The sequence below is a fragment of the Rosa rugosa genome, chromosome 5 (genome assembly GCF_958449725.1).
Source record: "Rosa rugosa chromosome 5, drRosRugo1.1, whole genome shotgun sequence".
Taxonomy (NCBI): Eukaryota; Viridiplantae; Streptophyta; class Magnoliopsida; order Rosales; family Rosaceae; genus Rosa; species Rosa rugosa.
Window position 1 is genome coordinate 22,056,729 of NC_084824.1, and position 70,708 is coordinate 22,127,436.

A 70,708-nucleotide genomic window follows, 5' to 3' on the forward strand; every position below is an offset into this window, starting at 1 on the left:
TTGAACTCTCTTTATCGGCAGACGTGAACTTCAAGTCGATTGAAATACTAACTTGATCAAATTTCATCTTTATCACTTATCGGCCTTCTCTTCCAATCGGCTATTATCTTCCCAAGTTGAGTTCGAGTTGGAAACCGACTAGAGTGATTTGATCACAATTGGCTGATGGGCTTTTAGACAATAAATCTCTTTTTGAATTGACGACTACGAGCCAGCCGATAACCAAAGGCCTAGCTTTTATCTGACTCAACTTGGACCAACCGAAGTGTCCAATTATTCATTGGCCAACATTTCTGGCTATCGGCCCAAATTACTTGTTGAGTGGCTCCTTGTAATTAGAAGTCATTCAATAACCATTCACATTAACTATGTCCGAGTGAACATGCAAATGTGGGTACAAACAGGAGCAGGGTTTTGTTCCTGCTTTACTGGAGCTTGGTGCTCAGGTGGTACAGAGGCAATTGGTGCAGCGTGATGACCCTAATACTTTGGTATTGGGGCGAATATATATATATGATGATCTAAGTTTATTAGTTGAGAGTCATCTAAATTTGAAGGTTGTGCATGTGAGTAGGAGTACAAACAAGGTGGCTCACCTCATGGCAACACACGTTAATTCTGAAGCATAGGAACATTTTTATTTTTCTCCTTCTCCCTCGTTTTGCTTGCTGCACTAGCAGCTGACGCTACTTCTATGTAATTCCTTCAAAAGTTCAATAAAAATTCTGACCTCCTTTCCCAAAAAAAAAAAAAAACAAGAAGAAGATGCTCTTAGTTATTTTGGAGAGCATGTTTCGTTTTTGTTTATATATTAGCAGTTACACCAACTCCTAAGTGACTCTGCATTTTAACTTTTACCTATATGATTTTTAAATGTAGAGAGCGAGATGATGCTTTTAAGTATGACTCATTGAATAATGTCTTGTTCGGATTCTATCAAATTTGGATTTGACAAAGATAACAAAAAAAAAGAAGAAAAAAAATATGATTATCTTTTCCTTTTTCTTTTTTTTGAGAGAATATGTCGACTTATAAATCAGTGAAATGACACATAACAACCTACCCTGTAAGGTTGTCAAAAAGAGTCGTCAATTCAACCTTCTTCACAAAACATTGACGCACATCCGAAATTACCTTGCACTATCTATGGATTTCAAACAAGCATAGAAAGTGAAGGTACTTTTGGCGACATATCTCAAAACTCTGCCGACTCCTGGCCCAAAAGGAAAGAAATCACTAGAGTTTCAGTCACCAATACCAACTAAAAGAATCTAAAATAAAAAAGTGCAAACCCTAGATTAGGCCCTAAACAGACTAAGGCACAACCCTAAATCCAAAACCCTAAGACTTGAAGCCCAGGAGCAAAAGAAGTCCCAAACCAAACTAAAATTGCTAGGGTCAACCCAATGAAGTCCCATTAGCTTTAGACTCGTCGCCACCAGCTTTGCCTCCACCAGCATGAACGCCACTAGTCCTCAAACTCATAACCAGGCCCAGATCACCTTGCCGACTTTGATGCAATTATTTCTTTAATTAAAAAAATAATAATAAATCCTAATTTTTTAATTCGTTTTAGTTATTCGAAAAAAAGGAGGGCGCCAGCCTAATTCCAAACTGATATCCCGAAGCCAGGCCGCACTACAGACCACCACGACATCGCACCACCATACCAGCCCCAACGCCACCCCCTATGAAACCGACCCGATCTTAATCCAGTATCCAAGGATCCTCTCCTCCACCACCACTGCTCCATAACCGTGAATGGCACTTCATTGCGACCGAGAACCACCATGCCATCGAGCCTCGAAATAACCCCTCCGCCAGTAAACCTGATAAGGCTAAGGAAGATTAGGCTGAAGTCTGGAAGAAGGTCCACTAAAATGGAGAAATTGCAAGCGCCTTCGACCCCGTGTGGGGCGATGCTCCCAAACCCTAGCGCTCTGCTCCTAAACTATGATTATCTTTTGATTTCTTTATGTTGTTTGGATTGTGATTTCTTGCATTGGAAGCATTGCTTTTGAAATTAGGGTGAGTTCTAAATTAAGTTTTATTTTCCTTTTTTAGCTTTTGGATATGTGACCTTTGAGCAATGTTATCTTTTTCTTCTTCTTGTTTTTATGATTATTATTTTTTTTTTTTATAATGAAAGACATTTGATGAATGAAAGATTACAATTAAGTAGTACGTACAATACAACCCTACGGCTGTACCAGCCTGTCTCTGACCAAAAAAAAAAAAAAAAAGACACTTCTAATAGCAAGAGATAGCATCATAACAACTCTAGAGCGCCGGAGTCATGCGTTTGAGTACAGATTTTTTTGCCTTTTACTAAACAATATCATTTACGTGGCCCTTAAAATGGCATGTGCTTCTCTTAAAATAATACAAACAAAATTGCCAGAGGTAAACATATTAAACTACTAATATAACCACGATGAGGTTGTTTTTTGGAGACGTAATGAATCATGGGACCTCATTCAACATTGTAGATCAGAATTGTCATTAGAATCACAACTAGCTAGTTGATATTGCAGGAGTCAATTAACATGTTTTGATAACCACATCATAACATTTCGGATAAGTGATTCTAATTTACTTCATTATAAAATGATCCTCCACATTAGGGAGTACATAGACAGAAGTCACATAACCCAAAATTGAAAAGAAAGTCGTAAAGAATCTTATATATTAGTAGAAGCTACTGCCAATGAACAATAACAATGATTCTAAGCAAAACAATTTTCTCTTGTAATAAACTCCTGATACAGATAAGGGCAAATCCAACTCATAAAGCTTTTCAACAACACGTACGGTCCTCCCAGTGACTTGCAGAAATGTAAAGAGCAATAGATATATATATGATGTTCATATCTAAACGACGTATTTACTACTTAGTGCAGACAGAACCCTGAAGCTTCTTCAAAATCTACAACTGAGTAACGGGATCAAATCCATTAGAATGTCCATTTTTCTTTGCGGCGTCAGTACCATCAATTTTGGCTCCTTCAGTGTGGTAGTCAGCATCAATGTACTTCTTCCACAACCAATGCTGCCTCCAGACCTTCTCTGTCATTTCTTCAATCGGGATGTTCTTTGTCTCCGGGACCAGGAATAGCACGAAGGCTGACATGACCAGGACCCAGCTCGCGAAGAAAAGGAAGATGCCCCACTTGAAGTGGCAAAGCATAGAGAGGAAGGCCTGTGCTATCACAAAAGTGAAGAGCAAGTTGGTGCAGACGGTCACACTTTGCCCAGCTGATCTGGTCTCCAGTGGGAATGTCTCACTTGGTATCAGCCAACCTAGAGGTCCCCAAGACCAGGCAAAGGCAGATACGAAGGTGCAGATCATAATCACCACCATGATTGCAAAGCCTTTCTGAAGGTCATCATTGTGATCCTTGACCTTGATTCCCAGTATTACAGCTATAACCACTTGAGCCAGGAACATTTGAACCCCAGCTTCGAGTAAGAGCATGCGACGACCCACTTTGTCAACTGAGTAGATGGATACAACAGTGGAGAGAACATTGACAGCTCCTGTTATAACAGCTGAGTATAGAGCAGCGTCGCTGCCAAATCCCAATGTGTCAAACAAAACTGGCGCGTAAAACATAATGGCATTGATTCCAGTAAGTTGTTGAAAGATCTGCATCAAAAATCAATAAAGCAAAGACATCAGGATACTAGTACTAATTGGATTTTTGAATTCAGCTTTAGGAAAGATAGAATGCCTATGAGATTACTAACCTGCAAGGCTATTGCAATGACTAGCTGGGGGCGATTCCTACGCTTTAGGAGATTTCTGAAAGGATGCTTCACTTCTTTAGCCACGCGACTAGCCTCAACAAGTTCCAAGAACTCAGGTTCAACGTTGTCAATGCCCCTAATCCTTCTAAGTACAGATTTTCCTTCTTCTAAGAGACCACGCTCTACAAGACTGTTAGGTGTTTCCACCACAAAGAGGGCCCCCAAGGTAAGGAGACCGGCGGGAAGACCAGCCAAACCCAATGATAGCCTCCATCCCCATCCTCCTGAGATTCTGTTATTGCAAGTGATTCATTATAGACAGTCAGCAACAGAGCCAGCATTCAGAGGCAGAGCAAAAGATTGAATGACATCCTTTTTATGGTACAAAGCACAAGCTTTTTTTTTTTTTTTTTGTAAGAAAATATCAAATGTTTCAGCTTTACTAATAGAAAGTACATCTGAATTCAAAATCCGTATTTTGTTGTGTGAAAGTTAACATACAAATTCTGCTCCCAGGCAAAGCCCTGAGTAGACAGGGTAAATCAGTAACTAGACAGTTTTGGTTAAAGAAGTTCCACACCATCTATTGAAATGATTTAAAAGTTGTTCACAATATGTACTATGAACTTTTTAATTGAATTAATCTGCAGTCAAATACTAAACGAGTTGATTTATTAAAATAGACTATCGAATCAATAGACTATTTTAGAGTTAATCTATGGATGAGCACTTGAATGGCCTATGTAAAAATGAACAGCTTTCGATCTATGAAAGTGTTGACCTTCAGAGATTGACTCAATAGATGACAAGTTAGAGATGTTTAAGCCATCTGAACAGAATAAAATAAGGGGAAAGCTGATCTAACCATCTGAGAGCTGAAAAGACACGTCTCTACTAATTAATATCCAGCCTTCATTATCCTATTGTGACCTATCTGAGTGCAAATGCATAGTTTAATAGAACCACCCCCCCCCCCAAAACACACACACACACAATTAGGGACTCTAACATTAGTTAACAGTATATTGATTCGACAGTCTATTTTATGGGCCCAATTGTGGACTTTATGATACTAATTAATTAAAGGCTTGATACTAAAAATCTTACACATGTATTCTTATTCAATCTCAACCTTAAGCATCTAATTATCAACTAACACCTGTGCTATTTTCTTTGGAAAATTGAACAGGTGTACTCTGCTTCCACATTATTTTGAGTAAAAATTGTCTTCCAACTTAAAATACATGGTTCTCTATTTCACTATTTTGGAACCAATAATTCTTTCATTGCAAGTAATATAGTATGATGCCAAAGGAATTATTTTACTTGCTAGTTGTTCCTATAGGTTTCAGTGCTTAAACAAACATTGAACAAGTAAAATGGGAGAAGTAACTCACTTATTGGTGCCATAGTTAACGAGGTTTGCAAACAGAATGCCAATGGTGATATTGAGCTGGAAGAGTATGTTTAGTCCCCCACGTATTCTTGTAGGTGCAATTTCCGAAAGGAACAGAGGTACAGCCTGTAAGTAAATGAAAATTGAAAGATTACAGACCAAGCAAAGCAGATGAATACTATGTTGGATTAATTAAGTTCAAGTTTGCATATTAGACAAGTTATTTGTTGCACATAAAGACAATGTCACCCAACAGAATCAACTTGGGATCACATGCATAGTGCCTCGAGGGTGCTTTTTTATATTCATCTAGTAACTACCATTCTAAGTTCTTACATAGGAGGTTGAATTTAATGTCCTAGTAATTACAAAGAGATAAGATAAACAAGCTAGTCCAACATGTACACCACACAATGATGGAATAAAGTAGAAAAATTGGAACAAGAAAGGTCTCTGGATTCACGTTTTCTCACAAAAACTTCACGACTTTTTTGGAAGGAAAATGATTCGAAAAGCAATAAGATGCAAAGTAATTAGGTGAGGCGGCCTCTTCAGAATACTCCAGGCCACAAATCACTATCTATGATGTCATGTTTATCCTAATAGTAAAAGGTCTCACCGCATGGATGTACAAACGTTAAACACAAGAATATACCTAAAAGCACAAAAGTTGGAAAAACTGAAAAACAACTGGAAGATTGTGACTTGAGCCTTTCTAACCAAAAAGTATGACGCATAAGCTTAGGAAAAAAAGAAAGCCATGGCCTGTGATTTGATCTTGGGCTTGCTTCTCTTCCAATCTAAGCGCATAGACCCACCAGTATCCCACAGGATGTTGGTCCTCCATGGTGTTCTGTGACCATGGCTATGGCCCCAAACATTTTGCAAAGTCAAAAAAATAGTATTTTTGCTATGATATTTTGATAGAATTAAACAACTCGTGTTTTGACTTTTATAACAAACTAAGGTGTCTAGTCAGTGCCTAGAAAATGTTAATATCATCCACATAACAATCCAAAGTAGCATTATGATAGTAATAGGATGGACCCAAATATGATACGGTGTCTATATTGCAAGAGACAAGTCTAATAGCGAATCTTAAGCTCACACCACACTTGTCTCCCTCAGAAACTAAATTACCCAGATCACAGGATTTGTATTTGGTAACATGTGAATGCATAATTAATTACGTACTGGAACAAGTTCAAAAAAGTTACCTGATTGGCAAAACCAACTCCACAACCAAGTGAGATCCTCCCAATGATGAGCATGGCAAGATCTTGAGCTGCAGCATTAAGAATTGTTCCAACTATGAAGAAACACCCGGCAATAAGCATAGAGGGTCTCCTCCCAAAGTTTCTGGTGGTGTAGGAAGCGACGAACGTCGAGGTTAAACCAGCCAGGTAGAGTGAAGATGTGAACAACTGCAGGCCTTGGTTATCATATTTGCAGTAATTGCTATCGATGTTTGGGTTCTGTTTATTCCTATAAACAACTGGGAAGAACTTCTTCAAGAAAGGATCCATCGATGTAACTCCACCTGCATCAAATTCACCATCAACAATATTAGGGTCCCCTACTGCAGCAAGGCTATAAAGGTAATTTGCAAAAACATAACATTGGAAATCAAAGCACATGGCCATGAAAATTCCCTTGGCGGGCGCAACAACAAAAATTCCCTCCTCTTTTTTTTTCGATAAAAAAAAAAAAAAAAAATCTCCCTCTTTTTTGTGAATCAAATTTCATTTCGTGTATATTTAGGCAAAATTCAGAAACGAATAAATCTTCCAAAAAACATTATAATCTGAAATTAGTTTCGATTAATTGATAATTAAAAATACTAATGGATAATTATATATGATTACAATAATAGAAACTTTTTAGTGTTGCTTTCACAGGCATTGACTAAACTCACTTTTAGCGCTTTGTTTACTAAAAAGAAAGAAAAACATGTATTAATTAATTACTCCAAAGCAAATCAAAAACGTCGGCAAGATCTTCTATAACCCTAACCAAACAGTGAAAGCTCATTCGCCGGAGAAGCTAAACCGGCGAGCTAGATCTAACCAGGCTAAGCTCAACGAAACACATAATGTAATGTTGAAGAGACGAAGCGGTCTCCCGTCTCTGTGAGAGAAAGAGAGAGAGAGATTAGGATTTTATACCTGAAACGCCGACGTCGTAGCCGAACATGAGGCCTCCGGTGGCCGCCATTATGCATGAGATGATGACGATAGGGGTGATCTTCGCCTCGAATTCACTGCCGGCTGTGCCGGTCGAGAAACCTCCGGCCATGTCGCCGGATGTTGAAGGCAAACTCTGATTTTCTTTTGACGGAAAATTGAAAAGACGAGAGAGGAAGAGAGGAGGAGGAGGGCGTTGGAATTTGTGAATGGGTTATGAGCTGAGGACTGGGGGGCTCTATATATAGAGACGACGACGGGAGCACGAGGTACGAATCGGATCCTGTGGTGGGGTACCACCGTTGGGATTCCGCCACGTGGTGTGGGATGTAGCGTGGGGGTGGCTGGCGAGTCTTGTAGTCAATATAGTACACATTTTTGTAAGGATAATTAAACCGTGCGTTTAGGAATTTTCGGCGAAGATTCAATTTCAATTTCAAGGTTTAGGGGTTTTTGACTAGTATTCTAGTCAATCTAGTTTTAGGATGATAAGACCCAAAACTAGCCAATTGTATTTTACTCTTTACCAAACATGTAGACGTTCTAGTTCAATTTTGATGTGTTTTCAAATAGAATAAGAAAATCGACATTGTTTTCCAAAGTTATGGCAGGTGCTTGGTTAATAATAATATAAGTATCTTCTTAGTTTCATTTCTTGTATTTGGATCTGGTAACATGCATGTTATATGATAGGTAAATTCCGTGAGAAATGTATATGGATAACGGAGCCATGTGTTTAGCTTTCTATCACTATTATAAGCCAGCCTATTCAAGAAGGTAAGATATGTCCTTTTAAAGTTCTATTGAGCTATGAAACTGAATAGGGGATTCATCCATTATGCTTTTATTTCAAGTGTATGATAACAAGATGTTTGTTAATTCCTAGTATATATTGTAGCCTTGAAACTAAGGTAATAAAATTATTAGTTATACGATTGGCTCATGGAGTGATGAGTTGGTCTTGATTAATTTGCTCACATTTTATTAAGCAAACTCTTAGATCCTAGGGTCAAAGGTTGCCCAAACTCAATGAGGATTGTCAGCAACCCACAAACAACTCTTATTCAGGTTGGTGTGAAAAATAAGTATAAAGATTTAGATATTTGACTACTTGTCTTAAATGGATCTAATTAAACAATTTTTTAGTGTAATTATGTTTTTTAATGTCACACATATATATATTTTTTTTTGAAAGGAATGTCACATATATATATATCAACGTTAGAAAGATGCTACCAATTCGTAATACTCTTTTTTTGCAATGCTAAACTCTCCGACGTGCATCCATAAATTAAAACAGCTCTTTTGAGTAAATCTCGCATCCTATATATATACTTTTCAAAAGGAATGCTAGCAACCTTCTCCAATTACTTTTCCTTTCCAACGACCACTCATCAACTGCCACATGTATTTTGACAACACCCAAACCTATGACATTAATGTTTTGAAAATCCAACATACTTTTAACCAAATTTGCCCCTAATTAAAGCAAAATATATTTTTAATTTTTAATTGTTATTAATTTCAATTCTCTCTCTCTCTCCCCCCCCCCCCTCTCTCTCTCTCTCTCTCTCTCTCTCTCTTCTCTCTTCCTGAACGTCTCTTCTACTTTTCCTTCTTATCTCTCTGCTGAACGATTTCTTCTCCTTTTTGTTGTTTTTTTTTTCCTTCATGGAAGTTCAAATTTTAAATTAATCAGTATCAATCTCTACACTAATCATGCTAATTGAATGTAAAATCCATATCGATGTTCTAGCTTGTTTTTGGAGAAAACCCACTTCATGGATTAGACTTTTCTCAAAAAAAAAAAAAAATGAAAAACGACAATTTTTGAGGTTTTTTAGAGATTAGATCATCACTAAGTCAGACTACTTCCCAAAAAATTCAATTTAAACGACTTTTAGTTTTGCCTTACATATTTCAGAACCCAGTAACCAAACTTTGAGAATGATTAAAAAAAAAAACACAAACAGAGAGAGAGAGTTGCAACATGAAAACCCAGAAATCCTCATTTTTTTTCTCTGCTTCATTGTTGTTAAGCCTTTTCGTTTGAATTGGATTGTGGATTTAATATGGATGATAAAGAGAGTTTGATATATTATTTATCAACTATCTTTTCTTCGATCATGTGGTATGATGATTTGGAATTCTGGGTTTGAAATGATCAAAAGAAAACAAGGGGAAGAGGATGAAATCGTTCAGCACTGTGAGAGAGATGAGAAAGAAAAACTGGAAAATAGAAAATAGAAAGAAATTACAAAGTTTTTGCATTAATTAAGGGCAAATTTGGTAAAAGGTATGTTGGATTTTCAAAACATTAATGTCATAGGTTTGGGTGTTGTCAAAATACATGTGGCAGTTGATGAGTGGGGAAGGTTGGAAGGGAAAGGTAAATGGGAAAGGTAGCTAGCATTCCTCACTTTTCAAAACATGCAAATAAAAGGGAAGTGTGAAAGATGCTAATTTGGCAAGCAAGTTCTAACTTGACTTCTTTTCACATTTTTTCAAATGGTTATTTCGGTCAACGCATCCCCAAAAATATCAACAAATTTTTAAACCCTAAATCCAATTGTTAACTGGGGATACTATTGAAGGATATAATACATAAAATAAGTAAATAATCAACTTAGCTAGATTCATGGTCGATCACAGTTCGTACACATTACGATATTTCCTGGAAAAATATATCCTGACCTGATCTACATAAACAAATAGTCACCACAGACGTCAAGAATCTAAACGAATATGAGTTAAGACCTTACGTATATGCTAGCAAATACGAATGATACACAAGTTGAAATGCCCATGGACTGACCTTTACGTAGAGAACAATCTGTGGTCCAATATATATATATATATATATATATATATATATATATATATATATATATATATATATATATATATATATATATTAAGGGTTTTCCGTTACAGCTTTTAACCTTACTTTGTCACAGATTGAGATGGATATATAATACTCTTATGTTAAATATCACCACATATATTATTGGTATCAGAGGATCGATTACTGGGTTTGAGGCTGTTCGATCAGTCGCATATAATTGTTCGTCGGATTTTTTGTCTACAGCTACTGGTTATTTATTTATTTTATCTTTTTGAGAATATATGACAGTGACTGGTTGAATCCATGGTAGTGTGTAATAACCATGTCGACGAATGAGTTTCGAGTTTTAATTCTAATTAAGTTAGAATATCATTTTGAATAAGGTTCAAAGTTCAAATTTTTTAACATATATAAGAAAAGATAAATGAATATGAAATTATTTTGCAATGTGTCTATATGGTATGTATTGTAGTTCTAACCTGAGATCTTTTTTTATTTTTTTCTTTCTCCGCGAGCCGACTAGACATTTCTACTTTGGGTGCAGCTATTTTCACCTTATCAGATCCTCAGTTCACCTTATATTTTCTTTTTAACCCATAAAGTTTCAGTTTTTCCCTTAAACCTTAGAAAAACTTAAGAAAAAAATTGACCTAAAATAAAAAGGAGAATAATTAAATAAAGAATTTAAAAAAATGCCACAAATCTACCCACACCTCCATTTTTCTCATATGTTTTCCTCCCTATCTTCTTAAAGCACCCAAACCTCTACCGTATGGCTTTCTAGTATAGTAGGCAGAAGTACAATTATGATGATCTATATATAGATTATATAACGGGGAAAATTGTAGTAATGATCATCTCCATTGAGGAGTTATAAACAAAAAAAAAAAAAAAAAAGGAAAGAAGAAGAAGAAGAAGAAGAAGAGAAGAAGAAGAAGAAGAAGAAGAAAATTGCGGTTCCATCAAATTATTAAGAAAACTTGCAAAAAATTGAATCAGTGGAACTGTGGAAGAGGTTAAAAAGAGATTGCTGCAAAGGAAGATGACAAAGGTAGCGGGCTGAGGTTATGATTTAATTTCTATATATATGTTTTACCACACACACACACACGTGGGTGTGTATATATGCATACATGTTTGTCTAATTTTTTTTTTTTTTGAGAATATGTTTGTCTAATTTATAGCGAAAGCGAAACCCTGCCTCTCCTAGGGTTTTGAGTTCACAGCGGCGGCGCCATCCTCCCGGATCCCGACCTGCGCAGCGACGCTTGTCGTCGAGTACCTTCCCCTCACCGTTTCTTCAAGGGTTGCGGGGTGTAACAGATCGAGGTCGGGTTTCGATCGAGACTTTGGTGTAGCAGATCGGCGCTGGGATCAAGTGTCAGTGTTCCATCTCTGGTTGGGTTGGTGTGAAGATCCGGCAGCTGGGTTTGGATCGGCGTTGATCATCAGTTGGTGGTGATCGGAATTCGCTGCAAGGGAGGCTTCGGCCTTTGGGGCAGCGTCAAGCTCGATCGAGATCACTGGTGGTGAGGACGCGGTTGATCTAGTCGAGGCAAGGCGGCGGGTTCGGCGAGTTGGTGCACTTCCGATGTGGTGGGCCAAGGGTTGGCCGCCGGAGGACATGCCAGCGAAGGAGCAGCGGTGTAGAGCGGCTCCTCCTCTGTTTGCTTGGGGTTGGGCCTGGGTCTTTGGGCCTGGGATCAATCTTGGGCGGATGGGGCAGGGGCCTGGGCTCAATCTTGGGCTGATGGGCCTATTTGATTTTATTTCTGCAACAAGATTTATTTCTGCAAGACAAGACTGGACTTGGACTTGGGCTTGGGCCTATGGGCTTGGGCTCGGGTCCAGACAATTGGGGCCCTAATATATTAGGGTTTGAGCCTGTGTGAGGTTGGATTAACTTCTATGAGTCTTCTATGACGTTTCTAGTCTCTTGTTTGTACCACAATTGCGTGATTGGCAAGTGAGGGCTAGTTGAATGATTTCTTTCCGTAGGAGGCGAGGTTTTTTCATTCTTGTATAGGCTCGCTTAAATGTGAGCGACCCAGTGATCTTTAAAAGTTTGCTTTAGCTTAGGTAGGTTACTCCGGTTTTTACCGGATTTCTTATGTAAGTTTTGGTAGACTTCAGCCTATTTGCTGTTGATCTAATGAATTCAACTTCTATTTCAAAAAAAAAAAAAAAAAAAATGTTTGTCTAATTTATATAAGAGGTTTTTGATTCCAAATCTAATTTGTCAGGTGATAATTGGATGTAGTCCATCCATTTTTTTGCTTTTAATTGTGATTCTTTGACTATTATTATTTGTCTATTTTACCTTTTCAGGCAAATAAATGAAACAGATTAAAATCCCCTAATTTTTGCATATGTTACTCCAAAGTTGAACTTTTGAATTTGAACTAAATCTACCTAAAGTATCAAAACAACATGTAAAACATTTTCGGACAAAAGAAAGCATATCATAACAATATAACATACCTACATGAAAGGAAACAACTTGATCACATCATATCACTATTAATAGACCTATCAGCAACCCACAATATTTGCTGCAATCCAAAATCACTCTAGATTGAACTTTACCATTAATCTTGTTTGTTCCTAATTTAAAGGTAAACTTAACTCATTGACAATTGCATTTTGTGTACCTACAATTAAGATGTACGTGATGTGCTCCCTTTAAAAAACCTCATAAATATCTTACCTTTTTCTTACGCATATTAATGTGTAAAAGAATCTATAGAAGGTAGAATATTACCAATTAAAAGAAATACAAGCATGCATGCATCTTGTCTTGAAAAAATACCCAAAATCTTACCTTTATAGTAGCTATATAAGTCTGAGATTAAAATTGCTACTTGAGTTTACAATGAAGGTAATCTATATTATAAATGGTTCTATATATAGTCGAGGTATGCAACAAAAGCCTTGATTGAATCTATACTAAAGGTAAATTAAGTAATATTCAATCTAACATGAAACACTTGCAATCAAACCAATACATGAGTAATACAAGAGATGAGAGATGATTAGTAATTCTTTTTTCTTCCACGTATATTCCACAACATACATACCAATACATGAGTAATACAAGAGATGAGAGATGATTAGTACTTCTTTTTTATTCCACGTATATTCTACAACATACATCTACCATATAAGAACAATTTTCTTGACCCTAAAAGGGTAAAAAAAAAAAAAAAAAAGTAGATCAAGAAGATGAGAGGCAGGGCCGGTCCTGAAGTTGTGGAGGCCTGGAGCAAAAATCTAAATGAGGCCTTACTAATTCCAACATAAAAAAATATATTATAAAAACTTGGTCAAATTAATATAACAAGGCAAATAAAAATAATATATAAGAATGAAAAATAATATGATTCTGTAATAATCAAGATTGAACATAATGATAGGAAAATTAGCCGAAAAAGAAATGAAAAGACATGAGAATGTAAAAAGGAAAAGCAAAAAAATAAAAAAAAACATAAATAAAAGAGAGATTACTACAGATCGAACACAGGTCATGGGTGAAAAATGGACAGTGACTTGGCCAACTGGACTACTTCGCGAATCATAAAGTTGTTTGATATTTTTTGTTAATATATGTTATATACACATATTCTGAGATCTGAGGCCTCCTGAGATTGGAGGCCTAGTGCGGCCGCACCACTTGCACTACCTGAGGGCCGCCCCTGATGAGAGGAACAATATGAGAGGAGAAAATACAAAATGAACAGGAGAAGAATACACAAAGTAATATTATGTATAAGGAGTCGTTCTAGGAACTTCCAATAATAATGAGTTGACAAAATTTTAAATGCACCATTATAATAAATTGTGATATAAAAAAAATCATCATTCAAGGAATTTAATATTAAGGGTAGAATAGGATGACAAAATATATCATCAATACCTCTCTTGAGTCAACATGCAAAAAAAGGAAAGTAGTCATATGTGGCAGGTGAGTCAATTGGACCGCAATTAGCAAAAAAATACATGTGGATTACATCTAATATATGACATCAATTTTGGATTTGAAATGAATTAACTCTTTATATAATATGTATATAATTTTTTTTTTTTGAGATAAAGAGCACATAAATTAATGTGGCCCTGGTTCATGGGCAAAGAATAGTACAAGGAAGACTGCTCTATTTTGACATTAGTAGCTCAAAGTAGTCTACACTAACAAAAACATCTTGCCTCATAGGCAATCTATTCTACCTGACTCCAAACGCCGACCTCGCCATTGTGGTACAAAGGCTCCTGGAGAAACTTCAACTAGCATAGAGAAGATAAACCCAATCGAGCTAAAATGACCGAGGGTTGTCACCAAACTAACAAACTAGATAAAACTAACATAATAAAATGCCTAGACTAGGCTAGAGCCCACTACCTCCCAAAAAAGAACTTATTGAAAAAAAAAAAAAAAAAAACCAAGAAATAAACTCATGCAGCAGTCCAACTGGCCCAAAAGAAGGCAATAACCAAGGCCCAACCAGCCTGGCCTTGCCCAACCTCCACTTCCCTGTGCACCTGCTGCACGCACACAACGGTGATCCACCACCACGGCTCACCATGATTGAGTAATTGCTGCCCCCCTCAAGGAAGACCACCACCATAGAGAGAACACCAATAACAGCTAGATCCGGATCCAAACGATGGATTCCATCCTTCAAGCCACCACCAGAAACCCCTTCTAAGACGCCATCGCCCCTACCCCGTCACCGCCTAGATCACCAGCCCGCACTGGCATCGTTTTTTATTCTGTGCCTACGGTCGCTCAGTGTAGAGAAACGACAAACCAGACCTTACTGATTATCACTAGCAAACCCGAATACAGCCAGCCCCAAAGCCGAAAGAAGCATAACCATCAATACATGTCCGGCTGCATCACAACGTTGGCGAGGCAGAGCCAGCATTGAAGCTAGAGCGCCGCCGGACGAGAGAAAATTTGACAAAACCTATGCAGAAGTCGCGCTCTTCTCTCTCCTCAACAGGTCCATTTTTCTTCTTATATATATATATATATATATATATATATATATATATATATATATATATATATATATATGTATATGTATAAAATTAACTACACATAGAGTGAAAATTCTATAATACATACATGTATGTCATACACACATTTATAATTGTCAGAGTGGTAACGTTAAGTCCTATTTTATGTATCTTAGTTCTATTAATGGTAATTACACCACCTACGACCTTGTTACAAGTTTATAAAAAAATTTGTTGTCAATGTTGTAATTTTTTATTAATTATATGTAAATAGTGTAAATGAATATAGTAACTCTGTTCTCAATATTGTAATTTTGATTCAAATAAATTGTAATTTTTGTTCAAATATATGTAAAATGAGTGTATGATAAACATCACAGTACCATACCTTGTCCCCACATAGAGTATAGTATTTAATTTGCGGGCTTATGGGCTGGGCTGGACGAGCTTCTTCGGGTCTTTAACGGGCCGGGCCGGGCTTCAAACCCTTAAACCAAGCCCGGCCCTCAACACCAATGGGCCAGGCTTTGGTAGGCCTAAATGCAAGCCGGGCTAAATTTTTACTTGACGAGACGGGCGGGTGTCCTTCAGCTCATTGATCCACGGGCTAAATGATGACCCCCACCGTACAACAACAAGTTTGCAGCAATTGAATTTTCAATTTATGATGACTTTTTTCTCCACATATATTCGTAACACTTTTACACCTGAGACATGAGCTGAAGGAAAAAAAAAAAAAAAAAAGAAAAAAAAAAGAAGAGGGTGCGGCTATTGCCACCCTACCATTTTCTTTGTTCACCCTACTTGCTCATTATACCCTACATTTTAATTTTAATTATTAAATATACTTATTTAACCCATTTCTCTTTCCAAGAATATCCTTATATGACATATCCAATTAAAAAATAAATATTTGTAGCGAAAATCTCTCATTTAATTTATACTCATAAAAAAAATTAAAATTTATTAAAGTTTCCTAATAGTAATCTGATTTACTCCCATTTTTAAAATTTTTTCTTTCAATTTCAATGTTCTCTATTTCAATTTATGTAAAAAGATTAGTAAATTTACAACTATGATCAATGAAGAAGAGATTGATTTTTTTTCATCGTGTTTTAAATTTTTACTTTCAGTATTCACAAAGAATATTGCAAAGATTTTGATGAAGTTAAAGGTAATGGTTTTGTGAATTGAATAATGAATTAACGATGAGGAGGCAACAAAAAAATAGTAATAAATTCAAGGGTTAATTACATATAAGTGCATATTTGAATGTTTTTTTAGCCATAAGGCCACCAACTAGTTTTTTCCCTCATAAGACTACTAGATTAAAAAGGGTGTTATATTTTAGATATAAAAACTAACATATTTACAGAAATGCCACTAGAGTAAAAAGTCAACAATCATTCTCTCTCTCCTCTCCGGCGAGGCATCCGGTCAACTCCGACGGGTCTTCGGCCAACTTCCAGTGAACTCCGGTGACCACAAAAGCTACTGTCGCTAGCAAGAAAAGCTACTCTGGTGAGATTTACAGCAACCTCCGGCGAGATCACAAAAGCTACTGTAACCACCAACAAAAGCTACTCTGATGAAATTTCCGACGACCTTCTGTGAGGTTACAAAAACTACTATCACCAACACTAAAAGCTGCTCCCACCAACAACAAAAATTACTGTCACCAGCAACAAAAGCTACTCTGATGAGTTTTTCGGCGAGGTCACAAAAACTACTGTCATCAGCAACAAAAGTTACTGTCACCAGCAACAAAAGTTACTGTCACCAGCAACAAAAGTTACTGTCACCAGCAACAAAAACTACACTCAGCAACACTTAAAGCTACTCACACCAACAACAAAAACTACTGTCACAAATATCAGAAAGCTACTGTCACCAGAAAAGCTACTATCACCAGCAGCAAAAACTACTCTCACCAGAAACAAAGACTACTGTCACTAGCAAGAAAAACTACTCTCACAAGAAATAAAAGCTACTGTCACCAGCAACAAAAAGTACTCCCACCAATATCAAAAAAGCTACTCTTACCGGCACCAAAAACTACTTTAATCATCACTAAAAGCTACTCACACCAACACGGAAAACTACTATCATGCAAAACAAAATCTATTTGCAAGATTGAAAAACTATTACCAGAGACTAACGAATCTACTATCACCAACTGAGAAAGCTATTACCAACCTACACAAAAACTTTTATGAAACATTAAAACAACTATACATTTAAAATATCGAAGGCTTCCAAATTATAGCTACAATACCTCTTACAAGCAGCAATTATAACCAATCAAATCAAACTCTGGTAAACATATGCTTCCAGAGCCAGTTAAGAAACCAAAATTACAATCCTACTACGGCCATCTGATGCATGCCCCAACTTTAAAGGAGGCACACACATATATTCTCAAATTGAAACCCTTATGTTGTCGTTACGCTATGATAAGACAACACAGCGCATACCATCTTTGCAACTAAAAATTAGAAACAGTTTCAACACTCACCAGTTAAAGAATCAAAAATCCAATCTGTTCTATACCAAAACTCAAAAGAAGACTCCTACTTTTGCATATAGATCACTCCATTACTCCATTTCACCAAACATTTCTATCAAAACCATCAATGTTCTTATACATTATAATCAAAACCCTAAAATCCCAAACATTTCACTCCACCAGGCGATTCTGCCGCCGCCGACGACTTTGAAAGCATCGACTGCTTCAGATCTTAGCCGCCAGATCAGAGCCGCTTGTCGGAGAACGACTCGGCTTCGAATTTGAGCCCCTGGCCACCGGGCTCGATGATCGGAAGCTCAAGGTATGCAATCTCTGATTGGAGCTCAGATATGCAATCTCAGATCCCGACGGATTCAAATCGGAGCTCAGATACGCAATCTCAGATCCCGACGGTGGGAACGAGGCCGAAGCTGCAAGAAGAGGTTGGAGTTACCTTCGAAGGCAGAAATGATGTCGTCGCTGTCGTTATTGGACCTGACGCCGGAGCCATAAGGCCAAGTGGTTTTGCGACACTGGAGCTCGCATACCAGATCTTCTAGACGACAATGACGACTATCCAGTCACGGAGGAAGATGGAGGAGACCCCGACCGTTGTCGATGAAGCCATTACCTCCGGTGACGCACACCGCCTCCGGCCCGGCGCATCAGAAAATTGAACGATGAATTCGAACCGTAGAGAGGCTCAATCAGTCTCTTCCAGTAGCCCGATGACCAATTCAAACTGTGGAGAGGCTCGATCATTCTATCCCGGCGGCAGTTAGCTCCGGTGGTCCAAGTGAGCTCTAGAGAAAGGTCTATGGTTACGGGGAGGGAGGAAGGAGAGACAGAGAGAGAGGTATGTGGTGACGGATAGGAAGGGGAGAGAGAGAGAGACAGAGACTGTTTTGTTTGCAGATGGGCAAAATCGTCAAGTACAAAATAAATTGAAGATGAAAGTGGCCTTAGTTGTACAAGAAAAACTAGGTGGCTTTATAGCTAATTAAAATTTTAAAATGACACTTCTGTGTAATTTTCTATAAATTCAAATTTGGGTGGAGAATATAAAGATTAATGTTATCCAATGAGAAATTAAGTAGTTTTTGTGTTTAATTAATTGCTTATATATTTATTTTTTTCTTACATATTTGGATTTTAGAAAATTAATGTACTTATTAGTCATTTTGCACTTGGGTAATATAGTCTTTCAATAATTCAAATATTTGTAGGGTGAATTAAGAAAATGATAGGGTGGCAATAGCCGTACCCAAAAAAGAAGTACTAAAACAAACCAAAATTCTGAGCAATGCTGCTTGGAAACATAAGTAAAAGTACTGAGTGGAGTTTTTCCGTATAGTTGCCGAAGAACATGCATTTTCTTAACATGGTAATATATGTAAGTTGTTGTGATCAATTCGGATGAAATTTTTCACAAAAGTAGCTTCCAGTTTAATATTATCCCCCCAATAACATTTCTAAATGAGCTCATAAATCAAAATTTAGAGAAAATAAATAAATTTATTAAATTTTTTTTTAAAAAAATTAATATTAAGATATGATCTTCTTATTTCGCTCTTAAAATATTTAAACTTTCACGAACTACTTAAAGCACTCTAAGATGTACCAAAGTACATATGTTTTTGCGTTTGTAATTCCTAGCTATTACTCAAGTCATCTCAAACTGCACTACTGCAGTCAGAAAACAAATTGGTCCTTCAAATTGAAGGTAATCATAACTTCTTATCCACTATATATAGATCAAGTTCATAGTAGCTAATAATTTGAAGAAAGATTAAACAATAATATTGCACTATATATATTCCCACTAGCATTGCATTTAGTGCATGCAGGGCCCAAAAGACATTCCCAGAACATGATTATGAACTCGCATCATAATTTAGAACGAAAACATTTCCAGAATTGATTTTAGTTGGTGCCCGGCACGTTTAAATCTAACTTGATTAATCCATCAGTAATATTTTTCAACAACCTTTAGAATCATAAAGAATCATAACTCACAAGAATAAAGCAAGTCGTGCTGATAAGGCAGTGACGCAACATCCAGGATTAATTTAACACGAGCAACGTTAATTGTAGACTAAATTTGGCTTCCTTTATCTTCAACGCCAATGAGAAAGACTTTTCTTATCCATTTGCTTTCCTTCCAGTTTTTGACTTTTTATTTAATGAAAGGAGCAGAAAGAAGAAGATAAAGAAGACCAGAAGGAGAACAAATTGGAAAACCCTAGCATCCAAAATCCCAGTGCTTGGCGTGTTATGAGAATATTATTCTACTGGGTTCAGACCAAAAAAAAAGACATATAAAACATGTGTTTGATGACAAACTCTCTAACCTGGCCAAACGACAATAGTCACCATTTATGTGCAGATCGATGAAGGTTTTGGATAATAGAATATATATACCTTTACTTTTTTCTACAAACAACACGTTAAGTATCTAGCCAACTAAGAGTTTCGTTTGTTCCTATGCTAGCTAGAGTTCTTTTATTAGAAGTACCTATAATCTTGTGTTATACATTCGTTGCTTCGTGTTTCATGTAAATGCACCTGGCCATCAAAAATAAAAATGGAATCTTAACTAAAAATGGTCTTCAAAAATTCATTATTACTTATTTTATTTAAGAGAAAGTCTTCTTTGAAGTTGTCATGCACTTAGTTTGCAGGGACAACTAAATAAAATGATATGACATTATGTTTTGCAGTTAATACGTTACATCGTAATGTGACTACAAACACAATGTGACATACTGTATTAACCCGCCATAGCTCTTTAAAAATTAAGCATGGCCAAATTCGGCTAATTAATCAGCATACCAAAATAATGAACTTGGCTTTGCATTTTAAGAAATATACAAATAAATGACGTTGAGTTGCGATAACCTTGATGGAGATATGAGAATCAGAGCCCAGAGATAGTGGGAATGGGATTAGTCATTAGTGGGTGTCAAAAACAAAATGCGTGGGATTAGTGTGTAATCAGGGGACGTCAAAGTTGACTATGTCTCAATTAATTAGAGGTCCAAAACCATGCAAATTCCAACCATCTGGGTTTTGGATTTGGAAGTCTTGAGACTTTCTATGTTCCCTTTTTGGTTTTGGATAAAGATAAAAGAAGATCCAGATTAGATGTCGATCTCATCGACACGAGAAAATTCTGTGAAATGCTGCAGCACAGGTTCGCAGCCGAAAGGTTGCGAACTTGCACACTTTTACAAAGCTCGAAAGCTCCCGAAAGCTCACCTAAAACAAAAAGAAGGAAAAAAAAAAAAAAAAACAAACTGAGAGGACTTTTGAGCTAGGTTGAACCAACTGAGACTTTTGAACTAAGTTGAACCAATATTAGGCAACTTTTGTGGGGAACTATCAGAAAGGGTACTTAGTTTAAGTCTGGCTAGCTATGAATACATATAGCTTTGTGATTCAAAAAGCAACGTTGAAATTATTATTGCCACTGCGTTGCTTTGTTAATCACAATTGGTGTACAAGAAGTGCTTTGTTAATCACAATTGGTGTATTGGAGAAGTAAGTTGGATTACAGTTTGTATCATTATTTTTTGTCTACCTACTACTTGAGTAAAGGGGAAGAAAATTAGGGAAGCGTGAAACATGCACCTTAGAAGATCATACGTGAAAAAATGGAGAATGTTTTTTGTTTTCGGCTAGTTTATTGGGCTTTCTATGGGGCTACTTTGTTGTGTTTGTTCCTCCTTGATCATCTTCAACTTCTTCCTATTACTATTTAAGATTAATAACAGAAAGTGTAATGGAAAGACTTAATGGACACGCAGATTTTTCAAACTAATTAAACAGAGTCACAGATGTTGCAGTGGAAGAACATGGAAACTAACAGAAGAGGTCTAGGGGCAGTGCGTGCTTCGATTTGAAAAGAAAATGGTGATAAAGTAATCTAGGGTACACATCCAAAACCAATTGGCAATGGATGGAGTGGCCCAAATCCTTATAAACCCATAGGCAATGTCCCATTTTTCCCATGCGGGATGTATATATTCTCAACACGCCCCCGCACGTGTGGCAAATTTTCAAGCCATACACGTGGACAACTTTGGGTGACGTGGAGCCCGTGTGGCCGTTAGGCATGCACACGTGGGTAACCCGCTCTGATACCATGATAAAGTAATCTGGGGTTCACATCCAAAACCAATTGGCAATGGATGAAGTGATCCAAACCCTTATAAACTCATAGGCAAGGTCCCATGTGTATTAGGCAAAATTGGATGACCGAGTCGATCATTTCTTGTAGATTTTAAGCATGGTTTCCTTTGAAAAAAAAAATTATATTAAATTTGGAAAGACTTAAACTCAAATATTGATCCAAATTGGAGAAAATTCAGCTTCTATGGTGAGAAATTCGGCTAGCTAAAATGTCAAGAATTGTGAAACTAAAATATCTCCAAGCTATATGAGCCAAGATCAAGCAAACAAGCCCTTTACTCTAACTAGTTGAAGCCTTGAGTTATCTCGTGGCTAAGTACGAATTATTCAAGATTTACAAGCACAGCAAGCTTAATTAACTTTTTTTTTTTTTTTTTAAAGTTTGATAAATCAAGAATAATTACAATCGTTTAAAATAGCCTCCCGAACAAGCTTGGGAGCAGGCACAAATCTTAAATGGCTTCAAATTAGTGCTAAAGTAGAACAAACTTAGAGTGTACACTACATGAAGAATTTGTCCTATTATAAGAGAACACAATATTATTCAAAAAAAAAAGAAGAAGAAGAAGAGAGAAAGCACAATATTATCTACAATTCAACAACTAAATAAAAAAGTAATTTTTTTTAATCAATAAATCAATTCTCATTTAACTCAAGCCAGAATGACACGAATACATACCTTCCATTGTCAACTCTATGGGCAAGTCTAGAACGTGGCATGCTAGCACCACATATTAGACAATCAGTGCTCACTTATTCAAAAGTAAGCCTATACACTATGAAAGAAAATATAGTAAATAGGCTACTATCAAAATATAAATAGGTCAAGTACAAAAGACTTAAATTGCCAGGATCCTAAATACGAAACCAGAAGTGCCGGCCCTATATTAGCCCCCATTGCAGCAGCAAAAACATAGCCCATCAGGTTGGTCCACGACTTAATATATAATATAATATGACCCAACTCAAACAGGTCCAATTCCATAAAGCATTCACATCTATTTGGATATCCAAAGCCCATTTGAGTTGGGCCATATTATATTATATATTAAGTCACCATAAAAAACAAATTACTCACAAGTGTATCTTCAAAACTTATATTATATATTAAGTCACAATATGTTTTTATACTTCATAAGCCACGAAAATATAAGAAATATCAATATTTATAAAACTGCCACTACATTTTTATTTTTCATTATTCAAGAAGCTGTGACAAACCCTAGAGCTAAGATAGAACATATCAAGAGGTGTAGTACACCAACAAGCTGTCCGTGTATAATAGAACACTGTTGTAAAACACTTATAAAGAAACTAGCAAAAACTAAAAGAAAAACTTCAGCATCCTCAAGATAATTACCAACAATAGAACCATTGTCACGACCTTGAGATTGTAGATCAAACCATCAGAATCTACAATAAAAGTCGGCAGACCAATCTACAAATCGTCCCAGTCTACAACACACTGCTCGCCAAGACATGCAATTGTGGTACTCACAATATGATTACACTGAGACTCTTTATAGAGTATTGTAGAAAAGATCAATCTACCAAAAAGTAGAACCAGCATGTTTGAAGGAGTAACCACCTTAAAATTGAGCAAATTAACACGCAAGACACCTCTTGGATCCCAAATTCAAATTCTTGGAGAGAACAAGCTCAAATGAGCTCCACTTGGGGCCTAAAACCAGCCCAACTTCCCCCTCTCTGCTCTGGACACCAAGGCACGCCTGACGAGAGCTACACTTCCAACATTGTGGCTGACCTCCACCAACTCTGGCCACAACTGCACCTCCAACATTAACCAAGTCGCTGCCATTAGAGACACCGCCTCCAGCAGAAACTTTATCTGCAACAGCACACGCCGGACCCACCACTAGAACCTCTGACGTATGCTGTTATGATTCCATTGAACCCCTGTATCACCATGATCCGCCCAAGCCTCTCGATCCACCTGCGCACCAACTTCACCCCCCGTGCCACTGGTTCTCGACGTAGGAACCATTCCCAATGGTCAGCACCGTGCGCGACTCTTGGCTCGGTGTCAAAGCACCGCTGCTCACCTTCGACGGCGCTCCCAAATGTGGCTAGGAAGGAAACCCTAGTAGAGTGTTTTTTTTTCCCTCAAATTTATAGATGGTCCTTATGGTTTGGAGTGATGCTCAATATTAATATTGTGGTTTCAAAATAGAGTTTTTCTATTGGACCTCCAAATTTTCTCATTGACTATTCTTCTTTTTGAATTATCAAATTACCTATATATCCTAATATAAAATTACTATTATGTACAACAAATTATAAGGAAAAATTATTTCTCTACACTTCCTAATTCATAAATGACATAAATTCTATTTTCATATCTCCATCTAATTAATGCTAAAGATGACTTTTCAAATTCAAGATACTAAATAAGTGACAAACATAAGTACTTGAAAATATATTAAAAAATTAATACTAATAGAAAGAGTAGTTTTTTGGTTGGTTTTAGTTAGGCCTCCCAATTTTCTATATAGACCTCTCATAGTTTTTGTAAAAATTTTAATTCCTGATTTACCCTCTGTTAAGAAAAAGAAACAAATTTGACTATTAGAAGCATATCGGAGGTCGACTCCACCCTTTATGAACCTTTGCTGGCTTCACCCAGAAGCTGATGGCATGTATCGAAATGCCCAAACCACTCCGTTTTCTGCAACAAACCAGCCAACGAAGCTTGCAAAATTAAAAACGACGAGACCTAGCCGATATATATATATATATAGCTTAACAACGAATTATGCTAGGACCCAATTGCTATGCCAAGCAAGCCCTCCATCCGTCTACTCATTTTAAGCGAGGGAACTAAGCTTGCCCAACTAAAAAACTAAACCATTTTGGTTTTTTTTTTTTCTTTCTCCTTCTTTTGTAATTATACTTTTGCATAAGAAAGGAACTACCACAAAATGAAATTGGTTTGGATGGAAGTATAGTTTTTTCTTTTGTTTGGCAAGCATTCAATCTCAACCCAACTATCTTTCCGTGTTTTCCTTCCATATGAAAATCAACCCAGTTGAGCTATTGTGCTTAGATTTGAGATCAAGCTTCAATGTTTATCAAAGCCATTGCTTATTATGTAGAGATTGAACAAGAATGAATCTTGTTGATGAATCTATTTGACTTGTAGGTAAATGAAAAGGTGACTGATGATGTCTCTGCAATTTGGAAAAATTGACATGATTGGGAGGTTTTGTTGTTCACTAAGAGAGAAGACGAGAAGGGGTAAAATAAGATTTAAAGTTTTACAAAAATTAGGGGAGGACTAACTAGAACCACCCTAGTTTTTATTGAGTTACTAACATTTATCCGCATGAATTTACTTGAATAAATGGGCATTTTGATTCATGCCCTAGGCACATAAGAGGGGGAAAAAAGGGACCTGAAGCTTACATGTATCAAAAGGAAATTCACCTCAATAATTTTGCATTAGAAACACCTTGAATTGGGTTGGCAGTAAATTAGAAATCAAAAGTCATGGAGGTTAAACATAAACGGAGGATCGGCAACAAAAAAAAAAATTTGTAAAGAAAAATTAATGAATGGAGTTATGATGAGTAAATTCACTTCAGGTGTATGTATTTTGTATATTAACTACATGGATAAGGTTATGTTAGTAATTTAAGAGAGGTCTAATGAGCAAATTTGTTGTTTAAAAAGAAAAAGGGAGTTGTATAAGCATGGGAGGTCTTGAGAGAAAATTTGGAGGTTCCAATATAAACTCTTTTCAAACTATTTAATATTACACTTGTGATTTGCTAAGTCGATCAATGTTGATCCAAAAGCTAATTTTGACAAAAACTTTCTAATGTGCTACTCATGTGTAAGGATAACTTTATCATCTCAATTAAAAAATAAATGGAAAAAATTAAATTTAAAGTGCTATGGAAAATGAAATTCAAAAAAAGAAGTGATGATATATGTAATTTCTTTTTTCTTTTATGAACTTAAATTAGAACTGTCATGTGCGATTCTTGTTTTTTTTTTTTTTTTTGAATTTCATTTTTTAGATATTTAATTTAAATTTTTTTTTTTTAAAATTGAGATAACAAACTTGTCATTGCACAAGAACTACACATGAGGGATTTTTTTGTAAAATATAGCATTTTGACCAACATTGATTTATTTCGCAAATTACAAGGATGAAATTAAACATTTTGAAACCACAAGATTAATTTTGAGCATTACTCTAAATCACATGGACTATTTAATTTTCTCATCATGAGAACCATTGTTATAATCTTGGCACATGTGAATTAAATCACCATGGACTACTTTATAAGAAAGTAAAAACTCAGCAAATTAAATGACACTATCCTCATCCTAGCACAAGTTGTGCTGCCTGCCTAAGACACAATCGGGATACGTTGTACGCATAGTTCAGTTTTATTGAGACTCATTATAGTCATCGATCCACCAAGAAATTTGCTGATAGAAACCACTCCAAACAAGTCATTCTCCCAGGATTCCAAATGCAAATCCTTGAAACATAGAACCCCATTTAACATGGTCCATAGGCGGGCCCAATACCAAATAGCATGAGTACCTGAATGCTTGGGTAACCTAACTGCTATAGGTGACTATAATAGGCTAGGCCACCGCAGTCCTAAATAATACCATCAGTCTATGTTTGACCAAGAAAGCGCCACCCTTTGTCATGGTGGTTGCAGTGAGTCACCACTATCCAACCCCAATGATTCAACTCACACTCACCGCCACTTGAGAGCCATTGATCGCCACCTCAGGCACCATAAGTTGATGTCTACCAGTACCGAGGGTGATCCATACTAGATATAACTATTGGTCTAAACTAGGGGCAGATCCAACCACGGGCTGGGTAGGGCTCAAGCCCCACATGGCTTTTTGAGCCAAAAAAAAAAAAAAATCAGGTATATAATTTTTTTTTTTTTTGACTAGTTCTCTCGTTTCAAGCCCCATTGCCGAACTCAATCCGATCCTTAAAGCACTCCTGACTCGGCAACCTGCAAGAGTGTAAGGCTGGAACCAGCAAGTCAGCAACCCATCTTCGGACTCAGTGCTCTGCCTCCAGGCTCCAGCCTTTCAAGCCCCACTGGTCACCGCCAAACTCAGGGTTGGAGAGTCTATCCAGCAACCCGTCTCTGCTTCTGCTGCTCTTCGGTCTCCAAGCTCTGCCTCCAGGTATCTCACTATCTCACTATCTCTCTCCCTCTCCGTCTTCTTCTCCTCCTCGGCGACGGCTCCTCGCCTCCTCTAGTCCTCCTCTCCTCTTCTTCTCTTCTGAAGTTCTGGGCTTCTGGCCTTCTGGGTTTCTGAATTCTAAATTTCTAATCTGTAATTTACAGTTTGATTAATCGATTTCCATTTGATGATTTGATCTTGTGACTTGTTGGTTTTTAACTAAGGTAATGTCGTAATGGTATAGTTGAATTGTTGAAATGGGTTCGATTTCGGATTTCCAGTTGATCTTGATGGTATAATTGCTAACAGTCAAAATGATACAAATATATAATTGATTTTTATGAGCTTATGAGCTTACTGATTAAGTGATTAATTGGTTGAAATGGTCATTTGATAGTTCAATTTCCTTTTGATCTTGATGTTGAATTGTTGATTACTTGATTTTAATTAGGGTAATGATACTGATTGGGAAGTTAGAAATTGGTTTGGTAAATTGATTTTCATTTAATATTGATTTCTTCTTCAAATGCAAATTCATGATTGACAGGTTGTATCAGTAAGAGTGTTGCACTCGGTCAGTGAGGTTAGTGAGGAGAAGGCCTCAGAACTCATAAGCAAAGGTAATACGCTAATACCGTCATTAAATATTTAAATCTTGTTATTTTGATAAATGTATTGGCATAATGGCATTGCTCTCATATATCTAATATAAGTTAATTTATTAATTTATAGGTGTTACACTAAAATTTCAAATCATGAGCCGAAACCAAAGCAATAAAAAAAATTGCTACATGGTTTCAAAGAACTAATATTTCATCTTCATGCTCAAATGTGATTTCTAATCCTTCCATATCCTCTCCAAATTTTGATGATCAACCGCAACCTTCAGAGTCTCCAGTGGTCAATTCTCAACCTTTAGAGCCACCAAATAATATCAATGCTCTTGAACGTGATCTTGGATTACGTTGTCCCATATGGAAATCTTCAGTGAATGAGCGTGATAGTGTTCGAAAAGCCTATATTTTGTTGGGTCCATTTCAGCCTGAGTTATCGTTTTCATTCACAAATCATGAGGGTCAAAAATGTAAATTTTAGTCTTCTTGGTTCAAGGATAATCCATGGCTTGAATATTCAATTGCTCTTGATAAAGCATATTGCTTCCCTTGTTTCCTTTTTGACACTGAAGATTCTCACCATCACGCATTCACTATTGATGGGTTTAAAACTTGGAAGAGGGTTTGCATGGGTGATAATATGTTGACGAAGCATGCAGGAGGTCCTAACTCTCCACATCCTGCTGCAATGCATGGATGAGATTTATTGAGAAACCCAACCAAACAAATTGAAACAATTCTTGAGTCAAGGTCATTGAAAGATGTGGAAGACAATCGGTTGAGGCTTAAGGCTTCAATAGAGAGTGTTAGATTGCTTGCTAATCAAGGAGCTCCTTTTAGAGGCCATGATGATATGAAAGTTTCTTGAACGCCGGATATTTTAGGGAAGTTATAAAATCTTTTTAAAGATTGAGTGTGGAGGTTGAGAGAGTTGTCTTGGGAAATGCTCCTGAAAATGTCAAGTATATATTAGTCCATCAATTCAAAAGCAAATTCTAAATATTCTTGGTAATAAAGTGAGGAGCAAGATACATGAAGAATTTCGGGATTCCAAATATTGTATTCTTATTGATGAAGCTTTAGACACATCTGGTAAGGAACAAATGGCCATTATTCTGAGATTTGTTGATTGTCAAGGTATGATACGAGAACGATTTTTTAAAAATTGTAAGTGTTCCTAACACTACCTCACAAACTCTTAAAAATGAGATCACCAAAGTACTTACTATGTACAATCTTCAAGTGAGAAATATGCGTGGTCAAGGGTATGATGGTGCTTCTTATATGAGAGGTATTTATAATGGGTTACAAGCATTGTTTCTTGAAGAGTGTCCTTATGCATAATTTGTGCATTGTTTTGCTCACCGCTTGTAGTTGACATTGAATGCTACAGCTCAGGGGGTGCATGATATTTGGCAATTCTTTTCAATATTGAGTTTAATTGTGAATTTTGTTGATTCTTCTGCTAAGCGTCACTCTGCATTAAAAGCTGCAAGAATTGAAGAAATTACAAATTTGGTAGCTTCTGGCTAGCTTCAAATAGGTACTGGTGCTAATCAAATTTGTACTTTGCAACGAGCTGGTGCTACTCATTGGAGCTCACATTTTCGTTCTATTAAGAGTTTAATTGAACTGTTTAGTTCAACAAAAAACACTCTTAATGACATGATTGACCAAGCACCCTTGGAATTGCAAGGACAAGTTAAGGCTGTTCTTAAAGTTATGAGGTCTTTTGATTTTGTGTTCTATTTGCTTCTAATGCACAAAGTAATGAAAATTACTGAAGTTCTTTGTCAAACATTGCAGCGGAAATCACTTGACTTTGTACATGCTATGAACTTTGTTGGACTTACAAAGTCAATTCTTCAGGAGATGAGAGAAAAAGGCTGGGATGATTTGGTAAGAGATGTGGAATCTTTTTGTGAAAAGCATGATATTGATATGCTTGATATGAATGCTTGTTATAAGGATAGTACATGTCGTTGTTGCCAACAAAGAAATTTCATTACAGTTGAGCATCATTACCATATGGATGTATTTAATGCTTTAGTTGATTTTCAATTGAGTGAGTTGAATAGAAGATTATCAGACCAAGCATTAGAACTCCTTATACTTAGTTCAACCTTGGATCCTCGTGATAACTTCAGGAATTTTAAAACTGAAGTTGTTTGCAATCTTGCAAAGAAGTTTTATCCCGAAGATTATGATGATGGTGAAATGTTTGCTTTAGAATTAGAGTGTGCATATTATGAAAAAGATATACGTAGTGATCCAAAATTCCAGAATTTGGAATCCATTTCTGATCTGTGCCTGACCTTGGTTAACCAAGGAAATCAGAATTTTTCCCTATGCTTCATACATTGATTTGTCTAATTTTGACTATTCCTGTTTCTACGGCAACCACTAAAAGAGCATTTTTAGCTATGAACATTGTTAAGAATAAACTTAGAAGCAAGATGGAGGATGAGTTTCTTGATGATTGTATGGTCCTTCACATTGAGAAAGAGTATGCTGAATCTATTGACAATGAGTCGTTGATTAAAGAGTTTGAAGCTTCATGTACTCGTAGAGTTAGTTTTAGTTAGTTTATGCTCTTGTATTATATTGCATTGCACGTTTAATTTATTGTTGAGTTTGTCCTTTAATTTTGTATATGCATGTGAGGAGTAAGGCTCATTATGTCCCTCCCTGACTAGGTGTATCTTTTTTTTCAATTAATAAAATTCTTTCCCACCGTCGAGATTCTCTACTATTATTTTCTTCACTTTGTTAAGAAGTCCAAACTTGACCGAATTTGGAATTTTGGATCCGCCCCTGGTCTAAACCACCACAATATCGATATGGGATTATGGGGTTCACCCTCAGTACTGGTCTCCCACAAGCTAACAAACTTTAAGTCTTCCTTTGCGCGGCCACAAGCCACCGATAACATCTGCTCCTCGACCCTCTTCATCAGACGCGAAACCAATCATAATGTGGATCCACCAGAAGGGCTAGCCCACGAACAAAGTCATTGATAGTAGTAAACCTAAGCGGAGCAATGGACTCGTTCATGAACACTGAGTCACTGATCACTAAACTTTGACTGAAGAACCCTTGGCCGACGCTAGACTCAACCCCAGACAATGTTGCTGAACACCCAAGCCTTGAGGGGTAGGGTTAGGAGGTGAGTTTTATATTTTCTAGCAATTTTTCTAGGTTGGTGAAATGATTTGTGCATGTGCAAGTTGGGGTTTGTATACGGGAATACCACAAAGGCAACAGATCGAAAGTGATGACGTAGAAAATGACACTGTTAAAACCATTGTCAGGATGTCTTTCCCCATTGTTAGGGCACTCCTCCTTTGACGGTTTCTCGTGGACTAACTCTGTTCCGAGAGTCAAAGGCTTTATTGTTTGATGTTGTAAACAATAGATGCTTATGTCTTAAATTATAGTCTCTTCATATAAAAAAAAAAAAAAAAAAAAAAAAAAATCTTTTTGAGACTTCTTGCAGTTAGTCATGAACAAGAAGTTAGTTGGTCGATTGAGTTTGTTAAGTTTCAGCTTCAGCTTCTTAATCTTCTTAAACTTCATGGCCATATGCATTAACAGACATCATATGTGAGAGACAAGCTAGTGTACTGGTGGGTATGAGATACTCTCATTTACAACTATTTGAACAAAAATTTACAAGTATTTGAACCAAAATTACAACATTGAGAACAAAAGTTACCATATTCATTTACATTATTTACATATAGTTAAACAAAAATTACAACATTGACAACGAATTTGTTCAAAAGCTTGTAAAAATGTCGTAAGAGGTGTAATTACCATTATTAGAACTAAGATTACAACATTGACAACAAATTTGTTCAAAAACTTGTAAAATGTCGTAAGAGGTGTAATTACCATTATTAGAACTAAGATTACACAAAGTATTACTCAAATTACAACTTTGACAACAAAATTTGTTCTCACTTTTGTAAATGTGGGTATGAGATACCCACCAGTACACTAGAATTTCTCTCATATGTGAATTGATAAATAATCCTAAAACAATTTTTTACGTAACTAGCTAATATTATGTGAACACATAAGTCATTGGGTTCATTATAGTGTTCTGTGGATTTGGATGATGAGAATTTCTACTAACTGGATAGTTTATTGATTTATAGGTGTGACTGTGGGTTGATGAGTTTGGATTTTGAACGCTGTATGACTATATGAGAATGCATAAACATGTCGCCTAGTGTATTCGTGAATAAATAGAATAAAAGTTGAAATTGTAACGTGCAAGTAAATCTTCAACTTCTAGTCTAATAAATCCATGTATGAATATAGAAAGAAAATGCATGAGAATTAAAAGAAACTCTATTGATAGAGTTTTATTAAAACAATCAACAGAACTGAAAGAGGAATTCCTAAACTCTTTCAGATGTGACTCCTAAGTCCTTCAAGCATGCCCTTTGGGTGCCTCCATATCCCATTCATCCATGAATCTCTTCCAGAACCAGTGCTTCTTCCACACTCGGTCATTCATCTCTTCAATAGGGACATTCTTGGTCTCAGGAATTAAGAAGACTGTAAAGAGTGTCATGACAAGGACCCAGGCTGAGAAGAAAAAGAATATGCCGGACTTCATTTTGCAAAGCATTGAGAGGAAAGCCTGTGCTATAATAAATGTGAACAGCATGTTGGTAAAAACAGCAATACTTTGCCCTGCAGAGCGAGCCTCAAGGGCAAATGTCTCACTTGGGATCAACCACCCTAGAGGTCCCCAAGACCATGCAAAGGATGCCACAAAACTGCAGATCAAAATTACCACAAGAATTCCCAAGCCATGTCCGAGGGTGTTGGTTGTATCCTTAACTTTCAGTCCCATCACCACTGCAACGCCCATTTGTGAAAGGAACATTTGGACACCAGCTTCTAGCAAAAGCATGCGGCGACCAGCTTTGTCCACAATGACAATTGATACAACAGTTGACAGGACATTGACAAGTCCTGTTATGACAGCTGAATAGAGAGATGCATCACTCTTAAATCCCAAGGTCTGGAACAAGACTGGTGCATAAAACATGATTGCATTAATGCCAGTGAATTGTTGGAAAACCTGTTACATATGCATGCATATTAGAATTCTCCAATTGACAATCAGAATCATTGTTTTTTGTGTGCGTGTGTGTGACAGGTTACCCAAGGGATTAAAATTTGAAATGATAAGTCATGACCTGCATCATTATTCCAATGATCAAAGAAGGCTGGTTCCTACGCTTAAGAAGATTTCTGAAGGGATTCTTCACTTCTGCAGCCACACGACTTGCCTCAACAATCTCCAGGTATTCTGGATCGACATTGTCAATACCTCGGATCCTTTTAAGAACTGCTTTTCCTGCCTCCAACTGACCTCGTTGGATCAAACTATTCGGAGTGTCTACCACAATAAGAGACCCCACAGTTAGCATAAATGCTGGAACGCCAGCCAAACCTAGTGATATTCTCCATCCCGTTCCGTCAGTTAGTCTGCATATATGGTATCACAAAGCATTTTAGATACTGGTTTACATGTGAATTTGAGAACTGATAAATTCAAATGCAAACACCAAAATAGATAATAAATTAAAAAAATTGTCGAGGAATGTTAAACAAACCAAAAATTCCTGCTCGTAAGCTTTTTTTTTCTTTTCTTTTTTTTTTTAAAAAAAAACAACTTAAGAAGATCTAGGCTTACTTGGAAGTTCCGTAATTGATAAGGTTTGCAACCAGAATGCCAATAGTAATATTGAGCTGGAAGAGTATGTTAAGTGCCCCCCGAATTCTTGTGGGTGCGACCTCGGATAGGAAAAGTGGAATCGCCTATTATACATAGGAAATTGAGCGAATTAATTAACTGGGCTTAAAACTAAGAAGAAAAAAAATGAAATTAACACTGTAGTAAAGACATGGTTAATTAGGACACCTGGTTAGCAAATCCAACTCCACAACCAAGTAAGATCCTCCCAATAATGAGCATCGCAAGGTTATGAGCTGCAGCATTAAAAACTGTTCCCACACAAAAGAAAATCCCAGCAATCAACATGGTCATCTTTCGACCTAGCATTTTGGTTGAGTACGATGCAACAAAAGTTGCCATTAAAGCAGCGAGGTACAACGAAGATGTGAACAGTTGTAGCCCTTGATTATCGTATTTGCAGTAATTGCTATCAAGTCCTGGATTTTGTTGCTTCTGATATACAACTGGGAAGAATTTCTTTAGAAAATCGGGCATTGATGTGACACCGCCTGTAAGTGCAGCCAATCGAATTAGTTCATTGCGTACAAAAATCATGTAGAGAAAATATCATAGCTACCATGAGCGCTTACGCATACCTGAAATACCAATATCGTAACCAAACATGAGTCCTCCACTAGCTGCCATTATGCAAGAAATGATCACAAGAGGCGTGATCTTGGCTTCAAAATCTCCACCTCCCGTTGACACCCCAAATCCTCCGGCCATGATTTCTACTTCCTATCAACTTGGGTATGCTTTATTCCCTGAACTGTAATAATATACAATTTGGTACAAGGAAACGGAGAGAGCTCCTGACTCGTTGAATGACAGAAGTGGGATTTATATAACACACAATCTCAGGGTTGTCCAGAGAGTTATTGACGTAGAAGATGGATGACTTGGTCAGTGACATGGTGAGGATTCTCCCAAATGGCATAGTCTATGGTTGATATTCATTCTTGATCCTTGGTTTCTTGCAGGGCAGTTGATCAGGTCATTAAGCATAATGCTAGGACCATATTAATTTTCTTACCATATTATGTGGTAGTTAACGGGTAAATTACAGCATGGTATTGAGTAATGGATGTAATAAAAACAATCTCAGAGAAGCATGGCGATAGGATAGCTAGGAATTATTATGTTAACGTGTGGAGAGGATTGTATGGTTTAATGTCAAGGACGTCAACCCTAGCCTTCCAGTAATGTCATTGATATTTAATCCACTTGTTGAAAATTAGAAACCCTAGGAAAAAAAAAAAAAGTAGTTTGGCCTAAAATGTTTACTCCACCATTTTCCATGAGATATATATTCTTTTTTCGATCGTTTTTTTTTCCTGGTGATATCCTTGAGCCTTGAAGTAATGTTTATATAACCATCATCAATTTGATAGAAGATCTCTCATGTACACAAATAAAGACATAGCAAAAAAGTTATTATAATGGAAAAGAATTATAATTTTGGTACATGACACTCTAAATTCTCGTTACTATTTCAATAAACTTATCAGACGACAGAGCTCAAACCACAAATAGTTGTTTTCTGTTGTCTGAATAATTTTAACAACAGAATGAAAAAATTATGTTGTCTGAATATAGTGATATACCATGGTAAATCAGTTTTCTAAAAAATGTTCTGTTTCAAACAACAGATATTTTTGTTATGCATTAAACTGAGATTGATTTAGTTTTGGTTGTTTAGGTTTTTTTTTTTTTTTTTTTTTTTTGAGAGGAACTGACTGTTTGAAAAAGGTTCTGTTTCAGACAACAGATTTTTGTTGTGTATTAAACTGAGATTGATTTAGTGACCGGCCACCGGAATCCAAGCCCGGTTTTATTGCCCCCCAATAAACTTTTTATTACCCTCAATAATACCAATAAATTTGTTATTGCCTCCCAATAAACTTTATTGCCTCCTAATAAACTTTTTATTACCCCCCCCCCCCCCAATAAACTTTATTGCCACCTAATAAACTTTTTATATTTTTATTGGGGGTTAATAAAAGTCTCCGGCTACCTCTTTGCGAACTTCCGGACCGGTGACGGGCGTCCTATTTTATTGCCCCCCAATAAACTTTTTATTGCCCCCAATAATACTCAACAAACATTTTATTGCCCCCAATAAACTTTATAAAAATTTATTGGGGTAATAAAAGTCTCCGACGGCTGGTGACCGGATTCCGACGACCGGTGACAGGAGTCCGGCAAGGTCTCCAATGAATTTTTAATTATTTAAAGGGTAAACTTATCTTTTTATATTTAAATTGGATAAGTGGGCATACATATCTTTTAGTGGAGTAAGTGGTCATTTATTTGGCCTAAATTAGGTAAATGGTCAAGAACCCTTTTTTTTTTTTTTTTTTGTTCCTTTCAACTTCGTTTTTTTTTTTTTGGCACAACGTAAAGACCTAGTCGTCTAACACTCATGAAATTTTGTCCCGAAAAATTTATCAAACTGATCGAAACCCAAAACCCGACACTCAGCTCGCTCTCGCTCTCGATCTTCTCTCTTCTTCACTGCACACAACAGAACTTCTTTTCTTGAGTCTCAAACCAAAATCATCGAACTGAAATTCCAGGTCCTAATCCAACATCAATCTCTTCTAATCCAGCATCGAACTGAAAACCCAGACTAATCTCACCATCTCGCCTCGAAAACTAGAAAACCTCATTGCAGCCAAAGCCCATACAACCAAAGCATCTCAGTCTCAATCCATATCGTGTTGCTCAGTCTCAATCTGCATCGTGTTTGTGTCAACACTGACCTCTTTAAACCCAGACCTCCTCAAAACCTCCAACCCAGTCTCGGCGACGACCTCGTTGTGTATACTAAAGTTTGCTTTGTTGATTCATGAGTTGAGAAAGAAGTCTCAGAATATTATTCTTTGCTCTCAAGTTCGACGTCTATTATCAGAGCTTAAGAAATTTACTCTTCTTTGGGTTCGAAGTCGGCAAGGAGAAGATTCAAAAAGCTGTGGAAGCTAACTATATTCTTCTTCAGTTCTGGGTAAGTTCTTTATTAGTCAGAGAGGTTAATTTGGATCTAGGTACTGGTGGTTGATCAATTTTGTTATAGGGTCGAGATTGGAAAAGACAAAGAATAGAAAGGAAGCCAAAAATAAGATAAAAGAAAACTTTGGACTTGTGTGGAGATCAAAGCAAGGCCAAGGAGTTGAGTCAATTTTGCTGTACTTGCCGATTACCTCTGAGTTCGTCAAATCAAGGTAACCACGTGGGTCTTCTTTGGAAGGGTTTATTCTTCATGAATTGTGGTTGTTATATATGGTGTTTGCTACTCTGATTTGCATGTTTAAATTGAAACCCAAACACACGTTGAATATTGTTTTGAGAATTGATTGTTACTTAAGGTTTGATGTTGGTTGTGTTAAGTGTATACCTGGGAAGCAAGAATGACTGTTTTGATTTGGTTCTATGGAATGGGAATACAGGTGTGTACAGGAGGTTTGGAATATGTGGGTTTGATGATTAATGTAAAAGGCTTAGCATAATTATTTTCCTTTAATTGTTAAGTTGAAGTCTTCGTTTGCCTCCGAGGAACTAATATCGCCTAATCCCTTATTCAAAAAAAAAAAAAAAAGTTGAAGTCATTGGAAAGATTTATGTTGAGATAGAATTCAAACTTGGTCTATTGAAGTTGACGTGCTAGTCATCTAGAAATTTTTTTTGTTTTTTTTTTTTTTTAATTCAATAACTGATAGCAGAATAATAAGACTAGAACAAATATCCTCTGAATAAAAAGCCAAACTGTCTAAAACAGCAATAAAAATTACGTTCCCCTTACAATGGTCTAACATTACTTCACCAAATATCCACTGCAAGACAACTACAGTTCAAAATTAGAAATCTCCATAAGCTTGACGACTAGCTCACTTCTTTTTCTCGGTGGCGCCACCACCAGACCTTATCTTGCTAAGAACATTGGACATCTCCTCTCTCTTCTTCTTGGCCCTCTTGTGGGTACCCGACTTCCTCTTGGCGACCTTAAGAGCACGCTTGTCCTTACCGACCTTCAAGAGCTCAGTGATCCTCTTCTCATGTGGAGCAAACCCAGCAACTTCCCTGATCAGGTTCCTCACAAAGTGGACCCTCTTGCTCGTTTTCCCTTTTCTGTCAGAAGGGCGAGGAGCCAATTCACGCTTGGTGGTGACGTGTCCCTTGTTCAATCTGACGAAGAGCCCAGTCTTGGGCTGTGCCGGAGCCATTTCCTTTTGATTCTGCTGCTAGATCTTCAGAGAGGGCGCTCCTCAAGCAGGGGCCATTTCCTTTTCTGCTGCATGGTTGCTGATGAACTATAGGTGTGTTCCATATATGTGGTTGCTGCGTGGTCACATATATTTGCATGGTTACTGCATGTCCTTCTTCTTTCCATCAGTTTGTCACTATTGCTTACTGCTCACTTTGAGTACTTTACTTCATTTTGTTCTCAAAGAGGTTTTGGTTCTTGTCACCCTCTCTCTTTTTGTAATTTCTTTTCTTTTATTAATAACATAAAATAGAGGGATGGGCGGTGGGTTCCCGGTTGCGATTGCCCCATTTCTTTCGAGATTGTGGGTGGGTGCCAGTCACCCCAAATCGGCTATCGCAGAGGAATTAATATGGTCTAATCCTCTATTTAATTTTTTTTTTTTTTAAAGAAAAAGAAAGAAGGACAAATCTTGTTTACACAGAAAAGGATATTGATGAAGTTCGGGCTGAATGGGCGAAACATGTTATCAAGTTTCCAGATGTATAGCCCGCACAAAGGGTCTATGGTATATGCGTAGTTAGGGTCTAGCTGGTTTTGTGTATATTGACATTATTATGCGTGCATAGCTAGATTATGGAGGGTGTTTTTGCCTAACTTATTTCATCGACTTTTGCCTTTATCCATCATTATTTTAACCTCCTAACAGATTTATGAACTTTAGGATGGATTGATGGTAATGTTGAACAATTGATGTAGTTTGTTGGCTGATTGAAATGAAATGGCTTTTATATTGTTATAGTTGGATGTTCTTATTGTGCTTACCAGGTTTCTCAATATATGTTGCCTGATGAAGAAAGGAACAATGCAATATAAACCACATTTAGTTGGCACAGCTACTAATAGTTGTGGTTGTAAGACAACTGAGACAACATAAATACCAAAGAAACTGATATTCCACCGAACATCAGACAACAGAAAATTGTGGTTATAAGACAACTGAGACAACATAAATACCAAAGAAATTGATATTGGACCAAACATCAGACAACAAAATTCAAGCAAATATATGTTGTCTGAAACAACTGAAAACCACATAAGAAATAAGCCATCTATATTCCTTATGACAATCAGACAACAAAAAACCACAAAATTAATTGCTCAAAGTTTATTACAATAACAAAACCTACAAATCAATGTCGTTGAAGTAAACTCAGAACCACAGTAAATTTTCAAACTATTGTTTACATTATTGTACATCGACATATTTTTGTGGTCTGAAACGTAGTCAAACAACAGCACAGCCCAAGAAAAATTCTAGTCTCTTCATTCAGACAATTTATTTATGTCATTTTAATTAAAAAGAAACAATAGAACAGAATAAACATATATATGTCGTCCACAATAGATTCACACTACAGAAAATAGCCAAGATAGTTCAAATCTCCATATATTCACACCACAGATTTCTGTCGTCTTAATTAAATACATACGATAGAGTTTTATGAAAAGATGTGCAGAATCTTTTATAGCAATATATAACTGTCGTTTTGTTACATCTTCAACCACAGAAAGTCATAATTCCACATATCTCGATATAATCAGACAACAGATTATTAGCCGGCCTATGTTGTTTGAGTAAGATACAGACCATGGGTAATATCTTTCGTCTGAAGGCCTAAGAGATATCAGGCTAGGAGACAACAGAAATTTTCTGAATCATACGACAGTCCTCGGCTGTCGTCTGATGACTTTGGTGACATAGTGTGTGCTGGGCATGTCTTGTGCACGATAAAAGTTATTTCTTTGTATAGATTATTAGTAGCTATTGCATCTATTTTTAATAATTTTTCTTCGTATCATTTTTTTGAGGGACTTTCATGTCTCAATTTTTAGCTTTTGAATAGATCTCGTTAGATATGTTCTCAAACTTCAGATTAGTGATGTCTTTTTCCAGCCTGCATTTCATCTTCCTAGTATTGATCGGTTGGGTTTTGTGGATCATTTCAATGGTCACTACGAAATTAAACTATTTTCAGATAGTTTTCATGTCCCGTGGTAGCATGATTATGAAAGCACGAATCAAACCCACATAATTTTCAGAGACCCTAAATTCTTGGCTCGTTTCAAAGAGGTAGAAAATCGATCTCTCATAGTCTCATATACGCAAAATAAAGACAAAAGCATAAGAATCATTAATTATAATGGAAATTAGAACTATATGTATAACTTTCTTCTTACATACACAACTAAAACTGGAGCTGACAAGCTGGCTAACTATGGTGCTATGAGTCAAGGATCGGTCTGGTGAATTTCTCTCCCGTCCTTTATTAATTCTCAGTTTGGTTATGATTTCTCTTCATGTGCTAGCTATCGTTTCTCCTAGTATTGTCATTACTTGGGCTCATGTTTTGAGCTCCGCTTTGTACTATTTCATCACTTTGTTTCTTTCACTTCCTTGTCTGCTTTGGAAACGGTCTTGGCCTAGTCCCCCGCTTATTCCCAAGTTTATTATGTACTCCCAATTCCTTGGGAATTAATTAGCATCTGTACTTTACACTTTTGTATGTTCTCTTGTCAAGGTTTTGGTCTAATCTCCCTTGCTATGTATATTTCTTCTGATTTATTAATAAATTTGGGTAAGGGCGTTGATCTAGCTCTTACACTGCTTCCATAAAAAAAAAAAAAAACAACTAAATCTGGAAGAATTCTATGGTACTTACCTGTATGTCATACCACATTTACAAATATGAGAATAAATATGTTGTCATTGTGGTAAGAAGAGTCATTGTTTGTGTAATTTTAGTTCTAGGTAATTACTCTAGCTAGGACTTTTTTACAAGTTTATGAACAAATTGTTGTCAATGTGATAACTTGGTTCAATTATATGTGAACATTGTAAAACAAATGTGTAACTTTATTGTCAATATCGTAAATTTGGTTGACTTAAATTGTAATTTTGCTTCAATTAGATCTAAAATATGTTTACAATAAACATCAAAGTACCATAGATAATCCACTAAAACCAGAGCACCTTACCACAAGTATAGTATAAGGGCTTGTTAAGTGGAGAGGTACGCCATGAGGGTCACTAGGCCTCAAGCTTTTCATTCTAGTTGCTTTGGTTTAGGGTAATGTATTAGCAGTAGGTTTTTTTAGTCTTCTTTTTGGTTGCATTTTCTCTTGTTTTGGACTTAGTCTTTGCATTTTCTTTCTTAGATGTAGTAATGAATAAATTGAGCAGTGGATGTAATCGAAGAATCCCGGATCTTTCTAGCTTGACCTATTATTGTCGTTATGATTTTATCAATGGAATTATTTCCGTTCCCCTAAAAAAAAAAGTATACTATAAGGGCATCCCTCAGACCTCTGCTTAATTGGCTAGTTGTTATAGAACAATTGAAAATTAGTTATTCGATCAAGTTCAAGAAAAAGGTAATAATGAACACACGTGTAATTAGCACTAAAATTCCAACTATAATTTAGTTCTTGAACCCCAATACAAAATTTAGGATAGAACACATATACTACAACAATGAACCAAAACGATGCTAATTAAGGAAAAAACAATGTTGTCGAGCCTCAGCCGCAAAGTCTAGGTTTTGAGGCCGATAAAATTGGCGAACTTGACCGGAACAATTAGAAAACCACCGTACAGAGTCTCGTGGCTGAAAATATTTCAAGCATACCCCTGAGGCTTGGGATCATCTTCAAAATCGTCCTCAATATATCTCCTCCAAAACCAATGTTGTCTCCAGACAACGTCCGTCATCTCTTCAATAGGCACACCCTTGGTCTCGGGAAGTAAGAAGAGCACAAACAAGAACATGATGAAGACAAAAGCTGCGAAAAATAAGAATATGCCAAACTTCAGGTGGCAAAGCATTGAGAGGAAGGCTTGTGCTATGACGAATGTAAAGAACATGTTGACACCGACGGTCACACTCTGCCCCGCGGAGCGGGCCTCTAGCGGAAATATCTCACTAGCTATCAGCCAGGCAAGAGGTCCCCAAGACCATCCGAACGACCCCACAAAGGAGCACACCAACACCACCACCAGAATTGCCAATCCGCGGTCAAGGCTGCTTGTAGTTTCTTTCAATTTAAGTCCAAGTATTATTGTAACACCAATATGAGAAACCAACATTTGGATAGCACCTTCTAGCAAGAGCACGCGGCGGCCAACTCTATCTGCCAAGTAGATTGATATAATGGCTCCAACCACCATACAGCTTCCTGTTATAACAGCCGAGTAAAGTGAAGCGTCACTTTTAAATCCCAAGGTCTGGAACAAAACTGGAGCGTAGAAATTGATTGCGTTAATGCCAGTGAATTGCTGGAAGAACTGCAAGCATATATCAACAACTCAATAATTCAATAAAGTACGTAAATGAAATTATATCTGCTTTGTATTAGCCAAGGGACAGAAGTAAATGATCAATGCATGACTACCTGCAAAAACACTGTAATAATTAGTTGCGGCCTGTTCCTACGCTTGAGCAGATTTCTGAAGGGATGCTTAACTTCTTTAGCCATGCGACTTGCCTCGAGAAGCTCTAAGAACTCCGGATCAACGTTTTCAACGCCGCGAATTCTTTTGAGAACTGATTTCCCTTGCTCCAACTTGCCTCGTTCAATCAAACTGTTAGGAGTATCCACCACAACTATAGCCCCTATGGTTAGCAGAACTGACGGAACGCCAGCCAAACCCAATGATAACCTCCATCCCCACCCCCCTGTCACCCTATAGCGGCACAAGATATTGTAATTAATTACATGTATTTGAACAAAAGATATTCAAGCGCGAGAGAAGTCCAACGGTGGCATTATTTACTTGGAACTTCCGTAATTGATTACGTTTGCTAAGAGAAGTCCAACGGTGACATTGAGCTGGAAGAGTATGTTAAGAGCCCCACGAATCCTTGGGGGTGCAACCTCGGAAAGGAAAAGAGGTACCGCCTTTTGTACACAGAAAACCATATGCAAAACCATATTAGAGAATAATTGTGTTTAAATTTGATGAAGCACAAAAAAAGCTGGCAATTGCATTATTAGTGGTAGTTTAAGATGAGATTAAGCAACCTGGTTACCAAAACCAACTCCACAACCAAGTAAGAGCCTCCCAATAATAAGCATGGCAAGGTTCTTAGCTGCAGCATTAAAAACCGTTCCAACGCAAAAGAAAATTCCAGCAACCAACATTGTCAACTTTCGGCCTAGCTTTCTTGTAGTGTAAGAAGCAAAGAATGATGCCGTTAAAGCAGCAAGGTACAATGAAGATGTGAATAATTGCAGGTATTGGTTGTCGTATTTGCAGTAGTTGCTCTCAAGTCCTGGAATTTGCTGCCTCTTATAGACTGCTGGGAAGAATTTCTTCAGGAAGTCGGCCATGGATGTAACGCCCCCTGCAATACATATATATGGTCAGGTTTCAAGGGACATACGAACGAAACACATTTTCAACCCTTGGATTTCCAGGAGAGTCACGTACCTGAAATACCAATATCATAACCAAACATGAGGCCTCCGCTAGAGGCCAGTATGCAAGAAATGATGACGATAGGCGTGATTCTTGCTTCAAAGTCTTCGCCTCCTGATGTCGTAACCCCAAATCCCCCCGCCATGGATTCCTATTCTATTTTCTTTTAACTTTTTGATCTATACCAAATGGGTTTATTCACATGCAGGTACTAATTATCTACAAGAATGCAGATATCGATCAACAAAGAAGAAGAGAGACTAAATGTACGTGGTTGAGTTTGTGTGCATTAGGGGTTATATTCGTACAAAGAAGCTAGACCTCGATGTAGAAAATGGATGGTTCAGTCAGTGCCATGGTCAGCAGCTTTTCTCATGGAGTGACCTACGGTTGGTGTTCATTCTCAATGCTTGCTTAATTAGTCATCAAAGTACGAGAAGTCAGTTACACCGCTGTTGATCAAGTCGTTAAGATCGATCGAATAATGGTCTTAGAAAGACCCTAACTTTCTTACCACATGGATTACCTGGCCACTTTACACGGGTCCGTAGCAGCTGCTGATAAAGTACTTGAGAAATATGAGAATAATTCATATTTCTTCTACTAGTTTATCTTTGCCAAAATTTATCTATTTTTACTTGTCTAGGTAATAAATTGTCTTTGAAAGTTATTGTCTTTTCATGTGTAGACCCTATTTTTTCTCCAGGTAACTCTCTCCCTCTATCTCTAATTCCGTGTCATGTGCAGAGCATACGAGGAGGGTTTTAGTTTTTTTTATTTTTTTTCTTCGAAACGTAAAGAAAACAAACAACAAACAAAACCCCCTATAACAAAGTTAGGAGGTTTTTAGTTAAACCTAAGGGACGATTGCTTTCAGGAAAAATACTCAACTATAAATTAGATTTCTCTATGTATTTACAAACAAATGAATGAAATTAACACTCTAATTTGCAATTCACAATTCACAATTCACAATTCACAATCATTGTTTCCTCTTTTAGTTGAAATTCTTTGTGACAAAATTTAAGATATTGTTCAAGTATATCCATAATATGTGTCTGACCCAAACTCTAGACTACTTATCCAAGTTATAATAGGCCTAGGGTTAATAGAGATATTCGTAGATATCCAATCATTGTACGATTATGTTTCCATGTACAACTCTGATTCTATACTTGTAATCCTCTATATAAAGAGGCCCCTATTATCAATGAAAGCACAACAAATTCTCTCCCAAATCTCGATTCCCTTAAACACTTTATCAGCACAAAGCCCTAACCCTGAAACCCTAATTTTGTATCCTTCAAACCCTAGCAACCACCGCTGCACACATCGAAGCCCTCGATCCCATAAACCCAGAACCAGCGGCGAAACCACAAGAACATGCAGGAATCACTCTGAACCGGCCGTCAGAAAACTCTGAACCTCTCAGTTAGCCTCACTTGCCTGCTCCGAGTGCGCCCCTGCCCCTGCGCCTGCTGCCGACAGCCTTCACAAGACCCCTGTCGAGACCTGCCGAGAGCCCCGCACATCCTTACTGACAGCTGCCGAGCAGATTAGCCTCGCCAGTGCAGCACCCTTGCATGCCCAGCGCAACCCCTACCACGATTAGCCTCGCTCAGGCCACCGGCGATTTTTCCGGCCACCTAATTCCGTCCAAATTTTCTCGCGACCTATTTCGAGGTAATTTTTATTAAAAGTTTCCGTTTTTGAAGTTTTTATTCTTTTTCTCGGGGACTTGCAACCTCCCTTCTTCTACCCCCATTTCTTCTTCATAGGGGAGACCAAAAGCCGAACTATGGGGGTTCGTGCTCACTCCAAGCTAAGAGCTTGTAGAGTCCTCCAAACATAGAGTTTGTTGAAAAGTTATGATCGACCACAAACACATCATTAGGGGTGGGCAGAAATGACTGAAAACCCATAAACCCGCACTGACCCGATCCGGACCGGCCTGTTCGGTCCGGGTTTTGTGTGAAAAATGAGTGTGTTTGGGCCGGTTCGGTCCTAGTGTGTTTGTATGCCGGTCCGGTCCCGGTCCTTGGCTTTGGATGACTTTGTGGACCGGAAAACCCGAACTATTACACGTGTTTCCCATTTATAGGTCCCTTTTCTGAGTCTATGCTCTTCCCATAGACACGACCACAGCTGATACAACTCATACACGATAATAACAAAGTTACAAAACAATCAATCCCTAAATCAGAAAATCGAATTCCCCTCTTCTCTCCTCGGCTCCTCGCCGCGTCTGGGCTGTGGAGTGTGGACGACTGGACAGCTTGACTTCTCCATTTCTCCGACCAAAAATTGGGTCATCTCCATTTCTCGGTTCCAATTTCCAAACCCCCTGGTAAGCAACCTAACATTTATGAATGTTCAGTTTCATTTTTCGAGCTGTTTGATACCAAATTCAATAATCCGAGCTGCTTGTGGTTGTGGTAATCAGATGTTTGAATTCAATAATTCGAGCTACTCACTACACCAAAAAATGAAACAGACGACGGGTAAAATTCGTTGTCTGATTTGGACGCTCACCGTTGTGTATCGGAGCGTTGTGTGTTTAAAATTTGCACAACGGTGCAACACCGTTGTATGATATGCAATCAGTCGACAGATTTTCGTTATCACCGTTGTGTTTTCTCTCGGCAGATGCTAGGCAGAGCTGCTGCACAGCATGGCAGATGCATCATTCATACAACAGAACTTGTTTTCAAACTGTTGTTGGAAAGCCTAGTCAGACAACGTGTTCTTTAATGTCATCGTCGTCTGATATACTATCACACTTCAGTTTTATTGTTTGTTTGTTGTGTGATTGTAAAATGAGAAGACATTTTTTTTTTAAAACCATTGTGTGATATGTAAAGAATGCATTGACTGAATGGCCAATTTTTATGTATTCAGACAACGTTGGATTGCCACATTATAAACCTGTTGTATGATCAATTTCATTTGCTATATTTTGTGCATATATAGCTCCATTTTACCTAATGAACAATGATTAATTGGAAAGAAAACACATTGCAAACCATTAAATTAGTAATCTAACCCATTCATATACCTTAAATGTTAAAAGGGAGCATTTCCCCATTATCCAAGCAACCATTAATAGAAGAAAAGCATTCATATGCATGTCCATCTACTTGGGACATCAAAAGCTGATACAATCACATATATTGTTCAATTAAACATGCCACATATATGGTGCATGAATAATGTACCAGCAGAGAAGCACAAAAAAGATGTTTTCTTTCATTAGCAAACTATTTCATGGCTCCTACACATACGTCTTCACCACAAACTTCGCCCACTCATTTCGCAACTGATCAAAATATCTTCTTGGGTATATTGGTTGCTGCCTCTCCTCTCCCACTAAAGTCAAGCATAAATCAAAGTGATTAGTACTTAATCAATTTGTTGAATGAGGCATGGAAATAACAAAGGGAATAGAAACCAAGTAAACTGACAAAATTTATAGCTAGGTTTGGACCTTGGTAGCAAACAACGACAAGTCTTTATCCTCAATGATATCCCGCATGTATCGCATCACAAAGTACCCGCACTCGTTGCTCGGTTGAAGAGGAATGCCCTAAAAACAAATGATGAGTAAAAAGTCAAAACAATGAACAAAATACGATCTTATCAAGACAACTAAATACTTACTTGATTCACTCGAAAATATATGAGACCATTCGAATTTAGGCATGTATAAGAAACATAACTGATAAAGTGGACAAATTGTACTGATAACTCGATTTTCAGAAATTAGAAGTATGTCAGAACGCATTTTCAACAAAAATTTACCTTAGCTGCCTCAATCTCTAGGTCTTGCTTTTGGATGTCAAAGGATAGAGGACGCATCATGCACACAAAAAACAGATCCGACTTCTCAAAAAATAACTTGTGTGCTTGCCTATAGGTAGGAAACAGGAAAGTATGTAGGATTAGAATCTACACCATGGTTTACATCTGTAAAGTAGAAGAAAAGATTTGAAATTCAATAAATCCATGCTAATGAGAAGCAAAGCTGGAGCCAATAAAGAAAGAAAAAATGCTATGCAATCAATTGCGTGATTTCAGAATCTCTCTAGAGGTACTCCTCTGAGCATTTTTGTCTTACTAGAAAGAGGGCTTGAGATATGAGTTTGAAGGAAAAGGGTCAAATATTGAATGGGAGCAAAAGAACCATCTACTTATTCTAGAGTAGAGGGTGCTGTTTACTCAGTCAGAGATGAAAATCTGCTACTTTGCCTAGCAAAAATTGAATTGTTTCCTTTCTATAATTCTACAGCTGAAAATTTCATAATTGAAGGTCAACATCTAAGCATCAACAAGATATGTGCTGGCCTTTGCCCACTGGCACTGGCGTTGGCATAGGAGAACAAAGAACAAGTTTTCATAAGGGTAAGATTATGGATGGTGTATTGAAAAACTCGGATTTTGAAATTGTTTTATGGTTCGAGAACACTTGGTGGATGCAGATATAATTCACCCAAATGACAAAAGCAGGTTACATCATGATGGTATTGCTAAAGTTAATCCTATAATCATGTGACTAGGGTTTAGGAAAATGTTTAAGATGAAGCACCTTTCAGTCACATCCCTGAATCGATCAAAGATATCGGTCCACAATTAAGGATATAATTTGCATCCAGATCATGTTTCATGACTTGTTTGGCACACATGATTTAGTTTTGCCATCTATAATTGAGTTGATTTAAAATAACATTACGTAAAAAAATAAAATAAAATAAAAAACATGAATTCAAGACTCTGGAAACTTGTACCTGAATGCTAATACCTCTGAAAACTCGGCGTCAATCTGAAGCGGTGCAAACCAGTGGAATTCATCACACCATTCATATTGGTATCATAAACTACAAGGAGTAAATATAATATAGATACATGGAAATTGATAACTTACTCCTGTTTCTTCTTTAACTTCCCTTACAGCTGCCACAGTAATATCCTCACCCTGTAATTGAATAGCTCTTATGATGTCCGGCCATAACAAGCATAACAGTTTACAAATAATTAAGAATGCTGCTATTCCCACCCTTTCTCATATTCCCTGCCCTCACTAAATTGCTGGAAAAAAAAATGCTCTTTCCTGTGGCCAACAAGCACAATTGCAGGAGGGGAAGAACCTGAGGCCAACATGCACCATTAAAATATGCTATCAGTCTCATTTTCTGTCATCGACCTTCCATGTCCTCTCAAGTCCATGGCGAATACTCGAGTCATCTAAGAGTTTCTCAAGCGCTACCCAAGGGCTGCACGGAATTGAAAAATAATGACATTAAAAAAACCCTTGAATGTATATAGTTCAGCAAGAAACTTGTTTTGAACACCTTGAATAAATGCCAAATAATCATAAGTTCATATCCAAAATAGAATGTATAGTTGATAAAATAGAATGATGAAGTGACATCAAACTTTTGAACACCTAAATTATGCCAGTGCATTACATACATTATTATGTTACATAAGTTCAACAAAAATGAGGTGCTATATATTGTAAATTTGTAATGTTCACAACAAACATCTCAAGGAAAAAGAGGATTACTGAGGTTAAAGAAATGGCCAGATCCATCTGGAAGAGGCTAGGTTCCACCTTCAACACCATCCTGACTTTGCCTTCCTCAGGGCCCAACAAAACATTTTCAATATGTCTCATTTTTATTATATGTAATCATCTAATGAACATATCTAAACTGCAAAATGAAAATGGTATAAACAAAAACCAGAGGAGGAATCCAATGCATGCCAATTTGGCAAGTCTATTTCATCGAAAAAAAATAAAGGTAAAAAAATAAAGACCATGTAATCTGAAAACAGAAACTGACTATTGTAGCAGCAATAATTCCAGAGTCTTTTCTTTAAAGCCGTATTAAATTCATGTTGTACAAGACACCAGCCTTGGAGTTTGTCTTTCCAAGCCATGTTGACAGGAAGCATGGAACTAGTATACTAGCTAATTTGCTTTAAACATTGAGATAACAGATTCACAACGGGGTTGATTAAGTCAAGACTAAATTTTGAGCTATTACAATAATCACCATTTATACATATGTTATACAGGAAGTCTCACTAACCAGTAACCGATCCCTCTATTTTCTTATATTCATGCGACTCATTGCAAGAACAATTTTGGATTCACCAATTCATGGTTCTTACGTTGATATGTTATCAAAGAGTAAACTTAGGTTAATCTTCACTGTCATCCCTACTAAGTACTACATTTATGGTTTCATGTTACCAGGCTTTTTTCCTCTTCTTGTTTCGGAAATTATTGCCCTTTTCCAAATTATTTGGTAACAACAAACAAATTGATGAAAACAAGGCACAAAAACAAATGAATGCAGTGAAATTTCACTTAAACTTATTTGCCTCATGAAATTTGTTGAGACTAAACACAACTAAACTTCAACAAAATGTTACTTTCATATTTCCTGGCCTAATACAACAGCTATCCAGTAATATGGAAATTCAAGTTCTCAGCCAAGTCACCAAGTGATAGATAGTAACTTCCGGATTTGTAAAATTCTGTTATTTGATTATCAATGGGTTCAAATAGGTTCTTTATGCATAAATGAAGCATCTACAAGTTCAATTGGTACTTTTTAGCTCTCGGACGCCCGAATCAACATCATCTATATTCTCAATTCAATCAAATTTTCTCAAATACAAGAAAATGGGGTTAGGATTGTACCTGTAGAAGACCCATTAGATAGGCGAGACTGAGGAGCCATGTGCACTTGTTTCGGTGCCGCATCCGAAACTTTGGAGATTTGGGGGTTTCCACTGGCATTGTAAACGTTTATCGAGTTCTGCAACCCATTCAACAACTTCTGAACCCTGGTCTTCTCTTGCTCCACCTGAACCTTCTCATGGTCCAACACTTTCTGCTCCTTCAATGCTATGTACTTGATCAGAATCTCAGACAAACTCAGCAAGCTCTTTGACACCTAAAACAAATTAAACACCCTTCATTAACATACCTTGAATTAGATTTTTTTTTTTTTTTTTTTTAAGATTTTAGTCTAAATTGATTGGGAAAAAAGAAGTGGGTACCTCTCGAATCGAAGACTAGGAGAAGAGCGAGGAGGCTTCAGTTTGGAAAACGAAGCAGGCTTCGATGTAGCCTATTATCGGAGAGATACTGGTTGACAAGGAAGGCGACTTGGATGAGGTGCCCTGGCCCAGATTCTTTGATTTCTGGCTTCAGATTGCTTCGCCATTATTCTGAATTGGGAGAGAAATAACCGCTGGGGAAAAATTAGGGATGGAGTTGAGATCTGAGAGAGATGAACATAAGGGCGCAGTCTAAAAAGGATAGGCTAAGGTCACAAAGCGGGAATTGTGTTGGAGTGCGGTGGTGTACGAGGGGCTCGCGAATGAGTTGGAGAGAGCGAGTTAGGGTTTCAGTGGAGTACGAGGGAGTGGTGAATCAGTTGAGAAGCTGACAATTGGGGATCTGAGGGATGCAGGTTTCAGTGGAGAGAAGGTGAAATCCATTGAGCGCTTCGATTGGATAAGGGATTTGCTTTTGAGTCGGACGAAGGTTGGCTGTTGATGAAGAAGAAGGTACTTGTGTTTCGGGGAGAAAAGAAGACTGATGAAGAAATTGCGTTTTCATTGTGTTTTGAAGTACAACTGGAAATAAATGAAGTGGGAAACAAAGTTGCTAGCCTTAACTTAATTAAGTTGTCAAAGGCCGGGCAGTCTGCTCTTTTTATTTTGTGTCATGAATCAAACAACACATGAGTGAAGTTCTGTCGTCTGATTCTACGCATTAAATTTGAGCTGAGGTAGCAAGGCGGGGAAGCGCCCGCTATATGCAATCAAAATTTCAGTTTGGGTGGGAAATGAGCGGCATTTGGAGGCATATCCAAACCTCCCAATATATCTTCCTAGATCATACAACACAAAAACAAAAACTGTTGTATGGCATTTTGCAAGCTACACTCATACAACAGATATAACTATTCTGTTGTACAATGTAGTACACATTTCGAGCTAAATTTGAATCCAGTAGAAGGAAAATCAGCTGCTCATTTTTTTTTCATTCACACAACGAACTATTCTTATAAGTGTTGTACAATGACCTTGTAGCTAAAAACTTCTGAATTTTAATAGCCTTAGACAACGTAAGTTTTTTAAACCTGTTGTGTGATTCACTTTCCCTCATCACACAACAAATTTTTTTTTTTCGTTGTGCAAAAAGTGTTGTGTGTTGAAGTTATTGGTGTAGTGACTTGTGGAGTTGTGGTTATGGTAATCGATGTTTTAATTTTTACAAACTTTTGAACAGGGGTTAAGTAATCGGAGATTCAGATCATCAAGCTCGGCTGCTCCTCTCTCTTCGATGGCAAGCTCATCGAGTTCGAGCTTGGCTCCATCATCACCTGTTAGTTCTCAATCTCAACGTCCAGAAGCTGACACAACTGGTGAAACTAATGAGATTGTTCCTGTCTCCGAACAAGGTGAGAATAAGGAAATAAAAAAAGAGAAAGTACAAGGTGGAGAAGAAGGTGGAGGCCGTGCAGCAACTCAGGCATCTCGGGGCGAGCCGAAAAAGATAAAAAGAGAAAGTAAAACTAAGAAGGCTCCAAGGTCGTGGGTGTGGGAGCATTACGACAAGTATGACTGTCCATTGTTCAAAGAGAAAGATGGGATCAAAGAGCAAGTTGGATTTGAGAAACGCGCAAAATGCGGGTATTGTGGCACTGACCTTGCTGCTGATTCTTCTTTTAATGGAACCAGCACTTTGCGTAGACATGTGGAAAAGGTTTGTAAGAAGTATCCGGGTAGGGAGGATTTAGAAGACACACAGCAGGTGTTAGTTAGTGATGGTCAAACTTTACCTACCTTAAATGTTAACAAAGGCTGGTCACAAGAAGCTTGTGTTCAAGCTGCTTATGAAATGATAGTTATAGATGAACTACCATTTAGCCACATTGAGAATGAGGGGTTTAGGTGGTTCTGCAAGGTAGCTATTCCTCGATTTGAGGTGCCTTCTAGGAGAAAAATAGTTAGGACTTTCTTGGAGCTGTATGAGAGGAAGAAAGAGGAGCTTATGATGCATTTACGTAGCCACAGAGTGTGCTTAACTACAGATACTTGGACATCTGTACAGAACATCAACTACATGGTGTTAACAGCACACTTCATAGATCATGGTTGGCAATTGCACAAAAGAATCCTGAATTTTTGTGTAATCTCGAATCACAGAGGAACAACAAATAGGAAAGATTTTAGAAAATTGTTTGGTGCAGTGGAAGATAGATAAAGTTTTGACTGTGTCAGTTGATAATGCAAGTGCAAATAAGGTGGCAATCGATTATCTGAAAAGGAAAATGGCAGGATGGAAGAACCCCCCAATGTTTGGTGGCAAGTTCATACATGTGAGGTGTTTAGCTCACATCTTGAACATTATTGTTCGTGCTGGTTTGTTTATTATGGACAGAAGCTGTGCAGCAATTAGGAATGTTGTGAAGTATATTAGAAGCAGTTCCAACAGATTGGACTGTTTCAAGTCATGCATTGAAAAGGAGGTGCTGGAAAGTCAAAAAATTCCTGTGTTGGATGTTCCAACACGATGGAATTCGACATTTCTAATGCTTAATCGATTTTGCACCTAAAACACGAGGTAGTAACCAGTATTTAGCCCTTATTTTTATAGTAAATGCCAATGGTGTAGTTTTTCTTCAAACTAGGCTCATCCAAGGTAAGTGTGATGTTTAGGAAGGTTTTGAGATAAGTGATACTTAAGTGAGCCTTGCTCCACCGACATCTCTCTACTCACCTGGTCACATTTATGTTGGAGTTACTGAAAGAAGTTAGACGACTTCCATTGTTTTGCATTAGCTAGTTCATTGGATTAGATTTTCTTTGGCTAAAGAGACAATGATGTAATTCCGTTTGGCTTATTAATAAAAGTTGAGTTCTTTTCATTATGACTCCCTTTTAATTACGAGCTTATTCTTTTAGGAATGGATTCTGGAGAACTGCAATCTCTTGCGAATAGTGCAACTACGCACACCATTCTCCACCATAAGCAATTATTCTTGAAGATGTTATCTACATATTCCACTGTGACTACGATGGCTGAGCCATCAGGATTGGTTCAAGGACATGGAATGGTTCAATTCCTCTTGCCAAATGGCACCTTGATAAATGTCGCAGAAGCTCTCTACGCTCCTAAGGCAAATCGAACCTTATTGAGATTTAAAGACATCAGAGCCAACGGATTCCATGCGGAAACGCATAAAAAAAATGGAAAAGTGTTCATTTGCATTACCTCTACTGATTGCGGACAAAAGCGCATCATAGAGAAGCTTATGTGTCAATCTAGTGAACTTTATGTCACTACAATTCGACCTATTGAATCTAATAATGTGATTAGAGAAGATCTCTTGGATTCTGACACATATTGGCTTTGACATGACCGACTAGGACATTCTGGTCGTGATATGAGGATCCCTATACTAAAGACTTCACACGGACATCCATTCTTTCGAGCGAAATGAAACAAGAATCAAATATTGATTCCCGGACTAAGTGTGATAGCCGCCGCTGCATCTCGTGTCGCTGCCATCCACCACAGGCCTAGGCCTACCTCTGTCCCTCCTCTCAACGCCATTGAAGGCATCACCCATGGCCATGACGCCATGGATGTCAATCCCCATGGCCATGACACCATGGATGCCACTTCCAATGGTCCTAAAGCCAAGACGGGTGATGTAATCACAAAATTTTCTTCTAATAGTGCTTCAAACGCTCAGGCCCAACCAAAATCCTCATTGGTTGCTTCTAAGGCCCGTCGCATGTTTTGCAAAGCATGTTCCTTAGGAAAATTAGGACCAAGATCGTCCTACACAAAGTATCCCGAAATACTCATTTCGTTCTTGCAGAAAATCCAAGGGGATATTTGTGGACCAATTCAACCATCTTGCGGACCTTTTAAATACTTTATGGTATTGGTTTATGCGTCGACACGCTGGTCACATGTCGTGCTGCTGTCCACTCAAAATGCTGCATATGCTAAACTCCTTGCCCAGATTATCCGTCTATGGGCTCACTACCCAGACTATCCCATTAAGTCAATTTGACTTGATAATGCTGGGGAGTTTACATCGAAAACGTTCGATAACTAATGCATGTCACTGGGGATTGATGTTGAGCATCCAGTTCCTCATGTACATTCCCAAAATGGTCTCGCAGAAGCCGCCATTAAGCGCCTACAAATGATAGCTCAGACATTGGTTATGCGCACCAATCTCCCTGTTTCCGCTTGAGGATATGTAATACTGTATGCAGCGATGCTAATTTGTCTACGATCCACTGCCACCCTACCTTATTCTGCGTTACAGATAGTGACTAGGTACGAGCCTGATATCTCGCACTTACGCATTTTTAGGTGTGCCATTTATGTGCCTATTAGGCCGCCATAGCGTACTAAGATGGGTCCATAGAGACGAATGAGCATATATGTTGGATATGAGGCTCCAACTATAGTCCGCTACCTGAAACCCTTGACAGGCGATCTCTTTACCGCTAGATTTGCGGATTGTCACTTTGATGAAACAGTTTTTCTGTCATTAGGGGGAGATAAGAACACACATGTTCAGCAGGAATGACATGAACTATCGTGGTCTGTCCCCACTATGTCTCATCTCGATCCCCGTACTGCACAGTTCGAACTTGAAGTGCGAAGAATTATCGAGCTTCAGAACGTAGTAGATACACTGCCTGATGCGTTTTCTGATACTGCCAAAGTGACGAGATCACATATGCCTGCTGCAAATATGCCTGCAAGGATTGACGTCTCTAATACCGGACGTAACGCCGCTCTTGAGGTACCAGGAGATGGCCCCATGACCCAAATTGGCAGTGATGTGGCATCTATGGCCGTAGGTCACTTGAGGAAGCGCGGTAGACCGTTTGGTTCGAAGGATACTCGCCCTAGAAAGAGAGACAATGAGGCACAAACAAATCCTTTGATCATTGATACCCAAAATCCGTCCATGAGATGTTCCGGATTATGGTTATGTCCAAGAGACATCATTGGGGAACGCCTCAATGTCAGAACATATCCCTGAGAGCGTAGAGATCTCTGTAAATTACACTAGTGTACATGGGACGTGGGAAATAAACTCCATCATCATTGATGATGTATTCACGTATTCTGTAGCGCGTGAGATTATTGAGACCGATGACATCGAACCACGCTCCGTTGATGAATGCCAACGTAGAGCTTATTGGCCAAACTGGAAAGAAGCGATCCAGGCAGAACTGGATTCTCTAGCGAAAAGAAAGGTATTTGGGCAAGTTGTGCCAATACCACCCAACACCGAACCGGTTGGTCATAAATGGGTATTCGTTATAAAGCATAATGAGAGAAACGAGATTGTAAGGTACAAAGCTCTCCTTGTGGTGAGGCTTCCCTAAACGCCCTGGAATCGACTACGAGGAGACCTATTCTCCCGTCATGGACATCATTACGTTCCGCTACCTATTTAGTTTAGTAGTTTCTGAAAAACTGAATATGCAGCTAATGGATGTGGTTACTGTGTATCTATATGGGGATCTAGATACAGAGATATACATGAAGGTCCCAGATGAACTTCAGATACCCAAGTCAAGTGGCTCTAAACCACGGAGCGCGTGTAAGATTGAAACGCTCACTATATGGATTGAAGCAATCCGGACGGATGTGGTATAACCGTCTAAGTGACTACTTGATTGGGAAGGGATATGTTAACAATAAACTATGCACATGTGTGTTCATAAAAAGAACAAGTTTCGGATTTGCAATAGTAGCGGTTTATGTTGATGACATAAAAATAATTGTCACCCTTAAGGAGTTAAGGGAAACCGCTGAACACTTGAAATCCGAATTTGAGATGAATGACCTTAGGAGAACACGGTTTTGCCTCGGTTTGGAACTTGAGCACCGTGAAGATAGTATCCTGATTCATCAATCAGGTTATACCCAAAAGATGCTTAGGAGTTTCAATACTGACAAAGTTAAGCTTTCAAGCACCCCAATGGTTGTCCGTAGTCTTGATCCAAAGAAGGATAAATTCCATCCAAAAGATGACGATGAAGATGTGCTAGAGGCAGAAGTGCCCTACCTAAGTGTAATAGGCGCATTATTGTAATTAGCTCAATGCACAAGACCGAGCATCTCTTTCACCGTGAACTTGTTAGCTAGACATAGCTCTGCGCCAACACGATGTCATTGGACTGGTGTTAAAGATATCTTTTGATACCTAAGTGGTACGATTGATATGAGCTTGTTCTATCCCTACAGAGATATGATTATTCAGACCCATCACATGTTAGGGACGCCTCCAATAGTGGTCTGCGTTCCCTCTCCCCATCCCAAAACGACATAAGTGTTTTGGAAGGTTTTGCTGATGCTAGGTATCTCTCTGACCCACACAAAGGTCTTTCCCAAACTGGTTATGTGTTCACCATGGGTAAGACTGTGATATCTTGGAGGTCTACTAAACAGACCTTAGTCGCTACTTCATCGAACCATGCAGAGATTATTGCTCTTCACGAAGTGGTTCGTGAATGTATATGGCTTAGATCCGTAATTACGCATGTTCGAAGCAATTGTGGTTTGAAGTCTACCACAGATGAGTCTACCAGCATTTATGAGGATAATGTTGCTTGCATTGAACAAATGAAGCAAGGCTACATCAAATGCGACAATACCAAGCACATATCGCCTAAATTCTTTTACAATCAGCAACAACATAAGCTCCTCAAGATCAGAGTGAACTAGGTTCGATCTGAGGACAATGTGGCAGACTTATTTACTAAGTCATTGCCCAAATCCACGTTCAAGAGTGCCCATGAGGCATGAGCAAAGAGTAAGCCATGAAGCATGAACGGGTAGCTCGAAGGTATTGCCATGAGGCAAGAGCATGAGCTCAAGAGTGCCCGTGAGGCATGAGCAAAGAGCTCGCCATGAAGCATGAACGAGTAGCTCGAAGGTGATGCCACGAGGCATGAGCATAACCGTTGCTAATTATGTTGGGCTGTATGTTTAAGTCTCCAAAGTACCTAGTCAAGGAAGGTGTTCTTGCGGAGTTGATATCAAAGCGTGGCTTTGTGCCATATAGTGAGCATAAATAGTGTGAGTGTGTCGTTCACCTAAGATTTTGTTGGAGCGAACACTTATGCCCTTTTGGATGGGCCCCTGCTAGACCCTCTAGGGAGTCCCCCACTCCATGGCTATAGATCACCGTATGGTTGAAAAATTGTTTAATGAGGGGTTATGTGCATGGGCAGTGGGTGTTAGGTGGTGAAGCCTAATCTTTAAGACCTAAGTGTCGGGGGTTAACTGCCGGATCAATGGTTATCGCGAGCTGCGTTAACCGGTCCCTTACTCTTTCCCGGAGGAGTAGCTTGACTGCAGAGTCTCGTGGAGACTACTATTGTTAAGGCGTAGCCTTGCCGTAGGCAGATGTGGTGGAGCACAGACTCGTGGAGTCTAGACTCATTAGGTCCCTTTTCCGTGGGGAGAGTTTGACAAAGTATGGTGGCCAGAGCCTAGAAAATATATTTACATATATAGAGTACATGTAAACATTGCTAATTGTATGACAACAAATAGGGATAACAAGTAATATTATTTGGATCTTATAGGCATGTAACATGCATAATAGATAATGGCAAATGTAGTGATGTCCACATAAATTTTAGGATAAGTGCCCGGTGAGTAGTGTTGAGCATGTTGAGATGGTAGGGCCTAATTAGAGCATGTTAGATTATGATCGAGCGAGTTGGGTTGTGTTCGAGCAAGTTGGGTGTAATTGAGTGGGTAGGTATTGTGCGAGCATGCGGGACATGACCCAAGCAAGTCGTAACCATGCTCGACACCTAAGCGAGTCGTAACCAAAGCAAGTCGTAATCCGAGCAAATCTAATTAGGTCATAAGTATCACAAATGACACATTACACTAAGCGAGTGTGCTGCATTAAATTGACTGAAGCATGACATGTGTATGGCATGTACTTGTAGTGAAGATGCGACTAACATTTTTAGATTTTGTAAACGTGCTTAAAGATCACGAAGACATTTGAAGCATAGCACATATTTAACATGCAAGGTGTAGCAAGTATTTTGCTAGATCTACTACATATTGTTGGCATGCTTGGAAGTCATTGAAACATATAAAGCATGACATTGGCCTAGCAATAGCTCTAATTGAAAGAGCGTAAAAAAAGGAGATATAGCTACTTTCTTATGCCGATTTGGAGTAGGTTGTAATTGGAATCAATGCAAGTACCAATTCATGTTGGAATTATTCAAGCATGACGCTCCATGTGATCGACTAATAACCGCCAATAATTTACTTTGTCTTCTCTACATAAGAAGGTGTTCGGTTGGCCCGACCTCAAAACAGAAATAAATGTTAGCTCACAGTGTAACTAATAGAAAAGATATAATTGTAAGGAGTGTAAAGCTTAGGTGTTGTAAATGATAATTTGCTAAAGCTTCTAACCAATGTGGTTATAACATGTAAATTACATGATGTAATTGATGGAGTCATGATATGTGTTGTCAGGGGTCTGATGCACAGAGTAGGATAAATGTGCTTAATTTGAGAGATTATGTCGTCATGCTCAATAATTTGTAAAAATACTTAGATTCCTGGAACCTGAATTGGCTTATGGTAAGAAAACGACATTTCGTTATATGATTGTGAGGCATGTATAAAAGTACTTGGTAAGTGAACATCAGACATAAATAATCACACAAGATGAATTTTGTGTAGTAAATCAGTGTGGCATAGTAGCACAATATGGTCGTCCTAGTCATGGAACATGTTTTGACCATTAGTAGTCAAGTGTACAAACTATGTAGATAAGTAAGCTCTTGATACTAGTTGTATGTGAATAATCAGTGTACTTAATTTTATGTTATAAATCAAAGTTGTCATGTTTGACATAGATTCACTCCAAGTGACATAAATCACATGTATACTTCCACAAATATACATTATGTAATAATTAATAGCCAATCATGTAAGATTTTGTTTATGAAGTCGGCGGAATGAAATGTGCATGAGCTAGTAGTCAAATTGTATCATGTTTATACGTGGTACCATATATAGTAGTAAACTAGCAAAACATTCACGAAAGAGTATTAATTTATAAAGCATTGACATAGATATGCGGGGCACTTGCACATGTAAACTAATCTTTGGTCTAGAGACTGGAAAATTATTGGAGTTTGGTATATATCGATAACACTACAAAGTCCATGATTATGCATGATTTTCTAATTGCATAAGTATGAATGATATTTTGAATACCCACTACAACAATAATAGCTTCAGACGACAGTCCAAAACTGTCATCTGATAACCTTGTCTGCTGTTGTGAAAGCATGTGTCGTCTGATGGAATTATCAGACAACAGCAAAAAACTGTCGTCTGAGTAAATTTTACACAAGAGCAGTTGCTTACATGACTGTTGTCTGAATACCAGAAAGAACAACAGCGCCATATATGCTTACTGTTGTCTCTGTGAAGCTTCTACATCAAAGCACTAGTTTTTTCTGTTGACTGAATTTAAACAACACAACAGGCTGCTTAAAATAGCGTTGGCTGTGCACTTTTGATACTATAGTTTTCTCTATATAACTGTTGTTTGAGTTTTCATTGGACAATGGTTTTTGATGTAGTCTTGTTGCGCTAAGATGGCTCCAACAACAGTTTTTGCTATCACTTTAGTTGTATTTAACTCTCTCGGACAACTGTTTTTACTTAGTTGAGAGTGGTCTGAAAGTGACTCTTTTGTCGTGCATTTTCTCATATGGAAGAACAACAATCTTTAGTAAATCAAACTAAGGAGTACATGGGAGATGCAATAGCATCAAAAGAAAACAATAAAACATAACAAAATGCTGCAAATTGGGTAGCTGTTCAATACATAAAGTGCTTCTTGAATAAATTCTTGAGCGCAATCTTGATAAAATCCTTGAGCCTGTGCTCTTCAAGGTACTTAAGCTAGTCCTCCTTGAGGTCAAGTGACGACAGTTTTGTACCCATGCCAAGAGGCTCGCTAGAGTCCCTAGTCACTGTGAATGATCCTCCAACTTGAGACTCCCAAATCTTTGTATCCTTGCTAAGAGGCTCACCAGATTACCTACAACACAAAATCAACATTCAATGTGGTATTCACATGAACATGAAAGTCTTCATGTTACAGAAAAAACATGCTAACAAGAGAACTTAACAAAAGTTCATATAATAGATCAATGTGCTATTGCAACATAGATAAAAATAGCTCACTGTTAGCCCATGCGAATACGATATACACAAATCTAAAGTACAAATTCATTAATACTATTGATAGTAGCAAGAATATGTATGCAATTAAGCATAGATACTGAAATTAAACAACTTTACTTTCCAGTGACCATTTACACAACAAAAACAATCAACCTCAAGTTTTCAAAAATGAATAGAAGCTTCATGCACAACTAACTCCTACAGATGAAAATGGTGTAGCTTTATTTAAATTCATCGAATCTGTGGAATACTAGCAGCAAGAGAATCTGTTAACACATAATTCAAACCTGCCATCAGAAACTCAATACTACAGGAGCATCTAGGACAGATAGGGTCATAGTTATCTTTGTATTGACTCTGCCAACTAGTGAGCAGCTTTCCATGAAAGTAGATAAATGAATTTTAACCTTGAGACCATGTGAACCTTCCAGAAATTTCAGTTACGTTCCTCAACCTCGTAAGACTTTCCCTTTGAGATAATCCTTAGTAACAAGAGCAGCAGAATTCATAATGCACCATAAAGAAAGCCAAAAAGATAACACAAAAGCATCAGAACCAAACAATTACAAAAGAGTACTTCTTATTTCTTAAGGTTCTGCTCCCCATTCTTAAACAAACAAAACTATCTACGTAACATCAAAATGAAGAAATCTTAAATTAAATTAGACATGAGATGTAGGAATAATAATGCCATCAAACCAACATAGAACATCAAAATCTTAAAACTGACAATTGCAGAGATTATATTAAAGAAGGTCTTTGATTCTTACTACCGAAGCACCAGGAAGTGACACCTCACTGGTCTTAGGGTCCTCGTGAATGGGAATATTAGTCTTTTCTAGTGCAAGAAAATCTTGTATAGATTCCATGTACAGCTGTCCAGCATAAAAGTAACACGAATACACTTTCAACTAATCTTCTGATAGTTTACATCTCCAGGTTTTCCATAACTTCCAAAAATTGTTATAAGACTTGCAATGTTTCTCTTTCATTCCATACTTTTAGCATACTAGAATTGCGACTCAAGAAACAAAACATTGTCAATTAAGTTTTAAGTCTTTTAACATGGGGTAGTGAAAAAAACCATCCCCAATGTGGAATACGCAACCATTGAACATTAAAGTCTACTATTGTGAGCAATGACGTACACATTTGAACACCAAATAAGTTGAAATCAGAACAAAACAAGAAACGCAAATATAGACGTTAACATGGCTACAATAGACTACCCCACCTGCAAGTATGAAACTTCCACTGTATCAGACTCCGGAGCTGTACTCAAAATAATGTCCTCCAAAGCTCTAACCATAATACCACGCTCCGATGCATCATCACAACCGAGCCTGCCAAGTGTGTAAATCTTCCCTGTACCAGTTTGACCGTAAGCCATGACTGTCCCATTATTTCCATTCAATACACTCTACAAAATCAAAACCAATGTACATAACTAAAATGACATCCAAACTTCCCGAGATCAACCAGAGATTGAGAATTTACCTCAACTACAGGCTTTGCTACCACTTGTAAAACAAAAAAACAAAAAGAATGCAACTTGTTAATTTCTTGCTAAAAGTGCTTCAAGTTCTAAGAATCATAATTCATAAAAGCAGCTGGGAAATAGCAGAGTCGAATAATCACCTCTGGCTGGACCTCAACACTGTCGCCGTAATCCGAATCAGAAATTCGATCCTCATCATTTCTTGGCCGAACTCTAATAGCAACCACTCACTCTTCCAGCATCTGTATCAAAAAAAAAAAAAAAAACTCAAAAACTCCAAATTTTTTTTATCTAAATCTTAACCAAAAAAAAATTTCAATTAAAACCAAACTAACAGATACATACCTTGCTAAAACTCGGAATTGGAGGTCGGAATCCGAGAAGTGGGAGTGACGTTGGATTGGAGTGAACAGACGACGTCGTTTGCCGAGCAACTTGCCAGTATTAGAATCAACCTTGCAGGCAGTGAGGTCCCCTTCGCAACTTCATAATGATAATCCCTCTACACCATACAAAAGTCCCAATTTCAACATACACTAATCACATGGCCTCAAAATTCAACACAAAAGTTTACACTTGCAACTGAAATCAAAGTAAATGGAACCAAATTTAAACCCTAACAAAGGGCACCCTAAAAATTTGAGCTTAGAGAGAGAGAGAGAGGGGATACCTCTATTTGGAAGCTTCATAACCGGAGGCGCCGGAGAAATCGACGGGGACGACGGTGTGGATGAGGCCGAGGCCGTAGTTAAGGGGATGAGGCTGAGGCAGAGGAGTTGATTTCGATCTCGACGAAGTCGATGGCGACCGTGGGGACCTCGGCGATCATCAGCGCCGGAGCGCATTGGCCACGCTCGCGGAGCTCAAACTTGAGGTAGTCGTGCCTCATTTCACGGATTTTCACCCTGGTACGATTTCCCCTCCATCTTCTCTCTCTCACTCTGAGACTCTTGACTGTGAGAGAGGGATTTTGGTGAAAAGATTGAAATAGAGAGAGGGTTTTGGACTTTTGGTGTTTGGCTATCTTGTATATACACACGAAGTATTAAAACGACCTCGTGTTATTTATCGAAATGGAGGGAGTCAAAAAATTGAATTTGGCCAGGTGTGGGAATTCAATTAGGGCAGCGGCGTTTAAAAACTTAGACAACATAAACAAACAAAGTCATTGTCTAAAGCAGAGTTGCACAACAAACATAGAAAAACTGTTATCTGAATATATAGTCAGACAACACCAAATACTAACATTATATGAATAATAATCACACAACAGACACAACAAAAAACTATTGTCTGAAGATTCAGTCAAACAACATCAAATACTAACATTATTTGAATAATAATCGCACAACAGACACAGAAAAACTATTGTCTGAATTAAATTACTCAGACAACATCAAAATGCCACCATTGTCTGAATAATAGTTGCACAATAGAGAAGTAATAACTATTGTGTGATTAAAAACAACCAGACAACATATTTTCTCAACTGTTGTGCTAATCAACCTTGGACAACATCAATGAAATAACTATTGTCTAAATTGATTGATTCAGACAACATCAGAAAAACAATCATGGTCTATTTTATAATTGCACAACAGCAATGTAACAACTGTTGTCTGATTCAAAATTTCAGACGACAGAATAATTTTTGCTGTTGTCCCAAAGTATCAGACAATAGTTAAAAAATTTGCAGTTCTCTGAAGCATGTTGTCTGATGCCATTATTGGTGTAGTGACCTCTGTACTTTTATTCATTTCTAAAAGTTCTAATTGAATACCCCTAGATTTTGGTGAATTCATGAAGTCTTTAAAAATCCTAATTGAATACCTTAAGACTTTCATGGACTGCTAAAAGTCTATATTGAATACACCCAGACTTTTAGGGGGGTGTATTCAATCTAGATTTTAAATGATTCTGTCTGATTTTTTATAATTCATGGATTTCTGTAGATTATGCATAATCCACGGATTGTTTTAATTCCGTATGGATTTGAACATATTCTAATGTATTATTTTTAACAAGATTTGTTTGGATTTCAATGGATTGTCTTATCATAGAATAGAAATAAAATAAAATAATATAATTAATTTTTTTTTTTTGGAAAAACTCAAAAACAGTACCTGAACTTTCGGCCACTAATAACTTTCGTACCTTAAGTTCAAAAAATATCATATTGGTACCTGGACTTTTAACCCCGACCCAAGATACGTACCTAGGAACAGTAAAACCGTTAACGGGGTTAACTTTTCAAGGGTATAGTTGTCCTTTCACTGTTCATCTCCTCTAAACCTCTCTCCTATCTAAAACCTAAAATAATCTTCTCCATCTTCCTCAAAGTAGATCCATCATCAACAAGTTCTCGGAGCCAATCTCCAGCTCACGAATTGCAGGAACAGTTCTTGATAATGAAGCCATTCTGGAATAAACCATACAACACAAGCTGCACAGGAAGATCCACCCACCCACACCTATTGATGTTTCATCTCCACCCGAGAATATTGGTCCATATTTAAAATTTTTCTTAGGCATTAAAGCATAAAATCCTAATCTATATCAGCTAGCTGCACAATCTAACTGTGCACGCCACAACCTGTGCCCAGTATTTGAGCCTCGCCTTCACAACCTCTGGATGGTCACATGGACAAGCAAAGATTCACCACAGGTCAGAAGTTTAAGCACTTCAATCAATCGAAATGGATAAAAAGACGGCAACAAAAGACAGGAAAAAAAAATCTATAACATTGAGCAACAAAATGGAGAGAAACCCAAATCACTAACCAGGACTGGAGATCTTCCAATTGGCAATCGGACTGGACACAGAAGAGCAGGAATCCAGTGCAACAGGAGAGGTCTCCGGCGACTTGTCCATGAACCTCTGGCTCATAGAGTAACAAAGCTCAAGAGCAGGCAAGGTGTTACAGAGCTCGGGAATTTCTTCATAGCTGAACCCAAATCCCAGATCCAAGCACCCTTTGAGCTCATCGAGATCCTCATCCGTTAAGCTCTTGGTCCTCGACAGATCGTCCTCATCAGCCGAATCAACATACCCTTCAAGCAAAACCTGATTCTTCTTCTTCTTCTTCCTGCTGCCGCTCGACGATAAGCTCCTTAGCTTGGGCAATTCTCCTTCTTCCCGCTCCATTTGTCGGTTGAACGTAGAAGAAGAAAAGATTGATTCCAATGACTCATTTGTTTCCTCCTCATTTGGGTTTTCTTGGATTGATGAAGAAACCCAAGATTCTGCCATTTCTCTCTCTCTCTCTCTGTAGTGTGCAAATTGAAACTTCAGCTCCCTCGACGTGCGAGAGTTCCTCGGAGACTCTGCCAGCGACGACAAATCTTGTGGCCTTAGCTCGTCCATCTCCAACAAGTCGTTGCCGTTGATTTGTAGAGGACTATGACTATGACTATATGAGAGAGGTAATATACACAAACGACAACTAACTCTCTCTCTCTCTCTCTCTCTGTGTATAGCTTAGTTGTTGTGTAAGTGAAAAATCTAGGATTGCAGAGAAATAGGAGAGAGGTTTGGAGAAGATGAACAGTTAAACGACGACTATACCCTTGAAAAGTTAACCCAGTTAACGGTTTTACTGTTCCTAGGTACGTATCTTGGGTCGGGGTTAAAAGTCCAGGTACCAATCTGATATTTTTGAACTTAGAGTACGAAAGTTATTAGTGGCCGACAGTTCAGGTACCGTTTGTGAGTTTTTTCCTATTTTTTTTGTTTGGACAAAATAATACAATAATCATCCTAAGGAGCTCCTTGTAAACAACTGCCTTAGACCAAGCTATAGGCTCCTAATATGGTAAAACCGTAAAAGTCATGTGTTGAGAAACTACTTTACTGTTGACACTATACCCATTACATTGTTTATCCTCTTGAAGACACAGTCCAAGAGCCTTGGTGGGATCAAATTTTTGTTCTCACAAAGTTTTCCATTTAATTATGTTAATAGTGTATCCCTTCTCTGTTTTTTTTGAAATGGTATCCCTTCTCTTTTGCACCTCCAAATGAAGTATATTATTGAGATCTCCACATAAAAGTATAAACTGAGAATAATTGTAGAAGTAAAAGAGAAAACTGTGCTAATAATTTGGTTTCCACCTTTGAAAAGCCATCAAGGACATATAGCCAAATGCTTTGCGCAGTAAATAATTTTGGATATATGAAATTGCATAATTGATGAAAAACGTTGTAGATTAGTGCCAGTATAAATCACATAAGTGGCATACCACAATAGTCTAATCTCGAAACACCATAGATTACAATAAACCAGTACAGAGGAGTAATCCAAAGAATAACAGCATTCCAATCATAAAAAGTAGTGTTAAAGGAATAATCACTCAACTTAGAACATACCACACCCAAATGGGTGCTCTAAATCTATCTCATTCGATAAATGACCTACACCCAGTATTCTCTAAAAGATTATGACTGTCTTCCATCATCTACTGAATCAGCTCTCTCCTTTATGGATCCATTTGTGAGTATGCTACATATGGATGTAAGGCTACTATGAGTTTTGCCTAGGATTGTCGGTGCCAAGTGGCTACACTGATATTTGGGACTGTGTGGAGCAAAAGTTGTAAAACACACCCAACATAAGTGGCCCAACTGAAACAAAATGCAAGACAAAGGACTCTAATATTGATACTTAAAACAGATAAATCTTTGAGGACCTGTAGTAAATCAACTTTCAGTTAGAATAAATCAGTTCATTTTGTGGTGGCTTTCCTTCCCCTCTTCTTGTCAATATTTTCATGTAGGACCAGCAGGCAAGATGGACACAAGGTAGATTTTAGTTTACTGCCATCAAATTGTTTAGGAACAAAAAGAACAAAAGGTAGAAAGAGATAGAAACTACCAAGTTCACAAGGCAGAGTTCTAGGAATCACTACTTGAAATTAGAAGAAATTCCACTATCGCACCAATAATCTCCAAGTCAACACATACTGCACACATGAGTAGAAGGATCTCAAAAGGTTTTCACGATCAACTTATCTTTCAAGTCATAGAGAATATCCCATTTACGGAGCCATTCTTACATGAATCACAATCATTGTACTAATGCCCTTGAAATTCTGAAAGACAGATGGGGAATACACTGATCATTACAACATAAAAAAACTTAAAAGGACAATAACCTAAGAATGATGCAAAGTAATAGAAATACCCAAGTAGCTCAAGAAGTGAAACAAGGAGTTGATACCTCCAAAGGCTTGACCTTCCAGAGGCCAAATGGAATGCCCTCCCAGTCATAGGCAACTTATTTGCAGCCTTTAGAAGCATGTCACTGATAAGAGTTGGATCCTTTATTGACACTAAAAGCTGAGTTGGTCCCAACCACAACTTCACAACAGAGACATATTTTTTGTGCAAATCAGCCAACACCTCTGAATGCCAAATATAAGAGTCAATGGATGCTCTATGGTCTTAACCAAATTCAAATTCAAACTTGTTCAATTTCTGGAATCCAAAAAGTCCTAGACAAAACCATGAATTTCCCAAATTGGGTTCTGTTTCTCTTCACTCAAACAACTCAAGGAAACTAGCTCAGAATTACAAACTTTTGAAAGGGACTTCAAACACAAAACAAGCTCGATCCCAATGCACAAAACTTTCCCAGCTTCACTGCATTAATGCTTTCATGGATTTTTTTATCAATCCAAGCAAAGGAAGTTAAGCTATTTCACTATTTCATTAATGTTCTAAGTTAAGATGGACCGAGCAATGCTAATTACTCTAAAAAGAAACAACTTATCAGAGTGCGAGCAGCAATTTTACCAGTTTGTATTGCTCTTTCCAGGGACATAGAAATTGAAAACTATGAACCACTCCTATTGCTCCTGCCCAGTACATAGAAATTCAAAACTATGAACCAATCCTATTGCTTTTGCCCAGTACATAGAAATTGATATAATTACCGTGTGTTTGTGTCTATGTATATGCTCCGGTCCAAGCACGTTTAGCGCCGACCTAGATGTTCGGTGCTAGTTTCGAAATCCAGATACCAAAACAAGGATTGAGAAATTACCTTGGTTAGTACAGAATAAAGAAAGGTTGAGGTCAGTTCGAAGTCAGAAGTCAAGGTCGAGGTCAGTTCGTCTTCATCGAGGTTGAGTTTAGTTCATCTTATACTGTGAGTTTTTTTTCATCTTCAGGGTGAGGAGAAAAAATTGAAAGATGTCAAAATCTCACCTCTAGAGAGTGGATTTCTGATAGGGTTTGGTATTTATACCAAGCACCCTAAAATCCTACAGAATCAATTATCTAATGAAATCCTTAAAAATCCTTGAGCTTTTGAATACCATCAGATTTGAGAGGACTTTTTAAAATCTCAATTGAATACCACGAGATTTTAAAGGACTTTTAAAATACAAAACAATCCAATAGACTCCTAATTGAATACACCCCCCTTAAATTCCATAGATTTCTTTAAAAGTTCCACTAATTCCATACAATACACCCCCCTAAGAGTCAATGTGAATTATGCTAGTAATAGGTGGCAAAATTAGAAGTCATGCTTATCCTTTAAAAAATATATATATATTATGTGTACATCAGTAATAAGGATCAGATGGATCATATAAAGTATGAGGGACTTAGCTATTGGCCAGTCAACCAGCTGAGTTGACTGAGGATCATAAAAAGTGTACTGTTCCCGTTAGAGAGAGAAGCACCTCTCTTATCTCAACAACACCTTTTCTTCTTTGATTTCCCTCACCCATGTGGTGATCCTTCATCCTCCGTGGTGATTCCTCACCCCAAATGGTGATTTGATTTACTTGTTTTTTCTCTTCTTTTGCATCTGATTTTAGTCCTCACAGATCAAATCTGTTTTTAGATCTTAGATCTGAATTTCTGAGATATACTCTCAGATATGTTCTCATGGTCATTCTCAGATTTTGTTCTTCCTTTGCTCCTCAAGATTTTCAAACCGTGAACAAATCTCCTTCTTTTTGTCTTCCTTCCCCTGCCATGGGAGATTTCGTACTCCTTTGCAACCACCTTTTCAGATCTCAAGTTTCTTTGCTAAGGTCTATTTTGGTTTGGTTGTTGTTACTCTCTTATGTGAGATCTTCTCGTAATCGGTCAACTAGAGAATGTATGGCGGTTCTGTCCATATCCTCACCTCTGCAGACCACCCTTGGTTACCAATCCACACTGGAAATTTCCGTCGGAGCTCCAGTGACGAATCTGCTACGGCGACTGCAAATTAGAGATGAAGAAGAAGCTTTGATTACGATTTGGGTTTTTTGGGCTGCTTGGGTCTTTAAGTTTTAGTTTGGTTTTTAGTTATTATCCTACTCATGTCTTAATTCTTAGGAATTTCTGACTTTGAGGGGTTTGTTGCCTGCCCTTGGCTTTGTTTGGGCCTCCATGTGCCTTTTGGCTTTTATGAAGATTAGTTTCACGACAAAAAAAAAAAAAAAGCTATTGGCCAGTCAACGAAGTCTGTGATGGAACCCAACGTTTGAATTGAAGCAGTGGCTTGTCGGGGCCTCGATAAACTTAGTTGTGGGGGGGGGGGGCAAATGGATGCTCGGAGGTAGACGACTGGAGATGACTTGGAGCAATGGATTTTCTTACTTGCTGCTCAGTGATAAGGCCGATGGTGGTCTGATGGCGATATCTGGGGATGATGACGCTTGGCGGTTGATGCTCGACATTCGGCACTCGGCGCTGAGGTGATGACCACGTTGAGCTTGTTATTGGTGTTGACGATGGACAGGAAGGGGTTGGCGCTGATCGACGTTGACGACCGCTACAATTGCATATCGCAGGTGATATAGTTAGTCGATGATTGGGGGGATTCGATTATTGTAGATTAAGTGAGTGGCAAGTGACGAGCGACCAGAATGACCTAGCCTATTGTGCCAAAGCCAATATGTGTCTGAATCCAAGAGATCATCTTATATAAGATTATTGGATTCAATAGCTTGAATAGTCATGGTATATAGCCAGCTAGATAGACATGTAACCTTCTCTAAGATGCGTTTAGGACCGCAATCATTAGAAGTGATGCAAAGAAATTCATTCACATTCCCATTATGTGTTTCCACATGATATCTGTTGGCTTGAATATCTCTAAAGCTCAAAAGGGTTCATCCGACCCGAGGAGCGTAGAGAGCCTCTGTGAAGGTAAGTGTGGTGTCATTAGGCAATGCAAACTGGGACATTCCACAGCCTTGGATAAGGTTTGATGGGCCGGGCATAGTGGTCACTCAGGAGTGTGTAGGCAACATCTCCAAAAATAGTTGCATGTTTCGAAGAATAGTGTGCAACACAATCTCACTATCCGTTAGACATTGTAATTCTCCGGAGTCTATTCCTATAAGCCAACGATTACACCAAAAGTCTCGAAAAGTTCTAATCCAAACTAATTCGAACAATGGTTGTCACTCAGTTCTTGAGAGATGAGGTTTAGGTGGAGCGAGGCTCACTTAAGTACACAGCCTCATTCGAACCTTACCTAGACATTGCATTTAATTGGATGAGCGCAGTCGTAAAAAAATTTATGACCAATATTAATAGAATTATATGGCAATATTAGTATTTCGGAGCTAAAAAAGCTTCAACGAAAATAACTAATAAAATAGGTTTTGTTGCAACACAATTTCATCAAGGTTGTTGACTCGATTACCTGCACATATGAGAAATGACAATCAAAACCCTTGGGTGAGAGGACCCGTATCGTACCGGCCAAGAGGGCTCTGACGGTCAAGTCAGTCTGAGAAACCAGAGTGTTTAAGGTTCTGAGTGGGT

At 37.9% G+C, this 70,708-nt stretch overlaps 8 protein-coding genes across 14 annotated transcripts; 1 reads left to right on the forward strand and 7 right to left on the reverse strand.

The window, feature by feature from the left end:
• Positions 1-2,657: 2,657 nt before the first annotated feature.
• LOC133710144 (sugar transport protein 13-like) lies at positions 2,658-7,558 on the reverse strand. The gene is made up of 5 exons (XM_062136152.1): positions 7,309-7,558; positions 6,361-6,683; positions 5,145-5,269; positions 3,748-4,039; positions 2,658-3,646 (listed from the first exon to the last, which is right to left on the reverse strand). The coding sequence occupies exons 1-5, from the start codon at positions 7,436-7,438 to the stop codon at positions 2,927-2,929; spliced, it is 1,590 nt and encodes a 529-aa protein (XP_061992136.1). The 5' UTR covers positions 7,439-7,558; the 3' UTR covers positions 2,658-2,926.
• A 21,795-nt stretch (positions 7,559-29,353) lies between these two features.
• Positions 29,354-30,273, forward strand: LOC133711362 (uncharacterized). The gene is made up of 2 exons (XM_062137494.1): positions 29,354-30,007; positions 30,127-30,273. The coding sequence occupies exons 1-2, from the start codon at positions 29,354-29,356 to the stop codon at positions 30,271-30,273; spliced, it is 801 nt and encodes a 266-aa protein (XP_061993478.1).
• A 1,745-nt stretch (positions 30,274-32,018) lies between these two features.
• LOC133707935 (sugar transport protein MST4-like) lies at positions 32,019-34,262 on the reverse strand. Its single transcript, XM_062133402.1, has 5 exons — positions 34,043-34,262; positions 33,633-33,955; positions 33,405-33,529; positions 32,905-33,196; positions 32,019-32,786 (listed from the first exon to the last, which is right to left on the reverse strand). Exons 1-5 carry the CDS (start codon positions 34,170-34,172, stop codon positions 32,127-32,129), a joined length of 1,530 nt encoding a protein of 509 aa, XP_061989386.1. The 5' UTR covers positions 34,173-34,262; the 3' UTR covers positions 32,019-32,126.
• Positions 34,263-37,170: 2,908 nt separating this feature from the next.
• On the reverse strand, positions 37,171-37,731 carry LOC133710213 (large ribosomal subunit protein eL36y-like). Its single transcript, XM_062136228.1, has one exon. The coding sequence runs from the start codon at positions 37,664-37,666 to the stop codon at positions 37,331-37,333; it is 336 nt and encodes a 111-aa protein (XP_061992212.1). The 5' UTR covers positions 37,667-37,731; the 3' UTR covers positions 37,171-37,330.
• Positions 37,732-41,099: 3,368 nt separating this feature from the next.
• On the reverse strand, positions 41,100-43,392 carry LOC133710588 (sugar transport protein MST4-like). The gene is made up of 5 exons (XM_062136698.1): positions 43,139-43,392; positions 42,730-43,052; positions 42,482-42,606; positions 42,100-42,391; positions 41,100-41,992 (listed from the first exon to the last, which is right to left on the reverse strand). Exons 1-5 carry the CDS (start codon positions 43,269-43,271, stop codon positions 41,327-41,329), a joined length of 1,539 nt encoding a protein of 512 aa, XP_061992682.1. The 5' UTR covers positions 43,272-43,392; the 3' UTR covers positions 41,100-41,326.
• Positions 43,393-46,318: 2,926 nt separating this feature from the next.
• Positions 46,319-48,346, reverse strand: LOC133711363 (nudix hydrolase 2-like). The gene is made up of 6 exons (XM_062137495.1): positions 48,324-48,346; positions 48,045-48,177; positions 47,908-47,942; positions 46,925-47,033; positions 46,611-46,709; positions 46,319-46,492 (listed from the first exon to the last, which is right to left on the reverse strand). The coding sequence occupies exons 1-6, from the start codon at positions 48,344-48,346 to the stop codon at positions 46,412-46,414; spliced, it is 480 nt and encodes a 159-aa protein (XP_061993479.1). The 3' UTR covers positions 46,319-46,411.
• Positions 48,347-59,959: 11,613 nt separating this feature from the next.
• On the reverse strand, positions 59,960-62,941 carry LOC133711003 (kinesin-like protein KIN-UA). 7 transcript variants are annotated; one of them, XR_009847015.1, is made up of 7 exons: positions 62,606-62,941; positions 62,281-62,437; positions 62,076-62,177; positions 61,935-61,957; positions 61,672-61,802; positions 61,208-61,312; positions 59,960-60,291 (listed from the first exon to the last, which is right to left on the reverse strand). XR_009847015.1 is itself a non-coding variant. In XM_062137162.1 (3 exons), the coding sequence occupies exons 1-3, from the start codon at positions 61,825-61,827 to the stop codon at positions 60,280-60,282; spliced, it is 273 nt and encodes a 90-aa protein (XP_061993146.1). In that variant the 5' UTR covers positions 61,828-61,928; the 3' UTR covers positions 59,960-60,279. The 7 variants fall into 7 exon arrangements, 1 of the variants encoding a protein (XP_061993146.1); XR_009847014.1 differs by having other exon boundaries at positions 61,672-61,857; XR_009847013.1 differs by lacking the exon at positions 61,935-61,957 and having other exon boundaries at positions 61,672-61,857.
• Positions 62,942-64,620: 1,679 nt separating this feature from the next.
• LOC133713189 (uncharacterized) lies at positions 64,621-65,173 on the reverse strand. Its single transcript, XM_062139312.1, has one exon. It carries the CDS (start codon positions 65,078-65,080, stop codon positions 64,712-64,714), a length of 369 nt encoding a protein of 122 aa, XP_061995296.1. The 5' UTR covers positions 65,081-65,173; the 3' UTR covers positions 64,621-64,711.
• Positions 65,174-70,708: the final 5,535 nt, after the last annotated feature.

Excerpts from the sequence above, each read along its gene's own strand:
- LOC133710213 (XM_062136228.1), bottom strand. The coding sequence starts at position 37,666 with ATGGCTCCGGCACAGCCCAAGACTGGGCTCTTCGTCAGATTGAACAAG.
- LOC133711003 (XM_062137162.1), bottom strand. The coding sequence starts at position 61,827 with ATGGCTTACGGTCAAACTGGTACAGGGAAGATTTACACACTTGGCAGG. Across the intron at positions 61,313-61,671 it reads TGGAAGTTTCATACTTGCAG|CTGTACATGGAATCTATACA; the intron begins GTGGGGTAGTCT and ends TATGCTGGACAG.
- LOC133707935 (XM_062133402.1), bottom strand. The coding sequence starts at position 34,172 with ATGGCCGGAGGATTTGGGGTGTCAACGGGAGGTGGAGATTTTGAAGCC. Across the intron at positions 33,956-34,042 it reads TTACGATATTGGTATTTCAG|GCGGTGTCACATCAATGCCC; the intron begins GTATGCGTAAGC and ends CTGCACTTACAG. Across the intron at positions 33,197-33,404 it reads ATCAATTACGGAACTTCCAA|ACTAACTGACGGAACGGGAT; the intron begins GTAAGCCTAGAT and ends CCATATATGCAG.
- LOC133711362 (XM_062137494.1), top strand. The coding sequence starts at position 29,354 with ATGATTGACCAAGCACCCTTGGAATTGCAAGGACAAGTTAAGGCTGTT. Across the intron at positions 30,008-30,126 it reads CTGATCTGTGCCTGACCTTG|AATAAACTTAGAAGCAAGAT; the intron begins GTTAACCAAGGA and ends AACATTGTTAAG.
- LOC133713189 (XM_062139312.1), bottom strand. The coding sequence starts at position 65,080 with ATGGAGCGGGAAGAAGGAGAATTGCCCAAGCTAAGGAGCTTATCGTCG.
- LOC133710144 (XM_062136152.1), bottom strand. The coding sequence starts at position 7,438 with ATGGCCGGAGGTTTCTCGACCGGCACAGCCGGCAGTGAATTCGAGGCG. Across the intron at positions 6,684-7,308 it reads CTACGACGTCGGCGTTTCAG|GTGGAGTTACATCGATGGAT; the intron begins GTATAAAATCCT and ends AATTTGATGCAG. Across the intron at positions 5,270-6,360 it reads GAGTTGGTTTTGCCAATCAG|GCTGTACCTCTGTTCCTTTC; the intron begins GTAACTTTTTTG and ends ATTTACTTACAG.
- LOC133711363 (XM_062137495.1), bottom strand. The coding sequence starts at position 48,346 with ATGGACTTGAGAGGACATGGAAG. Across the intron at positions 47,034-47,907 it reads TCAGAGGTATTAGCATTCAG|GCAAGCACACAAGTTATTTT; the intron begins GTACAAGTTTCC and ends TCCTACCTATAG. Across the intron at positions 46,493-46,610 it reads TGTCGTTGTTTGCTACCAAG|TGGGAGAGGAGAGGCAGCAA; the intron begins GTCCAAACCTAG and ends GCTTGACTTTAG.
- LOC133710588 (XM_062136698.1), bottom strand. The coding sequence starts at position 43,271 with ATGGCGGGGGGATTTGGGGTTACGACATCAGGAGGCGAAGACTTTGAA. Across the intron at positions 43,053-43,138 it reads TTATGATATTGGTATTTCAG|GGGGCGTTACATCCATGGCC; the intron begins GTACGTGACTCT and ends TATGTATTGCAG. Across the intron at positions 42,392-42,481 it reads ATCAATTACGGAAGTTCCAA|GGTGACAGGGGGGTGGGGAT; the intron begins GTAAATAATGCC and ends GTGCCGCTATAG.